We start from the raw sequence: 72,089 nt of genomic DNA, 5'->3' as shown, positions 1-72,089 counted from the left end.
CCGGAAAAATGCTGTGCCACCTATAAGGAAAAGGCTACAAATAAATCGCGGGTAAATCCCCCTTAATCATTATCATTGGTCGCGCTTAAACTTAACAAATGTCCTGAATAAAAAAAAAAAAAAAAAACTTTACAATGTTAACAAAGAAACCTGCTTTTCGATCAATCTGAACTTACACTGAACTGAATGTAAGAAAACAAGAAGTATAGCAGAAAGAAAAGAACAAACACACACAAACGCGCGCGCACACACACACACATACACATACACATACACGCGTATAAAATATATCAATTTGAATGCACGCGTGGTGTCGAGAGAAAAAGAATTAAAATTCAAAATGTATCAGTCGCGAGTTTTTGCGCAATGGGCCAGATAAGACCTTTCCGAGGGTGGTTTCTACTTCGCATACAGTACACCATACACACCAAATAGTCTCCGATGGAGGGATATTCGTAAATAAAAAAGATATGTAGAGCTAGGGTGTACTAGTAGGGTGAAGTTCGGTAGGTTTTCCGGGGTGTAAAAACAACGCTAAGTGCGTCATTCGATACGGACGACTTTCCCCGTTGACCGTCGTTAGCAATTGAGATGAGCTGCAGCCTAAAGCGTACTCCTCGATGAGGGGGCAGAGGGATTTTCCGTTCGCTAAATCTTGCGTGTTCCGGTGTCAGCATAATAGGGGGGAGAAATGAGCGTTCTGGTTTCTAGCACGGTACACGCCTCCTTACCTGGACTTCATTGTTTGTTTTTTAACTTAGAATCAACAAAATCTTCTAGTTTCTTTTTGTTTACTGATTTTTCTTACCCATTTTTCGTTTTATCCCCCGTTTTCTTCCCGATGACGTCACAACTGTTTAACGGATGAATGAATGGAAGATGCATACGGCCCAAACCTTTTAATCGGGCGGCGGTTGGTTAAAAAGGTGTTATATTATTATTTATGTTACCAAAAATATCATACGGTGCATTAGTACGGGGTACCACAACTATGACGAACTATAATACAATAATAGTCCTTCAAAAACGGATACTTCGCATGCTCAATAATTTTCAGAGTAACTTGGGAGACTTGCATACATACGCAATGTTTGAAAAATATACTAGGCTATTAAAAAAAAAATTTACTTTAAGCTACTTAAGCTTATTCAAAAAGAGAAGCTATATCTAACCCCTAAGATAGTTTAAAACGTGCACTGAAAAAAAAAAAGAATATCTGGAAAGAAGTTAGTCAGAACCAATTACGGCAAGCAGCAATTTGATTATCAAGTTTTCTCTAAATAAAATTAAAGACAAAGTAAACTACCAGTGTTTTTTTTTTTTTTTTTCTTTTTGTTTTTGGGGGTGTTCGAGAGGAATATTCAAGAACTCCCGGAGGCGTGGCGAGTGATATCGTTTATGAATGAGTGTATCGTTTGAGTGAGGGATACTAGTGTTGTTTATTAATTTGTTTGGTTCTCCACGTGCATTTGCAGATGTCCTGTTTTGCGCAGTACTGTAAGGGGAGGCAAAGGCCTCGTCAAGCTGAAATGACAGCTTTTTTCACTACCTCTCTTTTCCCCCTTGTTCGGAGGAAATAAATCTATTCAGCAAAATTCGCTAGAAGAGCTGTTTGGCTGTTACTCTATTTAGCATGTTCCTCGACAGAAACTTCTGCTACCGCCGGTTGGGACGTCGCGACGACCGCGACGCGCCGCGTACGCTCGTTTTCTTCGGCGACACGCCTGTCCAACCGTATGTACGTCACAACAGCAAAAATAATAAAAATTGCCGACCACTCCTGTGACGTATTGATTTAAAGGGAAGCTACGGAGCTTCTTGGAAAAAATGAGTTAGAAGTGAATTCTAGTGTATTTTTACCCCGTGAACCCGAATACCCAAACCATTTGCTGCGTAAGTATTGTTAAACGCGAGAAAAACGCGAAAGACAGTCGCTGTCCGTGACGTCATCGACGGATCTTTTCGCTGCTCAAGGGTAGGGGGGCGAGGCTTCAGCCCTATTTTGAAATTGCTCTTGTGGCTCTCCGGCGCGTCGCATTGAAATATAATTTTGATATCTGTTATTCTAAAGGCCAAATGAACGCAATTCAAGCGTTTTTTCTCAAATGTAGAAGTGCCCCATCTTCCCTTTAACAGCGGTAGCTGTTACTGGCTCTTACCACCACTTGAAATGACATTCATTGTTGATGTCTCAGTAGTTGCAGTAGTTGTTGATGTAGTAGTTGTAGCTGTTGCCGTTCTTTTAGTTGGCGTTGTAGTGGGAAGCGTCGTCGATGTTGTCAGATCCTTGAAAAAAGCCGCCCACCGCCCGCGGGAGTCGAACCTGGGTTCGTTGAGTGCGAAGCGGAGGCGTGCCAACTGAGCTACGCCACACAGTTAACAACCGGTCTCCTATATAGCTTTTCTTTATTTTTATTTTCGTATAGGTGCGCGATGTTCACTGCAAGCGGTCCCTGAAAAAAGAACATATCCGATGACAAAGTGCCGTTGAAGCACTGTCAGTGCCAAGCGCTCATGCCGGGAGACGCGCTTTGACGAGCCCCCGAACGAAAACACACAAACAAAAGCGTTCGGAATAAAATGGTCAGATGTCTATTTTTGTTACAAACGCTTCCGATCACGCATCCAACGGTCTGTGAGCACAACTCCGATGCCCAACGACTTCGCCGCGACGTGTTGAAGCTATCGATGTGGCTGTACTTTAGATTACTAACACCGGCCTGCTGAATTTTGTTGCCGTTCAGGAGGTACTCCGTGGACGCTGAAGAGCAGTCGGCAACTCCAAAGTAGATGGCGTCATCCAGAGAAAAAGACGCGAAGGAGAAAAACGGGGAGCTACCGCTTATCCAGTGGGTAACGAAAAGTGTCAAGGCCCGGTGACTGCATAAAATTTGAAACAGAGTAAAGACGACTAAATGCACGCCTTCGAAGTTGCCGACGGTGACCGGATGCCTACAGTGCATATGCTTCCTGTTTTGTGTACACGCGTCTCATGTTTGGCTGAAAGTTGACGAAACTTTGCTTCCGAACTGGGTTAAATTCGGCAGGAAAAGACATCCGAGACCATTGAACAGGACCCTCTGGAAACAAACGTTAATAGCACGAGGAATCGAAACAGTTGGAAATAAAGGCGAACATCCAGAATGCATCACATATGACCTCCTATTTTGTTCAGGTGCGAATGGAACAGGTTAGACGTTTCCGATACACCACAGGTGCCGTGGCTCGTTAAAACTCTCGACGGCGTGACGACGAATGACGTTAATGAAGCACGGAGTCCCGTCCAATATGAGGGGACGGGCGAGCGGCTTTCAGAAAGTACAAATGCAGCGTGGGTAACTGACCGCGTGCGAAACTCTAAGACATCGGCGCAAAGGATTAAGAAGGCGCAGTAAACAAAACAAGTGCGATGAAAGTAACCACGCGCAAAAGGGAGGAGGGCGACGTCTTCCTTGGAAACCAGGAAAGTCTCTCGTAGTTTCAGGCGCTGGCGGTCTCTAGTGCGCTTGCGTCTCTAGAGAGGGGTCAGAGGCAGGCCACGTGCTTTGTCTGATATGATCGGTTGTTCTGGGGCACGCACTCGCGATGGCACGTCTTCTTCAATCGTCGATGGGATGAGGCAAGACCACCTCGGCTCGTTTTAACTTCAAGAACCGGAATGAAGAAAGTTCGGATATCTCACGGAGCGTTACTTTATGGTAGGAATTGAGGGAGAGGACGAGGCGAGAGTACGTGGCGACGTGAGAGAACCGAGCTCTGGTTGGAATGATCAGTGTGATAGACGCAAAGCTAGCTGCTTCTCTCCAAAATGTTCACATGTTAAACACGCATACACACACAAAAATGTCTTAAAAAAATAGACTACACTCTGAGAAAAAATGTAGTACCTACTAGCCAGAGGTTAGTAACTACTTGTCACATACGTTGCTAACCTCTTAGTAACTGCGGCTAGTAATGAGAGCGTCCGTAAGAGTTACTAAACAAGGAAGTTAGTAACGGGAGCTATGCGGAACGCAAGTTCGTCTGCTCCTTTCGCAGGAGTACGAGTCGCAGCCAAATGCTGACTCGGTTTTCGTTCTAACCTGTGCCTGCGCTCGGTCGGTGTGCGACACGTTTCTATAGTCTATACATAGCGAAGGAGCGTCTGCTGGTCTGCTATCCGCGTTACTTAGATCTCCACTCTCCTTCCTACCAACGTACGCCGTCAGAGCTACAGGATACGCACGTATACACGCGCGTTACCTGGGTCTCAGCAAGGGCGCCATTAGCCATTGTGAGGATCGGTCACGACTGCGCACGCGGCGATGGTTCTCCCGTCGGGGGCCGCTGGGTGTCAAGGGCTGGGACGCTCCCTCGAAGAAAGTATCCCCTTGCATGCTCGCGCTTTATCCTCCTATTTGTTTTCCCGCCCGTGACGGGCCTAAGTGGACCTTTGTGTTTGTTGTGGCTGCCTGAAGTTTCCTGGTCGTGCAGGACGTATAATAATGTGTGTACGTGCTTCGTGTAATGTTACCATTTTTAGTAACGCGGACAAGATACGGGACTTTTGGTTTTATATGCCTCTTTTGGCACATGAAACCACGTTGTATATTCTAAATACTTATGTTTCGCGTGATCGTTCAACACATCGAGGGTAATGGGCAAGCTTGGCCAATCGGAGCTTGGCACCACCATTCGTTGGAACGAATGTTACGTTCTGCCTGCCAAGACTAGCGATAACACCAGTTACGTGTCTGGGAGTAAACGTTTAGACCAGACGTTCCTTTCTCGAAATGAAAGAAAAAGAATAAGGAAATTTTAAGTACCGTACCAGAGATTTTCTGTTGCGTTTCAGAATATTATGCAGTATGTTTCAGAACTTGTTTTTAAACTAAGAAAGTACATGAAACATTCGAAAGTTTTTATAAGGCGCTTCGCTTTAGCGATGAAGATACGTGTAGAATGTATTTAACAATATTCCGTAACGTAATCAAGACAACTAAAACAAGCTCGTAAAATATAAAGAATAAAGATTCGACGACCGCGATAATCAAGTTTATAGTCTAAACACACAAAAAACCGGTGTTTAAAAAAAAAAAGAAGTAAAAATCTGTACATGTTTTAAGCTCCCCCCCCCCCCCCCCCCCCCCCAATATAGGGTATTTCCCCTTATAGTTTCTTCCCACATAGATACAAAAACGAGTTGAGTGCTTCGCCAAATTCTCGAAACAGGAAAGATGCATTTGGAAATGTGTATATAGTGTGTGGAAGACAAATGGCGCGGGCCTTGTCTATTAGGTCGTGTTGCTCGTAGCATCCGTTGCATTACATCGTAACGGTGAAACTGAGTGCAGTAGTATTTTTCTTTAACAATCTAGAGCAGGGGTCTCAAACTCATTCGAGTGCGTTTGTGTGTGTGTGTGTGGGGGGGGGGGGGGGGGGCAGATAGCCCACCCCCGAATGGACGGTGGCCTAGGAGGGGGGGCATATGTTGCTCTTTTTAGACAAAAAAAAAAAAAAAAAAAAAAACAGCAGTGGTGTTTCACGTTGGCAAAGCAGCCGACTGTCCCAGCGACACCCCAGAGATCTTTTAGGCAAAAATTGTCGTGCTGTCTTTTTTTGTAAGCTTACCCTTTTGCCATCTTTAGCTTTCATTAGCATATGTAACTACTCTGGACCCACACCTGCTGTTGCAAAAATATTTAAAACATCTGCACGACAGAGTACTGGCAGTTTACAATAGAACGAGAGCAAGCAAACTGCCCTTTCCGTGCCACACAATTCACTAGGCTCAACAGGCATATTTAAAAATTTCTCTTCATACGGCGGTTTCTGCTTTCCTGGCGATTCTTATTGCAGCGTTATAGGAACTTTTTCTTCTTCTTTATCTTAAAGGTATTGTCTGACAGCTAGAAGCCCGAGCTCGTAGCTTTATTTTTGGCAGTTGCTCCTGCTGAACAAGAGGTTGTGCAGCCGAGGTGCCTTCTGGGGCAAAGAGCTCGCGCTTGTAGCCTAGTAGTGGTATTGCCGTTCCGGTTGATTTACGTGGGAAAAGAACGAGAAGGCAACATTTAGACGAAGCAATTCTCCGGCCAAGCGATAAGCGGAATAGTGCAAAATACGTGAGCACGTTATATGAACAGAGTTCCCGTTTAAGCGGAAATAAATTGACGATATAAAACTATTATTTATGGCGCATGTGGCACTCGAGGCATGGGAACGGGGGCTCGCAGCCGAGGGATGCTTGTGGGCCGCTTCCCAGAGCGTCACGGGCCGCGTGCATGTTTGAGACCCCTTCTCTAGAGGTTTGCATCTGCCCAGTTCACCTTTCGGGAATTTCGCTTTCCGCTAGTTTCCGCGAACATGTCTGAATCATCCTTTTCTTTTTTCTCTTCCTGCGTTTGACTGTAAACTTCCCGAGCTTGTGCCTGACCTCCTTCCCTGTCCGTCGCACGGGTTCGTCGTCTTTCCTTCCTTCCCTCCAGGCGGCTACGGGTCTTTCGCGTTATTTTTCCCTTTCGGCTACCAGAACAATTACGGCGGAAAGGTGATGAAACCTCCTTCTTTCCCGGCTGCCCTTGACTGTTTTTGCGAGCTTCTCGAGTCGAGATTAGGATAAACAGGAACGAAAGCAAGACGACGTTTCCGTTTCCGCCACCGGGAACTCGGACGCGGCAGGAAGTCGACCGCAAAGAGGCGGTGTTGCACGATCGGCGAGGGTGGCTGCACTCGGCCCGTTACGGCGATGTGAAAGCTGGATGACAGTTATTTGCGCGCGTAATCGCACAAACTACCTGCTGCGAGCCGCAGAGTTTCTTCGGAATTCCGTAAGTGATTGTTTGACACAAATCGGGGGCTGTACATATTCCCGAGTCTTTTTGAACGGAGGTATATGTCGCGGCGAAAACTGCTCGTGTATTTGATTCAGGGCTGATTGTGCAGACTGCTCGGGCTTCCGCCGTAATTTGCGTTTGAGCTGACGCTTAGGGCTGGGTCACACATTTGCGTCAGAATGTGATCGACTGTGATGCAACGTACTTGTGACCGGCTTCAAAGGATGGATGGTACGGCTGAACCGTTTTAATTGGGCGGCGGCTTGCGCCACCTAGCCGAAGCTTCTAAATCCAACAATTAACTAATCCCCGATAAAATTTTGACCTAATGGAGAAATGCCAAGAATCTCAAATCGCCGCTAAGCACAAGCATTCCTCTACCATTCTCCAGAACCGAAAATTACAATCCGCGTGCCGGTGATGCTCTTCACAACCTAGTGCATGAGAAAACACACAATGGCGCCATCTATCGAATTTTACTATAACACTTGCGAAGTGCGCATGTTTTGCGATAATTTGTTTTCACGGTGTGCTTGAAACTATGTAGAATTGGTAACAAGTTTTCGAAGATAGTGCGTAGGTTTGATCTCGCAAAATACTGCAACATATTTAGTCTAGCTACACGCAGTTCGGAAGTTAGTGTAAGTAAGCTTTTCAATACTTATTTTTTCTTCTGAGTTTTGTTTGAATTTGAATAGAAACGGCACCAGAAGCGGCCATGACAGGTAAAGAGAAAAAAAAATCCGGTTGATTTATTTCCGTTAGGTTCTCTATTTACGTAGGCATAAAGGCCGACGTACCGTCGGCCTTTATGCCTACGTACTACTGCGGGAAGATAATTCTCTTAGCACCCTCCTCTTTTAAGCTGCAAGGACAGCCGTTTTTAGCGGAAGTTGAAAGGTGGAGAGAATACAGGAAAAGAGGGAGTGAGAAAAAGTGGAAAGCGCGAAGTGTACGTCGGGGCCTCTGAACGCCCGTTCACACTCTTGCAACCGAGTATACGACCGAGAGAGACGGGACCTGTTGAAACCTCTTAAGCTTTCTTAGGACGAGAGAACACACTGGCACGCTGGCGCCATCTATGCGGTGACCGTGGAACTGCATTTCAGAAGAGCGAAGGTTCTGCGGGATTTTCGAGATCACATGTGCGTAATACCTATGAGAAAGGCTCGCTTATAACGTTGACAAAAGTTTTTCGAGCCAAAGAAAGAAAGGATAATGCGCGAGATAAATAGAAAATATGTCGGACCGCCAAGTTTACACTGCTACCCAATACACGTTTGGAAGTCCGGTCTCAGGGCGCCGCCATCTTTCTCAGTGGGGTGCGCTCCTGATCGCGGCCATAATCCGATTATAACGCCTTAGCAAGGCTTCGTAATCGGATTATAACTCGACCAAGCGCACCCCAGCCAAGCAAGATGGCGGCGCCCTGAAGCCGGACTTGCAAACGTGTATAGATGGCGCCAGTGCGTACGTCCTCTCGTTGTAAGAGGTTTCAGGGCACTCACCCCTAAGAGGTCGCAAGAGTGTGAGCCTTATGGCCCATTCACACTGTGAGCGGGCCTTAAGGCTGGTTCACGTAGTTGCGACTGCTTACGACCAAGTGGATTACGACCTCTAGTGATATTTTACAACGCGAGAACACATTGACACGCTGGCGTCATCTATGAGACGGCTCTGGAACTGTATTTCACTAGAGCGAAGGTGGTCTTGCAGTATTTGCGATATGAAAGGCAGGCACTTTTTGTGAAAAAGGGTCATTTCATAACATCTTCAAATGTTTTTCAAGCCAGCAGTGAAAGAGGAATGCGCAAAAAAAAAAAGGGAATATACGCCAATCGCAAGTGTTCCACGACCACCCAATAGATGGCGCCGCTGTACTCTCTCATCGTAAGAGATCACAAGAGGTTTTAACGCGCTCGGTCGTAAGCAGTCGCGAGCGTGCGAACAAGCCTTTAACGTTTCGGCGGTGTGCATGTCCGCACGCTTTGTTTGTTGCTTTTCTGATCGTGTGTCAGTATTATCGAAACTCTTTATTACTCACAATTTATTTCACCGTAAACGTCAGAATTCATGTATACATGTAGAGCGCTACCGCGAGGAATCATACAGGCTTGAGCCCTAGAAATTCCGCTATACTTTGCGTGCCTTGGCCGCGTGCTTTTAAGCGCGCGCCCGGGTGATACCGTGACCTCGGGTGCGCGGAACACGCTAACGGTTTGTTAAAAGTTCCTATTATTTCGTGGTATCCTCATCTTATGCATAGTTTTATGTTTGCCCGTTCCGCTGTCCGCTATTGCGCAGTGGTTCCGGCCTTGGAACAATCAGCGCGTGGCTTTCGAAGAAGGTTTTATATAATGCGTATTTTAGGGCTCCTAAACCCGCAGTACGCACACAGCAAGGTGTGTGCCAATATATGATGATGTCAGAGGGACCTAAAACAAGAGCAATTTTTTCATGATTCTCCGAGAATAGATCGAGGCGCCTCACTAAAGCCGCGGTCATCATACAAAAGACAATATGTAGACACTGTGTAGGCGTGTTCTGAAGCGCAGATTTTTTTTTTTCTTTTTCGGATGCGTACAGAAAGACTACAAGCCCGAGCACCTTGCCAAAGAAAGCATTTATGTTTGCACGAACTCTCGCATCAGAAGCAACTTCTCAGGCTGGATGCGCTCGAGCTTCTAGACATATCGCGGCGGTGCGTTTTTTTAAAAGTACAACGGAGTAAAAGGTTTTGGCGCGTTTAGCGATTCCAAATACAGCCGGGTCTGTAATCAATCCCCGCTTTCTGAAGTCGCTGCCATGCCCGGCCACGTTGCGTGATTCATCATCTTCAGTTTCGGCGGTAGCAGTGAGGAATGTCAAAGATGAGGAGGGGCGTTTTTAATTCTCGAAAAAAAAAAAAAAAAGAGCCGCCCAGTGTCTTGCGCATGCAGCCTTCCGTCGCGGTCATCCAACCACGCGTCGACGGGGCTGTAATTACGCTGAAACGAAAACACGGGTTCTCGATGGCGGGCATTCGAGCGAATCCTGAAGTGCGAGACCTTGGAAGTGACCTTGTTCGGCACTCTTCGTTTCGCCAGCTGGCCCTCTTTGCACTGACGCGTGATGCGTAGCGTCTTGGAAATCGTTCGGCGAGTCTCCGAGTCAGCTCGCGCACGCGTCGAGGAATTAAGGCCGTCTCGGTTGCCGCAGATGCCTCACTCCGCAGCGGCCGGTTACCGGTAATTGGGCTTTAACGGTGCCCGCTTCCATCCCGCTCCAGGATCACTGCCTCGACCCTGACCTGCGCATCCTTCCTCGGTATACCCTCGTATCGGCTAAATTCAGCGCATCGAGCTGGCTTCCAGGATACGCCATCAATATTTTTTTTTCTCTTTAATTCGTACGAAGCAGCGACGAACTGCAAAATTCCTTTGAAGATGCATGAAAGATATGCCAAAAACTGCGGTGAATATGAAGTCGAAATTCCCCCGAGAATACAAACGCTAGAAAGATGAAAGGAGATATGAATTCTTGACCGGCAGAGAGTTCCAAAGCCGAAACTCCGCGTGCTCATATAACCAAAAATCATTAAAAAAAAACGATTTGCAGACAATGCATTTTGGCGGGTCATTTAGCGCACGAGGTATGCGAAGAACAGTCCAACTTGCACATCGGACATCGGAAAGTACGTAGCGGGTCCGAAGAACGCGAGTTTCAGTTACGGTGTGATGAGACCAGTGTTGGACAAAATACTCAATAAAATTATTTAAGTTAAGTTACTAATTGCCTGCTTCATAAATATTTAAAATACTACTCAAGTTACTTTCACTGAAAGTATCTCGAGTAGAGTACAAATACTTAGAAATGTAATTCAATTACTTTTGAAGATACTTCCGCATTGCGTAATTTGTATCGACGTCAGTGACAACGACAATTATACAGCTGAGCAAATCTGGGTTACCAGGATGGTTTATTAGCACGCAACAACATAAAACGAGAAAAAAAAAGTATCGTATAATTATTTTATGCAGTCCAACTATAAGGAGCAGGATTTTGTCACGAATGGCAAATGATGAGGCGGCGAATAAATGAAGAAACTAAACGTTTAATGGAGCGAACTTGTGCAAAAAAAAAAAAAAAAAAAAAGAAAGGCTAGCTTTGCAGGCGTCGATGTCGGCGAAACTGCTGGATCGAGCACTAGAGCGAGACTGACTCCGGACCGCCACTCGAAGCACCTTTTGTACCCGCGTGGGTTTCTAGAACATTCGGCATAGAAAGTTCGGCACGTAGAACATACGTAACTCGATCAGACGACAAGGTTCTCGAACTTGCGAGAATGTCAAGTTGAAAGAATAAATAAAAGAGGAGTCCGCTCCCTGCTGTCGAACCCGGAGCCTCCGCGCAAGAGCCAAGCGCGGTAACCATCCGGCAACGCGCTCGCTGGGCAATTCGCGTGGCAATATCACTGATAGATGTTACAAAACATTTCTGGGACAACAATAAAGAGGTCGTTTTAGCTATTGGAAAGGAGAAGAGACCGTGACGCCCCAAGCGGTTAACTTTAGAACTACAGGGATGAGGACAACAAATACAACGACTCAGCCTCAGCGCTCTGCTGACTTAACTGAACGCGGCGTCAGCGTTCGGCTGGAGTTCGTGTTCTCCGGTGAGAGGAAGGAGGGGCTCTTTTGTTACCACTCCGGTCTGCATGAATAATGCAGCATGCACGGTGCCCAGCTCAGCACAAAAGCCCAAGTAAGCCAAGCTCGCATCCTCTGATGACTGCTTTCGGGAGAGATCCGGCACTTAACGCCACTTCACTAATTGTTGGTATTGTTACATTACACTGTGCCCCGCGCTTTATTAAAAATATGACATGAACATGCCCACAAGGCCTGTGCGCATGCGCACAGGTCTTGTGTATGGTAAACACCGCGGTGTGAGGTGACAAATGGGTCAGAGCGCCTCGCCCGCTGATTATCACATCCTCGGCGCACCTTAGACGCATCGTTTAACCACAATCCATATTCCTTATTGGGCAGGAGATCGAACTATAGGGGAAGCTCTGACCCGATTGTTTGTCCATGTCGAAGATGTAGAAGATGACATGTCCATGTCATCTTCTACAATAGAGCGAGGAGCACAGTGTAATGTAAAAAATACTAACAATCGACGGAGTGACGTTAAGTGCCGGATCTATCTCGAAAGCAGTTGTCAGAGAATTTGAGCTTGACCCACTTCGACTTTTGTGCTGAGCTGTGGAGAGGTCATCCAGCTCGTAGTTTGTTTCCTGTTCATGCAGGCCGGAGTGGAAACAAAAGAGCCCCTCCTCCCCCTCACCGGAGAGCACGAACTCCAGCCGAATGCTGACGGCGCGTTTGGTTATGTCGGCCGAGCGCTGAGTCATTGTATTAGTTGTCCCCATCCGTGTAGTTCTAAAGTTAACCGCTTGGGCCGTCACGGTCACTCCTCCTCCGGAAAATGCGGAGTTTACTATAAACGAACTTGAGAAACGGATATGAGTGAATGGATAACAAAGAGAACCCACATAATAGCCACTGCAATGGTATCACCTTCTTCAAGTAAGTTGCGTTCAGAAAGGCACGCAACGTTGGGGGGAGGACACTCTGTTGGCATTTGGAGAGGTCATCCAGCTCGTAGTTCGTTTCCTGCACTGTCCTCTGCTTGTCAATGTTCGCTTACAGACAGTGTTCGCAAGAGCAATAGGTGACGGACTGATGACAAAAAGAAAAGAAACAAAAGAAAACCTCGACGTTTTGCCCTAGCGAAGTCAAATATACAAAAAGCAAAACAAAAATTTATTTTCCTTTTTTTTGCGTGTGTGTCCACTTCTTATTTTCTTCTGTTAGTTATTGTCTCAACACTCAAGTCTACATTGTTGTCGTAAGTCGTTTCCCGGTCTGCGTTGCGCCGCAGGGTGGCATCTTTACTTCCGTAAAACCACAGCTTCTGTTTGAGGATGTTTTTTTGGGGAAACCCTATGGAAACAAAAGGCACCTTTGGGAAGGCGAGGGGAAAGCCTTAATTGTACGAACTTCGGGCTAAATGTGAATCACAATCGAAAAAAAAAAAGACGATGCTTTCACGAGCTCCATCAAAGTCACCGTAGCTAATCGGAGCTAGCAACAGTCTAGGTGGTTAAAAAAAAATGGTAAACAGGATTTGGTTGCTCGAAAGAATGTTCACTTTTGCTCGTGCCACGCCCACGCCACTTCATACCAAAACACTCGGAAAATGGTGGAATGTCAAAAATGTATTTGAGATGATGAGTACAAGATACTCGGAATAATAATTATAATAGAGTATCAAATATTCTCAATCAGGAGTACTTGCAAGATACCAATATATTTCAAAAAGTATTTGAAATACAGTATCCTGAGTAGAGTATTTGAGGTAGGCACAAGTCTGGGTGAGACCGCGAGAGGAGGCTCGTCGTAGGCGGAGTACGGATAAGCACGCGAGAGCGGAACCGAGTTGTCGCTGTGACACACGTTACGAAAATGCACATGTATTTTTTGCGCTCGTGTCTTAGCACAGTTCCGTGAGCGTAGCTATCCCACAGTCGGCTCAGCGTACTTCACCCCGACGTTTGCGCGCAGCTCCGGGATCGCGCACTGCGCGCGTGGCGGGCGGACTTTCCCGCCGCCGGCCTCCTTTGTCTTTTTCTGGGCGCCGACAGCGAGCGCCATTTCTATGCGATTTCCCGGGAACACGAGGCGGGCGTCGTCGCCCCTCGCGCGGGAGACGACGCCCACGCGGCCACCGGATTTGCGACGAGGCTAATCGCCCAAGAGTCAACACGTTGTTTCCCCTCCAACGCATCCCGTGAATGTTGAACTCCGGGGATGTCCTGAAAACTGCACGTTCGACGTTTGTTGCGTCCCGCCGAACCTTGTAGGATCTCGTATCCTGTCGCTAACGGCGCCGTACTGAGAATCGCTTTAGAAACAGTTATGCCCGTAGTAACAAACAGTTGTAAACGACTCAATTCAGACGGTGACAGGTGAAACACACATTAGATGCCCCGCCTTGAACGTGAGCTTTCTGCCATTGGTAAGACATCATCTCACGCGCAGACAAACCACGATGGAAAGCAACGAGCTGGATGATCCTCGTAGAGTAGAAGCATGCTTCGCTGGAAGCGAAGCAGGCATCTACTACAACTGGGGTTTTACCTACCATCGCGACTCTATGTATGAAGTCAAAATTACACAAACTGGGTTTTTGCCTTCTTTTTATAAACGTGAGTGTGTATGTGCGGACAACCTTACAAAACTAATGCATATCTGAAATTATCTCGCTAAATTGTCAGGGGAAGCTTTTCGCTAGATCTATTCGTAACTTTCACGGCCTATACGGGGTGCACCAGTTCCTATCAAAATGGCTGTCATCTGGATGGTCCTCGTAGAACAGCCGTACGAGGTTAGGTCTGCGACGCGTAAGTAATTATAATTGTGGGAAATACGAGTGATATTAGAGCCCTATCAGATACTTCTACGTGAGGAACGGGTGAACCAACCAACAAGCATCTTCATTCGGAAGTCGATCATCTATCGCGGTACCAACATCGCTGAAAGTTGCGAATAGAGGACAACTTTCCCGTAAAAGGTAGCCGCGTAGCTGCGGTTTAACGCTTTTTGTATCATAAAGCTAGAGATCTTGCCGTATAAACAATAAAACATTCCGCGCACAAGAAAAAAATAAGAGAGGCGGAAGTTTTTTTGTAAGCTGTGACTCGGCTCGTATACGCTCGTAATACAGTTTTAATGACGTTTTGATGTCAACTGCTGACGCAACTTCTTAACGGTGTATGGGCTCGTTTCTAATTTCGCGCTCTGATTATGACGCTATCCCGATAGTGAGGGTCCTGCCATCGCAGTCGCCGTCAACTCGTCCTCAACCAAAATAGCTTCCCAAGCATCACTGTGCATACTCGCTCGTTAGTTTAAGTTGTTTTTACACCTGCTCTGGCGGCTCGGATACGACGAAGTAAGTGCCGGCCTACGGATTCCCGGTGAGCGGGGTCAAAGCCGGACGATGTTGATTTTTGCAGGCATCGTATATTTTAACAGACCGATCTCACCAGGAGTTGCGCGACGCAACCGCTGCCGCGGTGGATTCTGGTACCTGTATTCACCACTTTCGGTGGGAGTTGATACCGCGAGGGCGCCACAGTATTTGGTGCCCCAGTAAGCTTCCGGTAGTGTATTCATTTATTCTTCAACAACGCACAGCGGTCGGGTAAGAAGATTTTCCTTCAGAGAAGTTTCTGTAGTGTGTTTGTAAGAATAGCATTGTACAAAGTAGTGCGAGTAACAAAAGGAGGAGAGACAAATGGAAAAGAAGAGGAATACCGGAAGCGCGCAGGGGTCCGCCGATAGGGGCTGGTATTGAGCTTGTTTGCAAACAAACATCGGTGAATACTTCTTCCCAATTTTCCGGCCGCGTCAATGCACGTTGTATTCCCGGCGTTTGGCAATTTTCGGGTTATCACGGGACTTGTAGTTGGGTGTTTACTCACGGTTTTCAACTAGTGGCTTCACCTATTGTATGCCAGGGTGCTACAACAAAAGCGCCAGGCCAGAAGACATGGGACTTTCAGAGCGGCAGCAAAAGCAGCATTTTCGATTTCTGCCGCGATTTACTTCGTAACTCATATCCACGCCATTGCACGTTGTACAAAGAGTGTGAGATTTCAGGGCACGAGACATTGTCGGGCGTGCCGAAATGTCCCGTACGTTGGAGTCTTCCTGAGTACTCGCTCCGGGCTAAAAACTGCCACCGGCTGCTTTGCGTCCGCCGTTTTTAATGCACTTTTTGCTCAATATATTTTGGTGGTTATAACTGTTAGACATGTTTCATGTGCAACTGTGCTTAAAAAACAATGGACAATAAAAAAAAAAAAACGCAATGATTCCAGTAATGCATCGCTCGAAATGAAACCAACTTTTTTAAGAGCAGTTTTTTTTTTTTCAAACAAGACACGAAAAATGAGAAGTGCATCACTTACCGCCAAAAAGGTCGGAAAAGAACTTCACCTATCTTGTGTTTGTCTATTATGCCACAACTTGATTTTGGCTGGCCTTGCTGATCCGATTCGTATTAAACGCCAATCGAGACCACAGAAAAAAAGCTGTTAGACGACGGCGTTCCGAACTTGCGCAAACAAAATAAAATTAAATAAAAATTGTACACGAAAAACTAATCTCCACCCAACGCATTCGCACTTGGTTCTACCTTAAGTCCAGACGCAGCCGCCGCTATGAGTTCATGGGACCAATCAGACAGCATCAAAAGCGCACCATCGTGGTGTTCATGTTTAGGTACGTTTTCTATCACCGCCGAGCCAATCGCAAACAGAAGATTTTCAGTGACTTGCGCTTTTGACTCTGCTTGACTGGTAGCTCGTAGTGCCGGCTGCGTCTGTACTTAAGCTGAAGCGAAGTATAGGTATCCGGCCTGGATGCTGCTTTTTGACAGACGCGAGTTGGTACGGCGCGTCAGGCATATGGTCTTTCTGTATAGATCGTTTCTTGTTTGTGTGCAGGCTTGTCCCCACAGTTCATCTGCACCCTGTCATACAGCTTGTCAGCCAGAATTAAACGACGTTTTTCGCCGCACGATAATGTCTATTTAGCTCTTCTTATTTCATTGTCGATTAAACGATATATGCACAAGCCTCAGCACTACCAAGCTCCATTTCCCACCAACAAACTCGATGCTGCTCCGTGGTTCTACACCGATCTGACAGTTCCTCGAATTTACGTGTTCTTTGCCATTGAACTAGATGTTCGCTTGTTTCCAAGTTCATTGAGACGACCGAGCAGCCGGAGTGCTCGAGTAGTGGCGTCGTTGTTTTTTCCGCGGCCGCAGTGGGACCACCAAAATGTTGGCACAGGCATTGATCGAACCGAGTTCAAGTCGAGTACCCTCGCAGTGCTCGTGTCCAAATGCGCGAGACGCATTCGCCTATCGTCACTAAGGGGTTATCCCAGCGTCTACGTCAACACCGTGATTCCCAAGATTATGTCAGCGAGTACCATAAGGAAAAGATTGAGCAAAATAGTTTGCTTCTATGTTTGAAAAGCTTCTTGCTCAGTGGTGTTGCGCGCGACTATGTATACTTGTGTCACGCACTTAGTTCAGTATGCTCGTGTAGACTGTTTAACGCAATATCGCTTTATTACCCCCTTAAAGGGTCGGCGCAACGAGTTTCAGTTGGAATGCATTTCACTTTACACGAGCTTACTGGCATAGTCTCACATGCAACGCCATTGACCAAGAAACCTCCTTGTTGCGGCGTAACTTGAAGAATAAAAGCCAGTGTTTTCTTTTAATCTCTCCTTCGCAAAACTTGACGACCTAGCTTGAAGGTCGCAGTGCCGGCGTGGTGCTCCAGCGACGATCTTTGATTGCGGCTCATAAATGAAACCCGAGCATTGCGTGAACACTCAATCTGAGCTCGCATAATCAATAGCTCGACAAGCATTATGGTAGTGGCTCGTTTCCAATCGCTTCAATGACGCTTAGAGCCGAACCCTAACAATGTCTGGAACTCCCAGCGCGTGTCCTGTTCCTCACCAACCCCAGCGCGTGGCTATGATAAATGTCGGTGACATATAATCGGCTCCAGACCACATGGCCCCTTGTTGAGGCAGCGTGTTGAGGGGAAGAACGCTGCTCGTGTTTCTTTATCTTTTGCAACCACCATTGCACGAGGAAAAAATTACCGCGTATTTCATACGTTATAAACTTGGAGGATTCATCCTAAGTGTATCATATTTACGCAAAGCAGAAAAATCTTGCACCGCCCCTTTGATCCTTAAGCACGTTTGTCATTCACGCTCGCGCAGTCGTGCAAACGAGTGCTTTCGGCTTGCATGACAACGTGTCTGGAGTGACAGGAAACATGTTACCGGCGTTTCGGAGACTCTTTGACTTTCTTTGACTGGCGTCCTAGACGACTGCGAGCGAGGAGACTGTCCGCCGCCATATCTCTCGTCGTACGCGCATGCCCGTGCAACTGTAAGCTTGCCAAGGCTATGTTCACATGCAATCTGCACGTGCATGCACGCATGTGGCGCCAGTAGGGGCGCGATGCTTGCAATTGTCTATACTCTATTTCACCTTACGATGTACAGGAGAAAAGGCTAATAGCGCGAGCTCCTTGCTCTGATGCACACCTCGGCGGCAAAAGCTCTCGTACATTAAGGGCAGCTGCCAACGCTATGAGGTCGCGCTTCTAGCCTTCGCTGCGGTACAACATGAGTTGAAACGGAGTATATACGCGCTCGTGTTTTGTTTTCATGTTTCAGTAAGATTGCACGCGTCTTTTGCTTGCTTGCATCAGTAGAAGTCGGGTATCCTCACTTTTGTTTGCGACAGATAAAACACCGGGCGACGACTCATGCCTGACTCACAGAGTGGGATTTTACTTGCGCTTTCACAGTGGCGACGTCAATCTTGCGGTCGAAATTTGCGGTGAAAACTGCGGCGCTGGACATTGCCACGCACTGTGAAATCGCAATAAATTTCGCACCATGTGAATCTGGTTTTTCAGACTTCTCAGTAGCATGCATGCATTGACGAAACAACCGCAGATATGAGCTTCAATAAGCTCACATCCCCGGCTCATTTGTAGCTCATCTAGTGTAGCTCCGACTGTATACATACAGCATTTGTCAATCAAGTGCCGAGTTTGCAGCGAGTGTATTTCCCCCCGGATAGCTCGTTCAACGCGTGATGTATTCGCTTCGCAACGAGGATGGCGAAACCGATAATTGTTTCGAGATAAGGCTTGCAAGAACGCACGTGTTTTTGTGCAATAATGACGGCTACCAGGATATTGTGCCAGAACAAAAAAGAAAAAAAAAAACTTTGCGACATGTGTTGTTAGACGCTTCTTGTTTGTTTCTTGTTCATGTCTTGTGATTATATAATGCTATATGCGTCAATGATTGATCGACGCAAGAGCGACGAAACAAGCGGGTGCGACGCGAAACTGTGCAACTTTACGAAATTTCCTAAATTGTTTTCCCAAAACTTCCTAAAGTTCCCAAAACATATATTTGTTTCGTAAAAATTAAGAATTAGACCCTTTTAGCCTGCCCGATTTGAGATGAAAACACCCTTATATCTCTCTCTCTCTCTCTCTCTCTATATATATATATATATATATATATATAGAGAGAGAGAGAGAGAGAGAGAAAAACGAAGCGCAGGATGACGAAAAGTATATACGGAAGAAAACGCACCTGAGAGGGTTGTTGGAGTTTTTAAAACATATTATTGGTAAAGTTCGTCGACGTTTCGGCCCAAGACAGACCTTTTTCAAGAAAAAGGTCTGTCTCGGGTCGAAACGTCGACCAACTTTACCAATAATATGTTTTAAAAACTCCGACAACCCTCTCAGGTGCGTTTTCTTCCGTATATATATATATATATATATGGGTGTTTTCATCTCAAATCGGGCAGGCTAAAAGGGTCTAATTCTTAATTTTCACGAAAAAAATATATGTTTTGGGGGCATTTCTCGAATAAGGAGGGCGCAAACTGCATGTTCCCCAGATTTTTTGTTCTCCAGTTACGAGCCGTAAAAGCCGCAGTGGCACAAACTAGTGTTTTTGCCTGCCGTCGCAGGTCACGTGTTTGACACCCTCTGCTGGCGCTATTGTTTTCTTTACACCCTTTTAACTTTTCCCCCTCATTTATAGGTATCATAAAGATACCTTGATGTATTCCAATAGTTTTAGGGATTTGATTGTTTTCTAAAAAAACATGTCAAACTCGTCACTCCGGTCGCTTTTCGGTCAAATTTGACAGGTCATTACTTTGTCTGTACTTAAGGTAAATTTTCTTTCTTTGGCTCTACAGAAATCCCAAAGCAAGCTCATTATAGATATATTTATATCATTATAATCTGCCGAGTAGCCACTCCGCTACCATCACGTAAACGTTCTAGAAAATAACAAATGTTCACACATTTCGCGCGATTGCGGGTCAAACAGAGGACATACGACCAAAATATTACATTTCTAGACTGTTTTTTCTTGTAGTCGACTAATATGTCTGAAGGAATTTAAAAAATAAAGATTTACAAAAATGGGGTTTTTGGGAAAATCGACCTCAAACTTTCAACGTTTGTTTAGTTTAAGCTTAGTAGTGCACTAAAGTTTAAGCTAGTAGTGCACTCTTGGAGCAGGTACAAAGCTAGCGGTTGCGATAAGGCGCCCGCGCGATTTTTTCGTCTCTTATCTAGCCCCAGCCTTGTACCTGCTCCACGAGTCGTAGCTTTAGTGCACTACTACGCTTCTCACGCGCTCAAAGTCTTTCTGAAAATGACTGATTTAGTCGTTTTCGATGACGCTGAGCAAGTTTCTAATTGGAGCCATAAGTCTATTTTAATTAATTGAAAAGTTAATTAACAAATTTTAATTAATTAGACGACTGATAATTACGATTAGCCCCCTATAATATGTCCCCCTGGCCGCATAACTCACCTCCACAAGCGGCATAAGTGTGTAACTTTCATGGCTTTTTTTAAAGAAATCTGTTAAGCTTAAAAAAAAAAAAAACAACACCCTGTATATATATTTAGTTTGCCTATAATATGCGCTCAAAGGGGCCGTGCAATAACATTGGGTTGAAATGCTTCTGACTTTACAAAAGCTTACTGGCACTACGGTCACGGGCAGAGTGAGAACAACCGGGCGTGTCCTACAAACGCCTGGCCTCCAGCCCGCACTCCGTGCCTTCCGCCGTGCTTTGGTTGCGCGCGGGCGCTCGTGTGGCACGGGACACAGAAGCGTTGTCGAAGGTAGAAAGCGCGCGCTGAAGGCGGGAAAACGCAAGATCCTTCTTGTCGTTCTCACTTTGTCAGTGACTATAGTGGGACCCAAATATACTCGCACGCAACGCCAGTGACCATGAGCATAGCCTTCTATATACTGACAAAGCCTGGCAGATCGCCACGAGAAGCGGCCGCCGAAATGGAAAAGGCGGAGCGGCAGACAACGGTTGAGAGGAGAACCACGTGACTATCGCCCCGCTGCGGCGAGACGCCGAAAAACACTTCTCCCGAGCGAACAAGTGTGTTTCGGGTCCTCGCCGCTGCAAAAGCTGTGCGCTGACGTCCAGGTTCCTCGAGAAACGGCTCTTTGATGTTCTTTGCTGCCAGATCCTCGCGCTCCAAATCTGCGTCCGGGCCCTCTATCGCTCCGCCGTCGAACTGACAGGCTTTGTGAGTATAGACCAGGCTATGCCATGAGTCGTCGTTGTCGCGGTGTAACAAACCATTTTCAAAATGCAGTGTCATCTGGTGGCTCAAAAAGCAGTTTCACTTTCGGCAAACTAATGGCGGCCATGAAACCGCATTTTATCGGGCACCGTTAGTTTCGCACGTTAATGGCAGATAAGATTTGGTTCTTTCATCAGCTCATAATTTTTTATTGAATTGTTTTAGTTTCGATGGAGTGAACATAAGAACAGATTGACAATGTGAATGCTTGGGCTAGTTGGTAATTCATGCTTGGATGTGTGACTGTATATTTGCGCTGTTCCATCCAAATAAGAACAGACCAGTACAAAGCGGCGACGCGTAAGCCGCTCGATTAAGTTTCCGCCATCAAAAGACTTTAGAGCCAAACTTGTGGCAAGAAAATGATTGAATCACACTCCAAAACGAACGCTCACGCATGCCGTCGTACCTAATGCATCCGTCATGCTGTACTGACGTCTCGAACGTAAAGGATTCATTATCCTCTGCTTGGTAGTGTCTTTAACTTCCTAGGCCGCTATTAGTCTGGCACAGATTCCATACAGTGAAATCATAATAGTGATCAACGTTACCAGGCTGAATTTTGAAAATGAGTCTATTTCGAGAATATAAGCGGACTTTTTTTGGTCTCTCCTTCGCAAAACTTGATGTTGTAGCCGCGGAGATCGCAATGTTGTCATAATAAGAAGGATTAGCTCATGGTGACGGTATGCAAATGCAGCTCATAGATTGGACACGAGCTCTACTTGAGCGTTGGATTTGGGCCCGTAACAACCAATACCTCGACGAGCATTCGGGTAGTGGCTCGTGTCCATTTGCTGCAATGACCAGAGTAGCCGAACCTTAACAATTTCTAGAATTCGGGGGAATGGGACTTGCGTATACAAATGTTCTTGATCTACAACATGCGTTGTCGCCTGCAATCTCCCGGATAGCTCAAACGCCTTTGCGTCAATCTCTATAGTTATGAGTACATATTGAACAACTTACTCACCTTGATATAGTTAATGTTATACAAATACTAAGAAGAAGAGAATACAGAAATTCCTGAGCACAAAAATGGATGCGAATCGCACTCGCTACGAACTCAATACCTTTCGATGCATAGGTACATAATCTAAAAGTGTCCACGGGAGGCGGCACCTTTCCAGCCACCAAGCGAAAGCGTTGTTTTGTCTTGTCTCGAGGGTAAACAAGAAACATTATAAGTTAAAAATGCAATTTTTTATAAATTTTGTTTTAAGACAGCATGAAGGAGGCCTGTGGAAACCCACTCCTTCAGTAGTTAAAGGGTGGCGCCTTTTTAAGGCCGTCTGCCACGTCGTAGGTGAAAAACCGAGTTCAAGGTGGTTCAGCACTGCGCATGCGGATTAGAGAACAGCGCAAACCGTCTTTCCAGAATTTGTTCAACTCGGCCACAAAAGTAACAAGTGCGCCCAGCTTTCTTTCTATTGTCTTGTTTTCCAGGGCTCCAATTTATGACTAAGCATTGTCCTCGAGAATGAATTAAGAAAAGCCACATTCAAGTAAATATTGAATAAGAGACCTCGCTCTGAGCACCGTTATATTAGTCACAAACTAACTTTATGATTTCCTTAACCAATTATACGTTATCATCCCGAAGTGCAACATGATACATTACAGACATCTGAAAAATGATGCTATGTGATGGTAAGTAACTCCAAAGAAATTTAATTACCCACCTGCTCAAAAGCACAACATAATAATAAGACCGTCTGCGAACACAAGGCCGGCTTGCTAGAAACAGCGTTGCAGCGGAGACTGGGGCAAAGAAAGCACTGCCAAAGCCGGCGCACGAGCTGAGCAGGACTCACACCGCGTCTCAAGACGCTTGCGCGCCCATGCCTTTGCAGTGCTTTTTTTCACCCAGTTTCAGCCAAGACTGGGTGATATAGAGCACTGCTATAGCCTCCTCTATACTCACAAAGCCTGGCAGTTCGACGACGGAGCCATAGACTCTAAAAAAAAAGGGGGGTATTAATTTAACCCTATTCTCCTATATAATGCTACCCAAAATTTAATTCGACATACAATGCACTATACTCGAACAGCCGGCCCCAAATTTTACGAGGGGCTTGATAACGGTGCGATGTAACTTATTAAATAGCTTAAGTACATATCAAAGACCACAGACAGAAAACACTGAGGTCTTGCAGTAGGGCCAAGAAAACTCCGATAAATTTTAGAGCGCAGCTCTTAGGGGCCCGTTCCCGGCTTGAGCGGCGTCGGCGTCGCCGTCGGCGTAACCAAGGTCATCCCAAGGTCACGTGACCTCCAAGGTCACGTGACCCCTCCAGGTCACGTGACCCCTCCCAAGGTCATCTCAAGGTCACGTGACCCCACGTGACTCCCAAGGTCACGTGACCCCTCGAGGTCACGTGACCCCTCGAGGTCACGTGACCCCTCCCAAGGTCATCTCAAGGTCACGTGACCCCAAGACCCCACGTGACCCTTTGAAGGTCACGTGACCCCCGTCACGTGACCCCTCTGAGGTCACGTGACCCCCGAGGTCACGTGGTCTCCTCCCCAAGGTCACGTGACCCCTTCCAAGGTCATCTCAAGGTCACGTGACCCCAAGGTGACCCCCACGTGACCCCCAGGTCACGTGACCCCTCTGAGGTCACGTGACCCCTCTAAGGTCACGTGACCCCCCGAGGTCACGTGACCCCCCTCCCCGAAGTCACGTGACACCCCCCCCCCCCCCCGAGGTCACGTGACCGCCCCCCCGGAGCATATTAAAGAATGAGGGGAGGAGGAGGGGTCTACCCTCCCCTCAGTACCCTTCACTCCTCCTCCTCAAGAGCTGCGCTCCAATTCGGCGTTACAGGGATTTGTAAACGGCTTTCACTTTTTTTTTAAGTCAGTTACACGTGCATTAGCTATTTTAATAAGTTGTACCACGCGGTTATCAAACCTCTCGTGAAAGTTAGTACCGTCAGATCGACGTCAGTGCGCTGTACGTCGCACTGAAGTTTTGGGGTGTCTTATATGGGACAAAGGCTGTAAGAATGCACCCTTTGTTTTTAGAGTGTAGAGTGCCCGGTCGCAGATCAGGGCGAGGATCTGGTAACACAGAGCATTAAAGAGCCATATCTCGGGGAACCCAGAGCCCTTTATACTGAGAACGTTTGGCCTTCTTAAGCAGATTTTGACAGCCTAACAACGACAGCAGCGTAGTCTGACAGTCGGGGGATGACTACTTCCGTCCGCCATTTTGTGACTCTGACTCAAAGGAACTCTACGCGATTTCTCAGGAATAATAAAAAAAAAAAAGTAACGTCATTCTGTGTTTCGCGAAATCCGCTGGTTCTAGCGGGTAACAAGCTCCGCCCATTGGCCAATCTTTCTCGGTATAAACGGCTCTGGGGGAACCTGGACATCCACGCACAGCTTTGGCAGCGCCGATGACACGAAACACACTTTTTTGCTCGGGCGAAGTGTGCTTCCGCGTCTCGCCGCAGCATGGCGCCAGTCACGCGGCTCTCCTCTCATCCGTTGTCTGCCACTCCACCTGTTCCATTTCGGCGGCCGCTTCTCGTGGCGATCTCCCAGGCTTTGTCAGTATAGAGGGGGCTATGACACTGCAAAGGCTGGGGCACGCGAGCGTCTTGAGACGTGCATGGTGTGAGACCTGCTCACCTCGTGCCCCGGCTTCGGCACTACTTTCTTTCCCCAGTCTCAGCTGAGGCGCTGTTTCTAGCAAGCCGGCCCAAGTGTCACAGTTCATTTGCCGGTATAGTCAACTAAACTCTGACACCACTCCACAGACGATCTTATAATACTACTCGAGATTCCAACGGTGCGCATCTAATCGCCGTTCCTCCGTTTGACATTTTCGCCGCCAGGCCACGGACGTAATCGCTGCACGTTTCGATAAGCGCGAGCTCCCCTGTTGCAAAGTCACGCCTTTGCCACCGGTCGGTGTCGTCCCCTCCGTAGTTGCGAATATATTTCAAGCTCTAACGTCATTTATCGTAGAAAACGTATCGTGTTAGGTTTTTTTTGTCGCGGTAAAACCATATAAGACATAACATAATGTACTAAAATGAACGAGGAAACACGTACGTATTAAAATTCTCAGAATAGTTTCCTTTACTGTGACTGAATACGACGAGGCGCTGGGAAGGCGGCAGGTTCTGAACAGCAGTGCTCGAGGACGATTTCCCGGGAAAACCACGAAATGGCAGCCGACGAGTCCGACCGCTCCTGGAGAAAGGTCGTCTGCCGTTCGGAGATTTTCCTGGGGATTCCTGGAATCAGCACTGCGGGCTCACGCAGTGGTACAGGCAGAAAGGAAAAAAAAAAAAAAAAAGCCGCAATTTCGCGAAAGCGATCCTCGAGATTTAGCCCCAGTACAAGCGGAGTGGTTATCTAGCTAATTAGAAAGCAAATACCTCCGCGCATATGTACGCGTGTGTATTATCGACTTTCTGTTATAAAAGAAAAGAAATCGCGAAGGAAAAGGGGATACAAAATGCGTGGCTAGTCAACCATATTAAATAGAAGGAGCATACTCGTGATTTGGCGGGGATGGAGGATCAAAGAGGGTTTTGAGATGGGAACTTCCTACGGTCGGCGGCGGATCAGGTCGCTATTCTCCGCGCGTGGCATGTGCTCGCCACCCAAGAGCTCGAGCTGATTCGCCGATTGCGAAGTGACCCATATTAAAGGTATCTCTATGCTCACCGTGTGAACGGGCTATGAGATTGTGAAAGTGACATACGTGTGTCTATAGCACAGATACAGGGCAGCACTTAGTCAGCGTTATAGACCGTTTTCGCTTACGGTGGCCATATTGAAATATGACGTCGTGGGGGTGGTGACAAAAACTATACTATGTTTCACATTGTGTTGTACCGCAGGAAAGGCTACAAGCGCGAGCTCCTTGTTCTAGAACACATCTCGGCGGCACAAGCTCTCGTGCACCAAGGGCAGTAGCCAACGCTATGAGCTCGCGCTTCTAGCCTTCCCTGCGGTAGAACATAAGGTGAAACGGAGTATAGACTAAGCATAACTATAATAAAAAAAAAAAAGGCATAGCCAAGATGAAACTAGAACTATTGGCATGGACCTTTTGAATTCTAGCTCCTTACAATTGGCAAATACAGTGATTTTCTATTTCGCCCCAACTCAGTTACGTCAAATTTCAACAAGGCGGCCCCCACACAAAAACGGCCTATACACGATTACAAGCGAGGCGACTGGCCGCTGCCATGTCTCTGCTCGTGCGGACAAGCCCGTGCCATTGCAAGCTTGCCAAAGCTTGCAACGGCTTGGGCAGCTTGGGGCACCAGTCGGGGCGCAATGCTTGCAAATTTCTGTATACAGATTACTGAGTTCGCGCTAGATAAGCGCTATAGTTCAAATCTTACTTGGTCTTTTCCTGCGTACGCTCAAAATGCAGCGCTGACATAGCACTGTGAGGCGCCGAGTTTGTGTTCTTTAAAGCGGTACGGAAACGAAATAACGTGAGCGCGAGCTGTCTATCTATCGCTTCAAAGTCTGCCAGCGAGAAGCGCAATGCGTATCGTGCTCGTGACGTCAATAGTTCCTGCACAGCCAAGGGTACTGTAGTGGCGAGCGTTGCCGCTTGGTGGCGTCAACGTGTGACAACCTCGCCTAGTAGTAATGTCCGGGGGCTGTACGAAGATCGCGCGCTTTATCGAGCTTGCTGTCCCTACAGCTCAGTGTTTACTAACACATGTCATAACAAAGAAATTGAACCTCGCCTAGCAAGCTCTGGGCACGAGCGCTACTCAAGCTCGTTGGCTCTGACCAACGAGCTTGAGTCTTACCTTAGAGCGGTAAACCGAAACCCACTGCCTGCAGCGGAAATGGCACCCCCCCGGTTGCCGCCATCTTGCCTGTTTGCCACATTAGTGATCACGTGACGTTAAGATGGCTGCGCCCAAAGGTGGGGCAGATCAGATTGGCCAGATCGCGGTCAGCAGATGGGCACTCTGGGGCTGCGTTCGAATCTTACTCGAATGGCGCCGAGTTAATCCGACGGATCAAGTCACGTGACGAGACAGATGCAGCAACGCTAGACGCGGGTAGGTTTTCGAACGCAACGGGTGCGAGAACTTCACCCAGGAGTGAGATAGATGCTGCGTTCGATTTACTTGCAGCTCCTGCACCGGTGCAGAAAAGTGTGGGGCGGTGTACTTCCGGTCGTATCTCAATACATATACCAGAAATAGACTGCCCTACACTTTTCTGCACCGGCGCAGGAGGTGCAAGTAAATCGAACGCAGCTTTTATCTCACTCTTGGGTGAAGTTCTTGTACCCGTTGCGTTCGAAAACCTACCCGCGTCCAGCGTTGCTGCATCTGTCTCGTCACGTGACTTGATCCGCCGGAGTAACTCGGCGCCATTCGAGTAAGATTCGAACGCAGCCCCAGAGTGCCCATCTGCTGACCGCGATCTGGCCAATCTGATCTGCCCCACCTTTGGGTGCAGCCATCTTAACGTCACGTGATCACTAATGTGGCAAACAGGCAAGATGGCGGCAACCGGGGGGGTGCCATTTTTGACCGCTGGTTTACCGCTCTAAGTTTACTCAAGCTCGTTGGCTCTGACCAGCGCTTCAGTTGCACGAGGAGCGGCCTTCGAATCTTCATCTTCAATTTATCGGATAAAAAAAAAGAGGTTTGTTGTCCTCACAGTTAAAGCGTACCACTAGAGGCGTGGCTATTCGATCTCCTCCCCATACTTGTCCGTAACGTCATTCGCGGCTATGGCTGTATTTTATATCCTCAGATCAAGCTCCTACCTAACGTCTGCAAAGAACGGCGATCTTGACGGTGTGGAATGCACGTTGCGGGAGCACTGTGGAAGCTTTAAGATATACAACGTAGTTAACGTCTCGGCGTTTTCTGCCAAGTGACATTCAGGACTAAGCAGGCTCCAGGAGCGAACCATACTGCCGCAAACTGGCGCTGCTTCTCTGGAACTCGCGACATGGCGGCATTCTAACCCCCCATTCACACTGGAAGCGGATCCGCGTTCGCGAAGCGGTTGCGAAAGCGGTTGTATAAAGATCCAGTGCAATTGCACGCGCATTTGATGTCATCGTGTGCGCGTGCAATTGTACTGAATCCTTATACAACCGCGTTCGCAACCGCTTTGCGAACGCAGATCCGCTTCCAGTGTGAATGAGCCCTAACGGAGCTTCACAGACCGCAACCAGACGCAATTTTGAAATATTTTCATTCGTTTCAAAATTATTTTTCTTTACTTTTCTACCGGCTCAACAAACACTAGTCTAGGGTAGTGTTACTGGGCTGCCAGCTCAACATGGACCACAACTAAATAAAGAACTAAGTGAAAACATTTCGTTTCTGTATCTTTTTAGGCCGGAGTCACACTGCTCATACCCCCATCGTACAAAAGACAGTCTGCAAACACCGTGGTTCGAATGCCGTGTGCCCAAGTTTCTCCTTAAACATATTTCTATAAGGCATTCGAAGCTCGGATCTCGCGCTGACTCGCGTTAATCTGTGTGCAGATTGTCTTTTGTATGATCAATAAGCAGTGTGACCCTGGCTTTAACATATGAACTGGCCTTAATGATGAAAGCGCGTTTATACCGTGTGCGTGTTCTGACCTGCCTAACTCTGAAATGCATGTCCTCTGCTTTCGCAGGTTCTGTCAGCATGCGGCCTTCCAACTGGTGCGCGTCGGCGCTGGTGCTCACGTGCGTCCTTCTGTACCTAAGCGCCGTGAAGCACGTGCGCGGGCAAAGCACGGGAGGCAAGAAGCGGGAGGAGTACTCCTACTACAACCACGAGGAGATGACGGCCTTTCTGCGCAAAGTGAGCACCAACTACCCGGACTTCACCAGGCTCTACAGCGTCGGAAAGTCCGTTCAAAGTAAGCCACGCGTCCATCTTCCACAAAAAGACAAATCTACTCCATTACCATACTTCGTTTCACCTTAAAGGCCGACCTACAGAATCGTCTTCTGCCGGACAGAAAACTGGATCCCCGTTTCCTTCTCTCCATGCCCTCTCGCACTCTTCTCTCCTCTTCCCACGGGATCGAGTCTCTGAGCTACTCCCAGCAGAAAGGTGGAGGAGCTCCCTCTTTCTCGAACGGAAAGAGGGAATTGAGGGAGAGTTTCCGCCTTTCTGGCTGCTCGCCGGCCTTCAATTCAAGACGCAGCCGACGCCACGAGCCGATGAGACCAGTCAAGCAGTGTCAAAAGTGCAACGTCATGATGTTCGTCAAGTCTCGTATACGAGCAATCATGTACAGGAAAGACTCAGTGATTTGCGCTTTTCGCGCTGTTCCATTGGTCCCATCAACTCGTAGCATCGGCTGCGTCTGGACTTGGTGAAATGAAGTATAGAGCTATATACCTTAGAAAATCATCCCATACTTCGTTTCACCTTATGTCCGAGCGCGGCCGATGTTGTGAGCCGAAAAGCCAATCAAGCAGCGAAAAAGGCACACCGTCATGGTGTGCTCTCTGCACGTAAGAGGACCAGCCGTTGTTCGCCGTCTCTTTGTGCGTGCTCGCCCGCCGGCTCGTCGTATCAAGCGAAAAGAGCGCACCATGACGTCGCGATTTTTACGCCGTTTGATTGGCCCTTCCGTTCATAACATCGGCCGCGCTTGGACCTAAGGTGAAACGAAGTATAGGCAGAAGCCTTTTTGGGAGGCCGAAAAATTTCGGTGCAATCGCTTATGTGCCGACACTCCGTTACCGCTGTCTGAAACTCCAATGAGAACGTCATTCTTTGTCTCCGTGGTCCCGCTATCGCTTACGCCAACCGACGACGGCAATTGTCAACATTTGGCAGGGTCTCGTGTTCCGACTGACATAAAGCGAGGCCCAACCCAACGCTGCCGTAGCACTCGTCTCCAACCTGTGACCCGAGCTGACCGCTAGTAGATGACTTATCAAATTCAGTCTTACAATTTATAGTATCCATGAGCTAAAGAAACGTGGGTCGTGGCTTATTGATTAATTGTCTGACAGTCTATTGGCAAGTGCTGTACTCTGATTGGCTAAGGAGCGGTAATGAGATGCCGGGGACCTGCCCCCCTTTCCGTCGTTCTTAAGCTGTCGGCGGCTATAAGTGGTTTTGACTCGGGCAGTTGACTAATAGGCCTTCTTTAAAAGTGCGCGCCATCTTGTAGCGGCTGGGCAAATTATCTGGGTCCGCCATTGCTTGGGTACGTACTCTGGGCACGCATTGGACGCGAGGGCTGCTCCAGCGTTCTGCGAGGAATCGGAGCCAATCGCGCGCTTCGTGCCCAAGAAATGGCCAGCGCCGCCAATGTTGCTCGATGAACTTTGGAAGAAGGTCTATTGCCGAAAGTGATTTTGACTATCTTTCAGTATCAAAGGTTCAGTTGCGAATCACCAGGTCCTGCTTGACTTGAAAGGGGCACTGAAGTGCTTTTTGAGACCCTCGTTTTATGATCATAACTCAATCTATGAGCTCCAAGCATCCTAATAAAAAAAGACGCAATTACATTAATGCGCGGCGCTTTGCATGTTTAATAAGTGATCCAATTTCAGTTCCCTACACTTATCACTTCTTTAATACGCAAATCGGCCTGGTATGAATGTAACCGACGTTTTTTTTGGTGCTTAGAGCTCGTAGATTGAATTATGACAATAAAACGAGGACACTTTATAGTGACCCTTGAATGAATAGAAACTATATCTGTGTTTTAGACCTTGACTCCGGCAGCTTGCTTCTTTCTGCAGCAGCATATTCGACCTGCTCTAAAAGTTTAGTAGGTACAGGGTTATTAAACCACAATTTCTCACCATGAAAGGCACTGTTGAATTCGCATTTTTAAGATGATTTATGATAAGGTTGTCAATGCAGCTGTTCATTCGCCGCAACTTTTAGGCGCTGTTAGCTTTCATGGTTTATCCCGGGTAAAGTCGCTCTCAAGGTCTTTTTTATTTGTTGGCTTTGTTCCATACATCGCCCGTTACAAAAGCGCGATTCGATTATTAAAAAAAAAAAGGCTGGACCAATCTGCAATAGATAATATTTTATGACATTACCACTTTTTGACGAGCAACCAAGCCCACTATAGTCGATGACAAGCTAAAAATAAAGTGGTAGCTCCTCCCACCTCTTTCCACTTTAGCAGAGCGAACGCTGGCGAGGAGGTCGCCTCCTTTCCAGCGTTCATTCTGCCAAAGTGGAAAGAGACAGAAGGAGCTTTCCCTTCACTCTTAACCTGTCATTGACTGTAGTGTGTGCGTAATTGTAACGTTGATTGTGATTTTTTTCTGCTTTGTACGTATTTTTTTAATCCTAAGACAATGTACCATATTTTAGGCTTAGTGTTTCTTGTGTACACTATTATAAATATTGTTAGAATATTATGGAAAAAAAATTTGAAGCCCCCTTCCAACCCTGGTCAAACCATTCGCTTAAGTTGTTTGCGCCTTTGCTGACTCGCTTCTGCCTTTCCAGACCGGGACCTCTGGGTTCTCCTCATCACCAAAGAGCCGCACGAAGAGACGCTGCTTAAACCCAACGTCAAATACGTGGCCAACATGCACGGCAATGAGGTAAGAACGGTACAGACATACCGAGCTAAGCGCGTCGTATTTTATTCCCCAGTCACTCGGCAAACTACGGGTAAACGCGCACGTTGGTTGCCAATGGAAAAAAAACAATGTCCTATACGGGTAAAGCCGCTTAATATTTTTACCGAAACGTTGGTTCTGCCTGCGTTGCGTTTCATTGCGGGCAGCCCCAACAGAGAAAGTTCATAGCTTTTTTATTTCTTACGTTGATTGCTGCCAGACGTTGCCAAATTGCTGCTATTATTTTGTACCACTTGTGTTTTAAATTACGAGAGAATAATTATTGATGGGGTTTATACTAAGACATCACAATCTTCAGTACAGCACGTTAACCCCGCTTCGAAAAGAAATGAAATGAATCGCGTTTCTTATTTTGTTTTGGAAATGGATCATGAAACGCAGAGGTCGAGTGTATAAAAAATAACGATTATTCCGCGCGTGGCATAGTACTCGCGGGGCATTTTACTATGAAAAGTATATTCACAAGTGATTGTCGTATGGGGAAGCCATGCAAGCTTGAAGAATATCGCGCCAAAGGCACAACAAGGCAAACGACTTTCCCTTCCCTACAAAGACACATTTCCCTTCTTACAAAGACACCAAAGCGACTGTATTTTTCGGACTAGAGACAGTGCCACGTGTATAGTCCACATGGCCAAAGTTCGGCTGAATAAAAAACAAAAAGTTTACATTTTGTGCATAGATTACTCCTCGTGCACATTGCGCAAATAAAACAATTTTCCCACACTATGACTCTGGGACATTCTCTAGAAAAAAAAAATGAAATATCAAAATTCTAATTTATTTGCAATTTATGACACGCTGGCAATTAGTCATCGGGGACATTGCGATCTTTTGTCAAGAAAAGCAGAAATTGATAATTTTGTGAATGTAGCCCATAGGTAATTCAATGAAACAAATTTGGTAGAGTAGTGGAATAAAAGCTAAATACGCCCGGAAGTTGAATTACTGCTTATTGATATTTTATGACTGATAGGATAGCTAATATATCCCCGGGGAACATTGCGATGTTTTTTGTTCTCTTGAAATTCTCATTTTATTGCATGCACCCACGCCTTGGTATGAAAGTAAGTTGGGGATGAGTACACCTTGGCACATGTCTGCTTTATTAGGGCACAAATAAGCTTGTACTATACAGAAGTCAGTATTAACATAATATGTCGTTAACAAAAGCAACACGCCCCTTTATAATGACCATTCTTAAACACAAAACCTCGTATAGACCGCACCAGTAGATAGTCTGCACCACGTACAATTTTAACTTTTATACCAGCATAGTTCGCGAAGTATATAGTCCTCAAAATACGATGTAAAGTTCCTTGCTATATGTGACTTATACGGGTTTGTTTAAGGGTTCGCAAACAGAACATCCACTTGGTTGAAGAGTGTACGCGAAGCAGATGGGGGAAATGTTATTCTTGCTTCTGCTCATGCAGTAAAGATCCGTTTATTCTCACTCGTCCTAAACAAAAGCAAGTCACTAGACTGATATACTAAAAGAGCACGACAGATGTTCGAGTCCTGCCGTCACTAACTGTTCTTTTTTTTTTTTAATAACTCCTGTTGTTTTTTGAGTGTGTGTTTGTTACGAATTTGCTTGAATCTGGAAAGAAACATGCTTCGGGTCGTTTGCTACCGTTGAATTCTCCCAGAATCGACGAACTCATCCGCACACGTAGTGAGTTTAGTGAACGTCCCTATGCCCTTAATGGTTAGGAAAACTATGGCTTAACCTGCGCTTTGTTAAATACTTTGATTGTGGGGAGATAAATTAACAATTTTCCACTTTTGTTGTGCGACTGTTTATGGACGAAATCCTGGTTACAATCGAGCATGCGTTTACACGAATAGAAGTGCTTTTTCAAAAGGATGCACTTGTGCTTGGTGTCTTGGGCTACAATTTTGATATACGCCAAACTACAAATTCAGCACAACTGGAACATGCAGGACTATTCGCAAAAAATATCGATAGTACATGGACAGTTGACTATCGTGAAATATTTTGTAGTCAGATATCGTGAAACTATCGGTAGTCAACTACCGTAATGCTATTGATAGTATTTTGTTAGGTCACAAAGAACGCCGAGAGTCTACCAAGAAAATGTCGTGAAACTTGGAGAAAAACGTAACTGCTATTTGGGACTTTCGCATAATTATCGAGGAACAATCTAAAGCCTGTTGAAATATAATCGGAAATGGTTGAAATCATTCTTAGAAACTATTGGCAATAAACTATTGAAAAACTATCGATTTACTATCGAAAAACTACGAATAAGAGCTATCAACTTGATAAGTTATCGAAGGTTTTTGTCTTTCTTTTAGATTGCTTTTCGGGGTGTGCCCTTTGCTTTTTATAGGCAGAGTTTTATATTAAAAAACTGTAAACCCCTTAGTCGCTTTTAGTAAGTACACAACGCGTCGCAGAATTTCGGAATCCTGCTTGAATATAGGATGCTAGCGATGGGGATCGGAGGCGCAAGTATGGGGACGTGGCTTTGCCCGAATACAAAGATACGTGTGGCGTGTTTTTCGAACCAAAATCGGTTGAGAGAAAGAAAGGAAACAATGTTGGATCTTTTCACAGAAACAATTCATCACTGCCAACGATATCTTTACTTGGATCACAAGAAACTTCCGTTTTTATCTTCTATTTTTGATCCAGTTAACGTAATCTATACAAACTTATTGTATTTGAAGAATAAAAAAAAAAGAGAGAAAAGCATCAGTAATTAACTAACCATGTTAGCTTGATATTAACTTATTATAAGGTAATGCACAAGTTGATGTCTCCACAACAAAATCTCGGCTACATTTATTCATTAAAATATGTTTTTATAGATTAAGGTACGGCTTCTATATTTTGAAGCTGTCTTTTGTACCAACCCGTAAATAATTTACCAGCCGTTAATAAAATCTGCCAAAAAAGAACCCAACAAAAAGTGGCAACATATTACGACAAAAAAGCCTAACTGCTTTTGTGAACAGTCAATTTCCGGTTGTCGGGAATTCACTATGAATTGACATCAGCAAAAAACAAAACACACACAAAAAAAATATCCCTAGCAGGGTTCTAATTTTAACATGTCAGGGGTCAAGCTTATGACAAGTAACACGGGACAATTAAATCGTAAAGGAAACACAAGCGTAAAACAAACTTGCTAAATGTTTTCAGTAAGTGTTTTCCCTAGTCCCAAGACAAAGAAAAATACTGAATATTCTTTTTTGGTTTTACAAATTAGGGCATACTAAAGTGTGAAGCCTGATAAGTGAAACCCCTTGAATATGCAGAATGTGTGCAAAGGAAAATGAGCCAAACGCCATCTCTGTTTTATCTCTAAGTTAATTGTATGAGTATGCAAGTTTCTGTTTTGTTTCTTTTTGATTTCATGTTTTCCCAGAACCCCGCGTTGTCTGCCCCGTACATATCCGTCGTGATTCCATTTTTGTGTGGTGCTCTTATGATCGTAACACGATAATTTTCTAAAAACTGACTTCAGATAACATCGATAGTCAACCGAGAGTCAACTGTAGATATATTATGGATAGTACTACCGGTTGCACTATCGATTGCACTATCGATAGTACTATCGAGGGTCAATTATTTATAGTGAACTGTCGACAGTAAACTATCGATAATGGCTATCCATGGTACTATCGATAGTCAGCTATCGATAATATTATCGATGTAACATCAATGATCCACGATATATAGTTTTCGACACTATCGATTGTTATATACAAAAGAAAACTGTTGATAGTATTGATGATAAATGTTTCGATTGTTTTGCATCTTTAGTGTACACATTAAGAAATTATCGTTCTACGAGAGTCCAGCTGATCATGTACCGAAAGTTTTAGGGTTAGGAGTAATATGACGGAGCGCACGGAAGTCAATAAACTGTAATAAGGTGGTGAACTGGGCCAGTTGGTTGACGCTATGCATGATGGGGAAAACAGCTCAGAAAACGCGCACTACGAAGAGCAAACACGACAGGACAATGCCGTACTCGCAGCAACTGAAGAATTCCAATGAAGAAAACCAAGACGGAAATGTTTTATGTTTTGTATGCTTTTTTCTGTCTTTGTTTCCTTCATTTGAATTCTTCATTTGCGAATACAGCATTGTCCTGTAATGTTTGTGATTTCTTCGTAGTCCACGTTTTCTGAGCTGTTTTCCCCATCATGGCACGGAAGTCAGAGCCCTTCGGTTTGCAGAACAGTCCTTAAGACACAGAGAACTTCTGGAGAACCGTTCCGTTCCGAAGAAATTCATAAAGAACATTCCTGAGGAACATTACTGAAGAACATTCCTAAACGACATCCCTGAAGGACATTCCCTTCCGGAGAACATTCCCTTCTGGAGAACATTCCGTTCCGAAGAACATTCCTGAAGAACATTCCTGAAGAACATTCCTGAACGACATTCCTGAAGGACATTCCCTTCCGGAGAACATTCCGTTCCGAAGAACATTCCTGAAGAACATTCCTAAACGACATTCCCTTCCGGAGAACATTCCTTTCCGAAGAACATCTGAGCAATAGTCCCGCGGCGAGAAATTGTTTTAGCACATGCGAAAGTGCGTGTGAATGCTCATCTAGAGAAGATAGGATTCGTTTGAAAGCTCTAAAGGGCAAATGTTTTCGGATAAACTTTACTTTTAGAAACAACACATTTTATTTAATAATTAAATTTTAATTAGCAGGACTATTACCAACCGCATATCTATGTTCATAACAATGCTCGCTCCTCCGACTTGTTACAAGGCCTAATTGGCCATCGCCCCCCAATGTCACACAATAGCGACCACAGTCATATCATCGTATGAAAAGATAGCTCTTGCTTAGATTACTCGTTAGGCGTATATACTCTCGGCAGAGCTGCGAGAGAATAACCAGTAAAGAAGGGTGACTGACTTGCTCAGCCTTTGCCGAAGTTTAATTATCCTGGGATTCGTTTTGACGCCACAAGATGGGAAAGGCACGCGCCCGTTTAGTTTAGTTTTACTTCAACCTCGATACACGTCGTCTCTAGGATTTCCGGCTTAAGGCGCGCCGTCTGAACGAACGTGCACTCGCGTCTAACCGGTTTTTATTCTTTGCAGAGATTTTCGGCTTCCGTTTAATCCCGCGACCGCACGTAAGAGATTCGCGTAGGTAAATAACGACGGCACTGCTCCTCCGAATCGAACCTCGCAAATGGCGGGACCCCGCCACATCTCGACCCCATTTTGGATGCACGAACGGAGCTCGTGCGTTCTTCTTCGCCTCGCGATCTAGCTGCTCTGTCTGCCTGTAGGGTAAGACATTCTATTACATTCGGTACCTCCATCGTACGTCGACAAAAACATGTAAATAAGCTTCAACGTTCTAAGTTCTAGCGAGGAGTTTCGCCCTGAGATACGTCAGAGTGTGGGACAAAACGACTCCGAGTTGCCACCGTAAATTGCTATAGACGTTTGCAAGTACGGCCTCTGGGCGCCGACATCCTGCTGTTGATGTGCGTAGATCGTCTTATAGTCAAGCATTGCCGAGGCGTACCCACGGTTTCCAGACTGGCGCCCAAACAAAGCGTTTTTCATCCACGGTGGCCAGAATAGCTCTCTCGAAGCGCGGCTGCTTGCAAACGTCTTTGCAAACACGTGGTTTTTAGTTTTGTTATTTACAGTGTTATATGGGCGTTGAAAGGGAGGAAGTAGGGGGCCAGGCGTGGAAATCACCGTTTCCCCTTTTCAGACAAAATATGCACTGCATTATGTTCTACGACGTTTTCCCCCCCTTTTTCTTCAGTTTGCAGTGCGATGTTGCGCTTCGATCGATTGTGGCGTACGTGTGGCCTTAAATGCCACACGGACGCCATCACCGACCCGTATTTTCCGGGCGCAACCGTCGACTGGATTAGTCGGTAGACACGAAGCTAGCTGGCTTTGTCTCTTCTCTCTCTTCGCACGCGTTCCAATGCTGACAGCCGACGACGGGAGTTCGGCGTTCGCTTTTGAACGCGTTCGAAGAGTGAGCATAGAGACAAAGGCAACTAGGTTCGCGTCTATACTCACTAATAATTTCAACTTGAGCTCGGTATACTCAAGTCCCCGCGCGCTCTTGTCTCCTCCTCTCTCTCGATTTCTCGCCGTACGTTTACCCCTAAAAGGGATTCACTCTTAGAAGAACGAAAGGGAAGGGAGACTGTGAATGCTGGATATAAGTTAATATACTCCCATCTCACAAACATCTGAAGTCCGAAAAAAGGCATGTACACGAGCGTGTGGCTTTGGAATGTGCCCCCTATGCAGAAGTTGTCGTCCATACAAATCCGGCAGGCGACATCTAGCGTACCCCTACAAAACACGTATCCTCAAGCCAATGCAGTTAGCTATTAGAATTTAGAAGCCCCTTACACGCATTGCAAAAATCTTCTCATCCACCCACCACCTCTCCTCTTTAACTCCTTTCTCCCCCGTCCGTGCGAGTCTTTTCCCCGTCATGGGAGAATAACATTTCCGCACGGGCATTTCCCCCTTTCCCGTAATTTACAATACAACAACAAACAACAACGTCCATACAAATAGATTCTGTTGAGTTAGATTCACGCGCTTTTTGCCTTGGGCTTTAAGCGCGAAACACATGTACGACGAAACCGTCCGATCCGACGTCCGACCGCGCAATACGACGGTCGGAGGCGAGGGTTTTCAACGCTCTCCGATGCTACGAAAACCCTCGCCTCCGACCGTCGTATTGCGCGGTCGGACGTCGGATCGGACGGTTTCGTCGTACATGTGTTTCGCGCTTTACTGCAGACATTTGTGAGATGGAGTGTACACCTTTTCCACGAGGGCGCAGCCATGTTTGAATGTCATCACTTCTGGTGTGTGTTAAAACATCGTTTTGATCTCTCCACGCCACTGGAAGGTGTTTACGAAAAATGCCTGATTGGCACACAACCTTGCTTTGCTTCACCTATATTTTCTCGCATATTCCAGGTTGAAGTGTTTTATTATTTTTTCGTCTCCGCATACCGGATACGAAACTTACGTCACTGAGAACGAATGAAACGAAAAACGTCCATAGGTAGCCTGTGAATACTGTTTGTAAATGCGCATTACTGGCCTATAAACAAAAAGAGAGAGAGAGAGAGAGAGAAAAGAAAAGCTCGTCGAATTGATGGATTGGGAACCGTATAGACGCTTTCAGCGAGTCAGTTACTCGAGCTGCCACCAGTCGGCGCGCCCTTCGCGCGCTTTCCGGGCCGCCATAGCCGACCTTCAGTTTCTCGCCGTTGCTCCGCGTTGTGTGCTGCACTGGCCACTACCGGAGCTTCGTTTTCGTGTTCTTTTACGTTCCGCGTTTAAATGTTGTATTTTCTTTAGGTCTTTTCGATATTTAGGACTTTCATTTAATCATTTGATATTTATATTTCGACATAGCTCTTGTATTTTCTTATTTATGGAATGGAATCGGACAGCGAATGGATAGGCGATACAAGATTATGAGGCTTTAATGACCATATAAGTTCATCCCATTCTTACGTTTTTGTCGCTAATAAAGGTCAGTCAACACTATTGCGACATATGTAAATTGCAACTGACGCAGTAAGGCTATCACAGTCGTGCTTCTCGCTGCATGTGCGCGCTCGTTTCCGTAAAGCCGACCCGCATGTAAGCGATTTAGCGTGCGACGAGACGAGCGACGGAGATTTCCACTATCGCCCGTCGCATCGCTCGGTTTTTGGATTTCTAGAAAATGTCGCTCACCGTCTTGGTCGCTTGCTCCGTCACTTCCATGCGGTTTGCCTCGTCGCGCGACTGACTGAGCGACAGCGAAGAGGGTCGCCGTCGCTTATCTCGTCTCTCAGGGCAAGGCATTCCCCTCCCTATTAGTTTTAACAAAAAAAAGTTTTTGCCTATTTTAGTCTACAGTGCGGTGTTCCCCTATCTGATGAATGTGGTCTTTTCTTTTGGAGATATAATTTGTAGATAATAAGTAAGATAAACTGTTAATGCCAACTATATTGGGATATACATTGTAGAAAAACTTTAAGCGCAAATTTCTTCGTCTTAATGCTAATGGAGACCAGCTAGCTGTGGGCTATGTCGCAAAATTCCAGAGAACGAAAAATGAGCGAAGAAAACACTACGAAAGGAACGAAGTTCAGGGAGCCGGTGTTTACTTCAACGTGCGGACGTGAAGTGTGCTGCCGGAAACACGAGCCTGTGCCGTGCTTCCGCCGCTTCTGGGAACAAAAAGGACAGACACGTAGGCTTCCGCTCAGCTATCGCCCGGCGACGTCGGTGACGACAGCCACGCAGTTACCACCGAGCAGACTGGGCCTCTCGGGGTTTGAAAGGAGTTCTCGCGGGGGATCGGTCCGTAATTCCGGCCCGTCCGGTCTTCTTGAGTTGTGGTTCCGCTCTCGGATGACCGCGTCGATTTAGGATGACGGACGAGCTCGCCAAATCTTGCGTTTACAACAGGGTTTCTAGGGCAGTCCAGCGCGGCAAAAAAATTTAATAATAATAAAAGAGGAAGAACGAGGAAATAAATATATCTTGGGACTGTGCGGGTGCTTTGCTCACGACGAGCAGCAGGTTTGCTGTTGCGTACTTCTTTGATTGCGAAGCAACTGCTTGGGATACCTAATTGATTCTTTTTATTCTTAGGCGAGGATTGCGGTGAGCTGGTGTCAACGGCGCTGGGTAGCAACGGAACTCGGGCCTCTTTCTGCATTGTAATTAGAGAGAAGACGATTTAGCGTTGGCATGTGAGCGGTTTTCGAAGATGAGCACTGCGTGATGTATACCTTATGATGCCAGCGAGTAACCTGCTGTGACACGCTTCACGAAGTTGACATAAGTGAACACTGTTATTACACGGGTCCCGTAAGTTGTACACCGTTTGCGAAAATGAGCTCACGACAGAAGATTTGTTTGAATGCGGTTAATCTTGGTAAATGTCAGATCGCAAACCATGTCATTGGGTCTAGATCATTCTCTAGACGCAATGATTCTTTTGACCGAATGATTTTCAATGATTCAATATATTTTTACTTATCCATTCACGTTACGTGTGGCATCAAACAGGCCACCACCTGTGTGACTTTAATTTGACTATAGTCATAAACGGGATGAGAACAACTGAGAGGTGCTGCCTCCAGCTCGATCTTTCTAGCTTCGATAAGGGCGTTTCGTCAGCCTCGATTGTGCTCGGACGCAGACAAAGCACGACAAAGGACAACGGGTCCGTACTCGAGGCTGTTGTCCCCGGAAGAGACGGCCTCCCGTTCTACTCCTCTCGGTGACTATACTAAAAAATACATATTTATTTTCAGTACGCGAATAAGTTTGAAACCATTATGCGCGTTGATGGGAAACGGAAGAAGCTCTTGGAACATTCTAAGCATCTTTAAGTAAATTTGCTCTTATACACCAAACTAACATACTCTGTGTGTGCTATAGCTAAGACTACATGCCTGCGAATATTCTAGCCTGCAATGCAAGAGTTATGAGCGAAGTTCAGTCATCATGCTAACCATGTCTCCGCCAAGTGTACGTAGCGCTGATGACGCTTCTCCGCAACTTTGCTGTTTCTAACAGCTTCGTTTGCTCGTCGGATAAAATTAGTGATAAAAACGGGAACGCAACCGAAATTTTCTGTTCGTTTGGACTGGAAGACGGAATTACAGGCGGCCTTCGCTGCCGCTGAAGCTCAATCAACTTAACAAAATTTAGTAAACAACGCGCGCGACTTGCTCGAAAAACGAAACGTAAAGAAGACGAGGTGGGAGGGCGAAAGCTTTCTCCCGTCTGCCTGGAGGAGAAAAACTGGCCGTTCCCTCCCTTCTTCTCGTGTCCGCTTGGGGGTGCGTCAGTAGAAGGAAGGACAACGCGTCCTTGCTACCTTTTCCTTCTTTCTAAGGTAGAGCCATTATTTTGTCGCTTTTTAGGATAGGAGGCCGTAACGGTTTGGGCAAAAGTTCTGCGCATGTGCAAAGCGAAGCACGAGGTTGCCAGGGTGAACCAAAGCGTTGGGACACGTCCCTATTTTAAAACCCTATAACACGAAAAAAAAATAATTGAAGAGGTTTGGACTTTGGAAAAATATTTATGTCTCTGTGATGTGAGGGAATGCACTCTGTCAAAACGTACAGCTTACATCAATCGTCGCGCTTTTTTCCCTCTCCAAATCAGCACCGCCCGCAACGCTCGGTTCCTGCTACCACGCACACAATAAATGCGCCATCGCATTGCTAATACATTATACAATGGACAATCTGCAGACACTGTCTAGAGACTTTAGGCTCACTTAGGCTAGGTGGCGCAAGCTACCGCCCTTTACAAAGGGTATGACTGACCATCCATCCATCCATCCATCCATCTGAGGCGCGCTTCTTCCTTGTATGACGTCGCGATGGTCACACGAAACCTGTCCGCAGACATGTTCAAAGCATACATATGTACGCAGCTGCTTCGAATATGCGTCAGGCGTGTTCGCAGATATAATTCTGTCATCATGGCTGCAGCGAAACAGCGTGTGTCTTGTACGATGTACACACGAACAGTTTGGCTGGGGCTTTAGAGACCATTTTGAGACGGCGACGACGTGACGTCTGAGAGTGTCCGTCGATTCGCAACGGTTCGCTTCTGGCGACAGCGTGGAATGGCGGAAGCGCGAGATGTTCACTCGACAGATGTGTGGAAAACGTCGACCCGAAACCTATATTGTTATGCCCCGTGTGACGCGTAATCTACGATTATATAGTGCGCGATGAAAAAAAGCGACGCGGGCTCGCTTGCGTGTGTGCATGTCTGACGGAAGGAAGCTGTAGGGAATAAGACGCAGCGAGCTGAACGAGATCTCGCTCGAAAGCCGCATGTGCGTTGGTAACACTCGTAATGGACCCCGCATCGCGAGCCAAAGGGGCGGGTATTTTGGTGCGGCGATAAACCCTCGGCGTCTCGCTCACTTCCTCGTGCGACTTCTGTGTCCCCCTTCGGGTCAAACCAGCTCCGCAAAGCGGTGGTCCTTCGGGCACCCCGGATTCTTTCCTTGTTTACGCATCTCTTTGTGTCTTGGAAATGAGAAATGACGACGGATATCTGTGTGCGCTCTCGGGGTCAGTGAGGCATGAATAAATTGTATGCAAATTGACATATCACGAAATCAGAAAAAACGAAAGAAATTAGGAAAAAAAGTTAACGGCTTTTATTGGAAGGTTCCTTAAATATTGCATGAAATGCAGTATTTAAGGTGCGATCATTAGATGTGTTTAGAAGACATTAAACAGTCCCTTCAGAGAGTGAGCAAAACCATTGTATATTGATTTATCTGCTAAATTTAACGGAAAAATTCACTTAGCATGACAACGTCACCTGACATGGTCACCTGATATGACATAACTACGATGAACAGAGATTAGATTTCCGGTACCCGATTTTGAAAATCATCCCGCTAAGGGTGATGGCTACAAGTAGACGTCTACCAAGTGATTTCCATCTAGTTTCCGCAAACTTCGTCGTCCCGAACTGTATCGACTTTACGTTGAGTGTTGCGAATAATTTACAGAATATCTCAATTTTCGAAAATTTTCATTAAGCGTCTCGTTAATTTAATTGGCACGCTTGTATACACTTATATACCTTTCACCCGTAAAAAATATTTTTGCGTTGTCATTGAGCGAGCGTGGATTTCTTTCGTCGATTGACGCTCTAAAATTTCCAAGAGCAACGATTTACTACGCAGAAAACCACGGCAAGTGGACAGACTTTGTGAAGAAAGTAAAGCTGGCAACTGCTGCCGCGAAGCTGCTGCAACCAACTTTAACCAGCGATGCTTGTACCAGTGAGCTGTACAGTATGGAGAAGAACGGATTTATTCCGGACGCGATTGCGAGGCCGAGAAAAGCGGGGCCGGTCACGCAAAAGACAAACTTAGTAAATCGTTCGAGAAAAACCCAGCCATAGAGTGGGTACGTTCACCAAGAACTAAAAATGGCGCTTATAACTGGGATGCAAACCGAGCATTCGGGTTTTTTCCTATCATCTCCTTAGAAGTGGAGCGATCGTTCTTCTACTTCAAGATTCTGTTTGCCGAGAAAAGTCTCAGCTTAATCAAACGAGCAGCTGAGACGTTCCTGACCATTTCCTTCAACGCGAAGTGAATGAGAACCCTCGTTTTGACGAAAAATCAGATTAAATATTTTTAAGGCTAATCAAAGTACTTCGACCGTATACACAGAAGCGCATGTTGTCCCAAAAATTGTCCCGATTTTTTTTTTTTAATTTCTTGTCCCAATTTTTAAATTCAATCAAAGTTCTCTTCCGATATTCTCAGCTCCAAGCATGCCTTCACCTCATGCCACGAGACGAGTCGTTAATATCGCGCCGAATTTAACGAGAAATTTGACGCCACGTGACCCTCCATCACGCGACGTGGTCGTGGGACCTGCCGTCCCGATGTCGAGTTTTGACCTCAGGTCACGTGACATGGATTCACCCGCTAAATTTAGCGGAGAAATCTACAAATGACGGACGGACGATTGTCAAAAATTTAAGGTTTTCGTTAAAAAGAAAAGCTACATCTTTAACGAGAAAAATGTTATAACTCAATTTTACTGGTTTGAATTACGATACATCAAGCAACTTGGTAGAACACAGTGATCATTATCATCCCGGAACTTTGACAGGTGATCCGGATCGAACGCACGGTAAAGGTTGCGATCGGGCCAGTCTAATGCACGTTACCCGAAAAAAAAGTAATCGATTTCAATTGCAATTACTTTCGGTTAAAACGTATTCTATTAGATTACTCGATTACTTAAGAGGAAAAGCAATTGACGACTACTTGAAGAAAGTACCCGTTACTTTTCCGATGAAATCAGATTTTCATATCGACAAATACTCTTCTGGTTTGAGAACGGTTCTTTCATGCCGTCCATTGTTGGATTAGAATCACTGAGCTATAAACAACGCATCCTAATCTACCAATTTCGCTAAACCATATCCTCCTATCGGACACTTGGTTCGAGGACTTCTTGGAAGGAAACTTGCACAAACAAAGGGTGCCATAAGAAAGGGGAGGGAAAAAAATAACAATGGTTACGGGTGATTTTAGTATTCCCAAAATTAATCAGATTACTCTCGTAATTACTTCCTAAAAATGTATTCAAATTTATTTATTTATTATTACTTTTGCGCTGCCCCTCAACAGCCCAAGAGCCTACAAGAGGGTGCACCGAAGTGCGTACATGTTAGAACACAATGCATAAAATACAAAATTCAAGAAACATGCCTAGAAAAAAAAAAAGGTTTACATGTTTGATAACAGCCTTGATGCAAAAACATGCCTAGTTAAAGTTTAAATATCTAATAACAAAAGAAATGTGACCTGCGACATTGCAACACTGATGTGTAGAAGGCTGTCTTCCTAGTTATACTGTTTCAAAAATACCAACAAAGGAACCATTCCATCAAAAAAGCCTCGTCAGTGCTCGCATGCTAAAATTTTTTGGCTCAAAAATATCTGCCTTCGGCGTGTTTACTGCGTTCCATATGTTAAAAGTGTACTGAATACGCTCTAGGGGCCGCATGCTCTTTGGCTCAGAGCAGCCGAATACACGATGAGAGCGAAGTGTCCTGCTTGGCACGGCAATAAACACTGAAGAGGTTACTCCGGACAATCAATAAAACCATGAAGACATTTGTGTAGAAACACAAATGATTACAGACTTACCAAAAAGTAATTGATCACCAGTAATTTGATTGTTCGTGATGAATACCGTGCAAGTCTGGTTCGGGCATGTGGACGGCTGCTGCTTCTTTGCCGGATGTTTGCCGAGTTTTGTCGGGAAGTTGGAAAAATGCCAATTCTTACCGAACTCTTACTTGGACCAATTCGGCCCACCTATTGGCCTTAGATAGTACTTGCTCACATATCTATGCGCTGGATGCTTTGCAATGCTCGTGGACGCTAGACTTTATTTTTACGGGTTAAGGTTGGCGCAAACATTTCGTGGGCTTTGCGCAGTGCGAGCTAAGAGAGCTCGTCGCGTCGACACCCATTATCGTGGCATGGCTTGCCTAAATAACTGCACCTTCGAACACATCTTCTTTCGTAGTGAAAAGGAAAAGCCCAACAGGCATTCCAGGCGGCAGACTAATCGGGCCTTTGGCATGTTGCGAGGTGGTCATTATTGTTACGCGACTCTCGAGATTTCTCTATATACGCACTGCACTAATGGTAAACGAATGAGGCAGAAAAACAGCTTGGGCAAATTTTTTTTTGTTTCTTTATGCAGAAAGAAATGTTTGGCAATATGTTTCCCCCCGCTTGGCTAACGTAAGTCCTGAGTCGCTAGAAGATGTATGCTTCGTGTAGTAAGCCTGCATCGCGTCGCATTGGGCTGCTTCTTGTAGCAACACCCTGCCCACTTTTGTTTGTGTAGCCAAAAATAAGCTGGCCCAAACCTGGCATGCAAAGATAGAATGGCATGACGCTAACCACGCTGTTCGAAAATGAACGTGCCATTGCCTCAAAGATGTGAGAGTTCTATAACATCATTTTAGAGTCCAAAGAATTCAGAGTTTTATCACATAATTCTATAACCCAAAGACATGAGAGTTCTATAACATCGAAGATCGGATACTTTTTTACCCGCTCAGATTCGACCTAAATTGAGGTATTAGCTATAGTTTTAAAACCCTCGGGGTAATTTTCATGGAAAGAATGACTTGCAATCAGCATCTAAATTGTATTTAGGAAAGCTATCGGGCGTCGTTACATATTATATCGCCATTGCTCTCTCTTTTCAAGAAATGTTTCATTATTAATCTACAATGCTACATTTCTCTCCCAAATACACTAGTGTCACCTGGTCTGCGAGAAAAGTATTAAAACAAATTTGAACGAGGTACTTGTGCTACCGGGTTTCTTCAGATAGATACGGTCATAGTGGTGTCACACTTATCTTTATTTTCAAAGAAATGTTTTTGTGAGGTAAAGAAGTGTGTCCACAGAACGGTAAAAACCGTACTTTTGCAAGAAACTTTTATGTGTTCGTGAGAAAACGCACCTAAGGTGATGTTGAAAACAGAACTTTCCCATTCGTGCGTTGACGCAAATTCGAAGGCACCTTGAATAAAAAATACAATTGTCTATGTTGTTAAATTTCTTATGCCGAACGCACACAAACTTTATTACAAGAAGTAATCAAGTTTATTTGATGATATAATTAAAAGGAAATAATAACCAAAAAAACTTTCAGCCTTTCCACTCTGGTGAAGAAGGAAGAGCAGCGGACCTGTAGCTCTGGTCTCGGCGGTGGCTTTCCAGGCGAGCGATCTGCTCTTCTTTCGCAAGGGAATCTGAAGCGCTCGACGGAGTGGAACTTTAGGCGATAGCGGCCTGGCGGCGGATGCGGAACCATTCGCGCTGCTGCGCACATCGCCGCTCGTGCCGTTCCCGCTCTTCTTCCCCCGAAGAAAGTTGCCGCCATCTATGAGCGACGGCAGCAACCAGTTGTCTGGTTGCCGAGGCTGGAAAGGTTGACGCGATCTATGAGCGACGGCGGCAAGCAGACAACCGGCAAACACAACACTCAGGACAGCTACCACCATCTATGAGCGACGGCGGCAAGCAGACAACCGGCAAACACAACACTCAGGACAGCTACCACTATCTATAAGCGACGGCGGCAAGCAGACAACCGGCAAACACAACACTCAGGACAGCTACCACCATCTATGAGCGACGGCGGCAAGCAGACAATTGGCAAACACAACACTCAGGACAGCTACCACCATCTATGAGCGACGGCGGCAAGCAGACAATTGGCAAACACAACACTCAGGACAGCTACCACCATCTATGAGCGACGGCGGCAACCAGAGTGTTAATTGTCTCGACCGCGGTTGTTGACATTTGTTTGGTACCAGACTCGATCCCGGGGAACCTGGGCCTTGACAGGTTCACTGTAAAATGCAAACTTGGCTTTCTGAGCAACTTTTTCGTAATAAGGCATTTTTCGGTGATTTTTTGGGACACTTTTAAATGAAACCTTCAACCTGAAATTTCTTGTCATGAGTATACCCTTCTTAGTACATTTAAAAAAGATATAGCGTTTTGCTATACTGTAGTTATATTTTTAATCTCGGCCGAAATTTTTGAAGAACATTACGTTAATTTCGTGCTTCAATAAAAAAAAAACAACATCATCTTCAATTTTTTGTGAACGTTATTTGGTGGATACTTCAAAACCGGTAATTTCAAATCTGCAAGGACATGTAGCATTATATTGCTTAAGAAATGTGTAACCAGGTCAATGTTGCAGTCTATTATCGTTTGGGGGGAAAGGGGGAAGGGTGTTTTCTCTTAAACCCACACGTATTGACGCCAAGGCAGCGTGACGCACTGCAAACATGTGTTACGTAGATACCTGCCGTCTATTCCACGTATTAAAACTAAACATATGAAGGAACCGGTGGATGCTATTTGACACCAGTGCTGGGAAGCCGATACACAAGGCCGGAGCGACAGAAAGTCAGCAAGTTTTTGACGTGGTCGCCAACGAGATAAGAGGCCCAAACCGCTTCTTTATATCTTGGACGACTTAATTGTTTGTAACCGAAACAGTATCCTTTTATATATACACAAGGATCTTGGTAGTTATAAAAATTAACACCTGAGCTTTTTTATCAAAAATGTGGCTGATACTGCCTATGATCATTTAGCTTTACGGTGCGTTCGGCCTTCAAAGTGTGTTATTTGGTTATATATATAGTCAATGAGCTACCTTTCCATTGAAATACTTCAATGTTTGTAGTTTGCTAACAAAATAGTTTGATTTTATTCTTAATAGGCATCACTAGGAACGTGCGACGTTACGGAAGCTTCTGCTCTGACCGATTGCAGACATCGCGAAGGCAAAATAATCCTGGGTTGTGTTAAAAGAAAAGAAAGAAAAAAAGAAACGTGAAGGGAAGCTAGGTAACGTCACTGTGCGCTTGGGCGCTGCTCAATTCGCTCCCATAAAAGGTCCGGCAGGATCTTTTGCGAAGCCTCCTACTTTTCCGCACTACACTCGGAGAGCCAATCATCGCAACTTACGGAGTAAGGTCAGCGAATGACGATGCCGAAACATATGTTTAGAGTAAAAAACGCAGTCTGAGTTGTGACATTTAGCAATGCAAAACGTCACGCTTGCATTGCTTAATGTCACAACTCAAACAGCGTTTTTTGGTCTAAGCAGATGTTTCGGAATGGTCATTCGCTGAGCTGCCTCTATAAGTCACGATGATTGGCTCTCCGAGTGGGTTGCGGGAAAGTAGACGCACGGGCTTTTTTTTAGAGTGTACGCGTCAGCGCTCCGTCGGTGGTTCTGTCAGATAAAGAAGTTTGCTTTTTGCAAGCTAATATGAATAGCGTTGTTTGATGTGTTTCAGCTCTGAAGCAATTGTGGTGCTTGATAGATAAATAGGTGGTTGTTGATGTTGCCTGTTTTGGCTACGTTGTTTCCTTTATATCTTCTTCCCTAATAAAACGTCAGTTGCGAGTTCAGCAGCTTCCTGTCGTGTGTTTCTTCTCTGTCTTCGTCGTTTGAGCTGCTTTTATCATGTATAACGTTTACCAACTCACACAGTTTACTACCTTAGTACATCATATGCATAGTAATGCAGGAATCAAAAACAATATTTTTGGTTTTCCCGAATTGGCAGCATAGGCGTTTTTTTTTTCTGGCATATCTCAATGCACGATGTGACGAAGGAAGTTCATCTACTTGCTAAAGATTTTCTTTTATTAATGTTTGCACTAGTTTAGTGTAAGAGATGCAGAGGGTTATAAAAAGAGATAGAAGTGATGGGAAGACCTAAAGGGTTGCCCGAACCAGTTGTTGTAGTAGGTTGAGGAAAGAGTAGATGGTAATGTGTAACAAAAGTAGGGGGGAATCCGCTGCGCCCCCCCTTAGCCTCTAAGCTGCCGACGCACAATTGAAAACCCTATAAAGCCGCTGGGTCACACTGCTCATACATCATACAAAAGACAGTCTGCAAACACGAATCACCGCAACACCCTTGGCTCGAATGCCGCGTGCCAAGTTTGTCCTCGAATTCGTTGCCATGCGGCATTCAAAGCGTGGGTCTCGCAGTGACTCGCATTCGAATCTGTTTGCAGACTGCCTTTTGCATGAGCAGTGTGACCCCGTCTTAAAGCCGGAGTCACACTGCTTATACTGGTGATGCATCCTACTGTCTGATGCGGTGATGCGGGTTTTTTCCTTCTGACACTTCTGTCTGAAGAGATCTTCGAAGCATGCCTGAAGCAAACGAGCTTTGAGCATGCTTCAGGCGGGACCGCAGATAGTTTTTGTCATCGTGTCTTTTGTATAATGTGCAAGCAGTTTGAGCGAGAATTAGTTGAAAACTATCGAAAACCTTAAAGAATGGATGTGATCCAGTTTTATATTTCCCGTCGATAAGGTGGCCGGTGTGTGGGCGCTCTTCGCAGGCCGTGGGCCGGCAGCTGATGGTGTACCTGATTGCGCACCTGCTCACCCGGTACAATACGGACGCGTACGTGCGCTACCTGCTGGACAACACGCGCATCCACATCATGCCCAGCATGAACCCGGACGGCTACGAGATCTCCAAGGAAGGCGCCTGCACGGGCACCCTCGGACGGTGCGTATTGAGCCGTGGCGTCTTCGCGGCTGCTTGCCATGTAAAGGCTCTAGTTCACACGTTTGCGTTTGAGGGGGGACCATCGTACAACCATTATAGTTATCGCTTGCGACGAGAGAACGCATGAGAGCCTAGATTGAAGAAAGCGTGCAACTGAAACCGTGGGGAGCGTTTGCCATTTATTGGAGGACGCCTCCTGTGGAGATTTGTCGCAAGTGCGCATCCGCACGGGTTGTTCCTTGGCGAGGAGGAAAGAAGGCGGAAAGGCGGAGGCACTTGCAGACGATCGGCGCTTTCCTCCGCCGCCTCGCAGCTCGAATTGCAAAAGCGCCCAATAAACCACCTAACCCCGATCGCTGGCCATGAGAAATGGTCAGTCATCACATTTTCAGAGTTATCTTCACGCCCACGGTGAAAGGGTGCTGCGTAAATGCGCGGATCGGAAGTGTTCCAGGGCTGTCCGATAGATGGCGCCAGTGTCTTATCTTGTCGTAATTGGTTGTAACGCACAGTCAATCACCCTTAAAACACAATGGCGTGATTATAGCCATTAGGTATCCAGTTCGTGTACCAAAAGAAAGATCTGCTACCACTCAGTGGTGATATCCTGGGGTCTCGTAAATGTGCACCTTTGAGGCAGATTCAGAAAAGATAAATATATTTTTTTAAAAGTGTAACAAGCGTGTGGTTGCAGAAGAAAGACGGGCTCGATATGCCCACAACGGGGTGACTACCCTGTGACTGTCTTCCTCTTCTAAGAAGAACAAGACAATAGATGGTGCTATGGAGAATTTGGTTCCTGTTCTACAAATCCTTCGAGACGGATCTATCACATCGATGGGAAGTTAGGTCGACTAAATTTGTTGATTTTCCAGTGGGCAAGGGTGGGGAAACGGCCACGCGAAAACAAGTGAAATTTGAGCTGTAACGTGTTGGGCGTACCTTTGCTTTCAGTCGACCACAGAGGTCGGCAAAAATATTGCCTAAATTAAAACAAAAAACAAAAAAACTTGTCATTTAAAAAAGAAGGAAAAACGCACTTTGCACAATCTTTTGATGTTTTAATGGTGCAACAGTGACGCTGTATTACCTCGTAAGATGTGGCATATTGCATGCATTGTCATCCGCAAAGTGTGGTGCCGACAACAGTTATGCGCGAAACAAGCAGGAAGTCGTGTACTTTCAACGTAAACACATTGCGCTATCTCGATGTGCTTGGAAAGTGTTTCTGTTCTTTCTTCTAGCGCTTGGTACTACTTCGTGTGTCCTCGGAATTTAATTGCGTTGTTCATTCTTTGTTGGCAGCAGAAGTTGGGTAAGCAGAAGACATGTTTACTCGTGTCTTTGTTCGTTGGAGTGGTACAAACGAAGCGTATACCTACCATTGCTAGCTGAGGTTAAGTCAACAGTTACTTTACTTATTCTGCCATTATGGCAGCTTCTTTTTTTTTTTGTAATCCTTCGGATGCCCACATACTGAGTATTAGTTTAGAAACTAGTTCACAGCAAGCTCGGTTGTAGGTCTAAGATTACTTCGATCTAGTGGCGCTGTCTAACACGACGAACGTCCAAGGTTTTCTACTGAAATTGTATAAATATTTATATTAAAAATATTGCAGGGTGGCTTTTCGTGTCGAGTCATTTCTATTTTAATAATACATGTTCGGTAATGCTTTGGACGGGTTTCAACAAAATATGCTATATAACGGAGATCTTGCACGTCGATAGGTTCGAAGGCGAATACATACTTTACCCTGTGTTACTAATTCACCAAAAAGAAAGAGGGCAATAATCACTCTCTCAAAGGCAGAGCAGAAATTTCACGCTCTTGTAGGGTTTGTAGAAAACGGTTGACTGTTTGGCCTGTTTATTTTTTGTTGTCCTATAGTATTTTGTTTTGTGTACTGCGCAGGTGTGCCAGCTTATGGTGTGCCTAGACTACTCTAAAAAAACACACCAAAAAAAAACGTGCGTCTACTTTTTCGCACAACACTCGGAGAGCCAATTACCGAAACTTACGGAGGCAGCTCAGGGAATGACGATGCCGAAACCTATGTTTACACCAAAAAACGCAGTCTTAGTTGTGACATTAAGCAATGCAAAAGTTACGCTTGCATTGCTTAATGTCACAACTCAAACAGCGTTTTTTTGGTCTAAACATATGTTTCGGCATCGTAATTTGCTGAGGTACCTCCATAAGTTTCGGTGATTGGCTCTCCGATTGGTGTTCGGGAAAGTAGGCGCAAAGGCTTTTTTTAGATCGTACCCGTATGATTCAGTCGTAACTCAATGGCACGTATTTAACTTGATATTTAGGTTGCATGCTCATGCTGAACGCTAGTTGGATTGTTACATGTACAAATTCATGTACTAGATGCCACTGATTATATCGAAGACACCCAGAAGACCCATTAGTTTAATGTTTTATACAGTAGCGACAGTACAATCAGTAGCATAAGTTGTGCGCTTATTCTTCTCTTAACGGCGTCTTATTAAAGCGAACAACTCACACAAGTATGGTGTTCAAATAGTGTGGCAAGATGCGGAGCTTTATAGCTCTATTTTTGTTAAAACCGTTTAAAAGTAAAAAGAAAAAAGGTGCGGCAAGTGGAAACAAATGGTTATCATTATTGTTCACCATCTACGATAATGTTCAATGGGCTCTGTGAAAGCTGACCGAATGAATAGAAATAACACATACCTGCACTCCTTACGCAGGTACAACGCCCGTGGAGTGGACTTGAACCGCAACTTTCCGGACCACTTCAAGACTCAGACGGAGAGCGAGCAGCCGGAAACCACGGCAGTGCGTCGCTGGATCCACCAGATACCTTTCGTACTCTCGGGGAACATCCATGGCGGAGCCGTGGTCGCCTCCTACCCCTTCGACAACTCGCCAAACGCCGGTAAGGCAGGGAAGAAAAAAAACCTTATACTTTGGAGGCTAGTGAGCTTGTCCTGTATTCAGTGACCGATCAATCACAAAAAGAAAGTTGGATTCCAAACCACACAACTAATTTCAAACATCGGAAATCTCACTAAAAAGCGAATTTAAAAACCTCACAACTATCACCAAATCAATTTCGAACTTCACAAATCTCACAAAACTATTCTAAAGTCTCACAAGAAGCTAATTTTAAGCCTCACAACTCTGAAAAAACTAATTTAAAACCCTCACAAATCTCACAAAATTAATTTCAAATCTCTCAACAAACTAGTTTCAAACCTCACAAGAATCACAAAACTAATTTCGAACTTCACAAATCTCGCAAAATAATTCTAAAGTTTCACAAGAAGCTAATTTCAAGCCTCACAACTGTCGCAAAACTAATTTCGAACATCGCGAATCTTACAAAACTAATTTCAAACCTCACAAATTTCACAAAACTAATTTCAGATCTCTCAAAAAGCTGGTTTCAAACCTCACAACTATCACAAAACTATTTTCAAATCTTAGAAAAAGATCATTTCAAACCTCACAACTATCACAAATCTAATTTCAGATCTCAGAAAACTATGTTCAAATCTCACAAAAAGCTAATTTCACACCTTACAACAATCACAAAATTAATTTAAAACCTTACAAATCTCACAAAACTAACTTCAAATCTCACGAGAAAAACTATCTTCAAACCCCACAACTATCACAAAACTAATAAAAAAACTCACAAATCTTACAAAACTAATTTCAGGACTAACAAATCTTACAAAACAAATTTCAAAGCTCACACACACGCACCAGCACGAGCATGCAGACACAAAACATCCGCGGACGAGATATTGCAGCTTTCATGGTCTCTAACAAATTATGAAACTCGGGCGTGGCGAGACCCGAGCAGCTCATTACAGCTCCGCAGCCAATCAGGTTGGGGCATCAGCTGATAAGAACACCCAATATACAATCAGGAAGCAAGAAGCGTAATCATAATGCGCCGCACCCTGAGTGCTGTCAGTGACTATAGCTACAACCCCGCAACTACCATATTAATAAGTTCTATACAATTTCGAGAGCGGCATTGAAGAACGTTCGAAAAACCGAGGATTTGTAGCAAACGTCCTCGGAAACTTGTGCGAGCAAATAGTGGACAAACGTCCTCTAACTATATTACCTGGAATGTTCATGGTGTATATACTCTGCCTTCCGAGGGTATATTTATGAAGCGACAGAGACTGGAATGACTTGACTGTAACCTTGGCTACTGATGTGATGTTTAGACGCAAAAGACCTCAATCACTGTAGTCAGGAAGAATTGAGGTCCATATTCCGCGTGTTCGCACGCTCGAGGTTTTTTTTTTCCTCTTCCTGCAGTGTTCCACCAGTACAACAAGCCGTCGCTGACGCCCGACGACGACGTGTTCAAGCAGATCGCGAGCGTGTACTCGTTCAACCACGCCAACATGTACCTGGGGGCGCCCTGTTCGTCGGACCGACAATCCTTCCCCAACGGCACCACCAACGGAGCAGCCTGGTACCCGCTCGCAGGTGGGCATTGTGCGGGCTCTGTCGCCTGGTCCAAGTTCCTTACAACGTGGTGTTTTTGTAGGCGGCATGCAGGACTACAACTACGTCTGGGAAGGCTGCATGGAGGTGACGTTTGAGATCTCCTGCTGCAAGTACCCGCTGAGACGAGAGCTTCCCCGCTTCTGGGAGGACAACAAGCAGTCCTTGCTTGCTTTCCTGGGCGAAGCCCACAAAGGTACCCTATGGTTGCCGACTGCATCATCGCGCACTTTAGAGCGAGAATCCGAATCTCTCCGTTTGCACGAGTGAGATGCGCTCACATACGTCCAGGGCCAGGCAGGCTACATTCGTAATGCTTCTGATACGTCGTACAAAAGATGCGGTCTGGATAGACACTATCTGTGACGTGTCTTTCTGTTGTGTGATGGTCCTGCTATCTTTGTCATACTCTCTGCGGACATATCTTCATAACAGATGAAGTTTTCATCGTGTCTGCGGCGAACAGTGTGTCTTTTGTATGGTATATAATGATGATGATGATGATGATGATGATGATGGTGGTGGTGGTGGTGGTGGTGGTGGTGGTGGTGGTGGTGGTGATGATGATGGTGGTGGTGGTGGTGGTGGTGGTGGTGATGATGATGATGATGATGATGATGGTGATGATGATGATGATGATGGTGGTGGTGATGGTGATGATGGTGATGGTGATGGTGATTTTCCGTCAAAACACAAATGACGGAGGGAGACTAAGGAAAAAAGCTGCATCATGCAGCTTGACGGGCCCTCGCCCCCCCCCCCCCCCCCCTTCCTTACATATGGCAGCAGTGGCACAACAAGTAACCCAAAAAGAAAACCAAGAGAAAAGCTAACAATTTCAGATGAGAACAGGACAATATTACAAGAAAGGTGCGACTATGCAAGAGTCTAACAAAAACAAAGTACACAAGTACATGCAAGCACAGCATTATTCAATTTAGCAAAAATTAAGGTTATGAAACATGACAACTAAGCAATCACATTTGAAAAAGGAAGAAATCCTCTGAGATTTTTTACAGATGTTGTGGGAAGATCAATTTTCTCACAAAATTGATCTTTAGTATGATTGCGGTTTTATGGAACTCTATACAGCCATTATAGCTGTAAAGACGGGCAGTATGACTCCTTTGGGTGTATTCACTATCCTAGGGGCCATAGCTGAGACCGTAGCTGCAGCTGGCGAACAGCCAATATTTATTATTATTGTTTTTTGTTTTGTTTTGCAACGTGGATTCTACATAATCACGATTAGTAGTCTTGGCAACCTACAAGTGTGCGCTCGTTCGGGGCATACACAGTGAACATCGTACTCAAATATGGCGCCCAAAGAATACTCCCTTTTTAGCGTAAAAAATCCAGAGTTTTTTTTTTTTTGGGGGGGGGGGGGGGGGGTGCGCACGGTTGATGCACAAATTCTGTAAAAACGGTATAGTAACGAGCAGGAAACCAAGGCGCACACATCACACGAAGGTTCAACGGTTGCTGAGAGTACTCATGTTTCTGAAAGCTAATTGTGTTAACCTGCCATGATGCGTCTCACTCTGAAGTTATGGCCGGTTCTCACATGCAGCGAAGCTCCGATGCAACGCTGCTCACGTGTCGTCAGCTTCTTATCGCCTGCCATGAGCAACAGTCTTGACGGTGCGATACAAGACTAGTGAACGCTACATTCAGCACGCAGTTAGTGCGATGTCATCGCTATGCTCGTAGCGCTCCGCTGCGTGTGTGAACGGGCCTTTAGAATCCTCTTAAAAAGCTCTCGCAGTGAAACCGTCATACGCTTTCTCTTCCTTTGATAATTCTGTGTCGAGAGCCCATGTTAAAACCCCTGGCGGGCCGTGCTACGCGTTGTGCATATACGTCTCGCGCCTTGACAACTGTACGCGATTTCGTAGGCGTCCGTGGCATTGTGTCGGACGAGGAGAACAATCCCGTGGTCAAGGCGTTCCTAAAGATCTCCAACCGTAGCATCGGCTTCAAGACAACGTCCAGAGGAGAGTATTGGAGGATCCTCAGGCCGGGTCGCTACACCCTCGAGGTACGTTCAGCTTCGAGCAACGTTATTAGATCACATCAGCTGCGTAACTGTCCACAGACGGTGCTTCTACACTTCTGAACGCTTTACTCCCCCCCCCCCCCCCTTCGCCCCTATACATAATAAATGATACACATAATAAAGCGCACTTTAGAAACTGGTATATTTCCAGACGAACAAAAAGCTGCGAGAGTTACCCCGATCTAGAAAGCAGGAGAACAGCTTCTACAGAACTACAGACCAATCTCGGTTTTACCTATTTTCTCAAAAAATATTTTAGGCGGTTCTAAACATTAGGCTAGAGGGATTTTTGTCTAAACACGATGTAATAAATAAATGTCAGAACGGCTATCAAAAATCAACATCAGCAGAAGAAGCACTAGCTGAGGTGAAAGATAAAATTATAAATAACATTGAAAATAAACTGTACACCTTAGGCCTAATTCTAGATTTGAAAAATCCATTCGACACTATTAAAATCGACATACTACTAATCAAACTTCAACAATATGGCGTACAAGGGGTTGCCCTGACCTTAATAAAAAAAAAAAAAAAAAAAAAACTACCTTGAAAATCGCTCGCAGTTCGTACACACCAGTAACATTTCTTCAACTATACTCAAAATTAAGCACGGGGTTCCACAGGCGGGTACTAGGACTCTTATTATTCCTTCTTTACGTTAACGATATCACAAATGTTCTAAAATCCCCTGAGCTTGTCATGCACGCGGACGATACTAATGCATTTTTTACTCCAGATTCTAAAGCATTCCCAAATCAGTGACAAATAGCTACTTGAAGCATCTCTCAGTATGGCTTCAAAACAATAAATTACAGCTAAATGCAAAGAAAACAAAAATATATAATTTTCTGTCCTGTAAATAAACTCGACAACACTAAGGTGACTATATGTCTTAAAAATGAGATTATAGAGGAGGTTAGCGAACAAAAATTACTCGGCGTGTGGTTCAATCGCGAATTAAATTGTAATACTCACATAAATAGACTAAGCACTGAGTTATCTAGAGCCGTTGAATGTATATACAAGATACAAAATCTTATACCCTTTGGCTAAAAAACATAATTTGTGAAAATTTTTGTTACTCACTATTTTTCTCAAAACTTCATTACTCTATGTTAGTTTGGGGAACGACATCGACCACAGGTTATAATACACTGGCCGTCCTACAGAAAAAAGTTCTGCAACTTTTTGAAAACCATAAAGGTAACGGCCAAGGTATCCCCACCGGTTTATTATTCAATAAACATGGCCTACTCAAAGTCAATCAAATCTATTATTTTAACCTATTACAAAAATACACAACGAAAACCTTTTCATGATTTCGCCAGATGACAGTAAACATTACACACTTCGACAAACCCATAGAAGACCTCCTAAAATACGCACCGATTACGGGAGACAAACAAAACGTTTTCAAGTCGCCAAAATTTAAAAAAATACAAAGGGACTAATTGATTTTAAATATAATCTACTACAATTAAAAAAAAAAGCTAAAGGAAATCTTGGTGGGCATGACACTGTGTTAGGGAACCTATGCAATTTCATAAATCATATTTGATATTTGGTATTTATTTATTTCGCTAAGACTTTTAACCTTTTCTGACCAAACCGTTGTGTGGTTGTTTGTTTTACTTGTTTTTATGTACCTGTGCTTACATCATGTTGTGTTGACGGTACGTTTTTGCGTGAACGTTTTGCACTATTTTACAATGCTGTGCTAGAGCTGTAAGGGGGACAGAGACCTCGTCAGGCATCACGCCTTTAGTCTCTGCCCACCTCCCGACCTGATCGGTAAAAGAAAGAATAAAAAAATAAGGAATAATTGCCGAAGTCTGGGCCGGCTTGCTAGAACAGCATCTGAGCTGAGACTGGATGAAAGAAAGCACTGCAAAGCCTGGGGCGCGAGCGTCTTGAGACGCGGTTTGAGTACCGCTCAGCTCGTGCGCTGGCTTTGCCAGTGCTTTCTTTCACCCAGTCCCAGCTGAGATGCTGTTTCTAGCAAGCCGGCTCTGGTTTCTAGAAAGGGTTGAGAGAATTCTGCACTTTTTACCTTTACTATTAGTGAACAACCGGCCGCTTCTGGTATAGTGAAAGCTTTTACTATATTGCATTTTCCTACTCAGAACGTTGCAACGTAACTTAACTTGCGTTACCGAGATATTAGGATAACATAAAATGAACGGAACCGAAGCCATGCACCCAGCCCTCCCCTCCCCCCCCCCCCCCTTTTACCCTTCCCCAAAAAACGAAAAAGGAGAAAAAAGAGTTCTACACAGTCCATTTCTTATTTACCACATTTACGGAAATTACGTTACACAAGGGCGCCATACGCGCGTGCACACGCAAGACAGATACGTGGAAATCCCGGAGTCAGATGTCGGACTCATTGCACTAGCTTGGCTAACCATCGAGTTATTTTTCATGAGCATATAATTCTATTCAGGCCGTTAGGTTCATTGTCGTATGTGGGCAGGCAACTTGTTGAACTGTACCCAGTTTAGGATCAGCGGCAATCAAAGCAGGCGTAATACCATGTGCACTCCCAACTTCCAAGAGGGTACGCAACCTCTTTTCTTGTCTGTGGCAGATGAAGCGGGGGACACGAGGAATATAGAAATTATTAATTTTTCTAGGTTTTAGTTACACAGGATGGCAGAGTGTCCTTAATGTTAAAAAAAAACGATTTCCTGTTTAATGGAGCTGCTTACTTTATGAAGGAACAACAAGCATAGACAAACGGCTGTAAATTCCGAATAAAAGAACACAAAAAAAGCCAACGAAAGAAACATAAAAAAAGACAAATGTTTTGGTTTTAGAGTTACATAGTTTCATCTTCAAAATGCATTAACCGCACCGTTTTGCGGGTTTTGGAGATTAATATATGAAAGACAGACGTTGGATCTCGGCCTCAGCCCTCGGAACAGGGTGGTAGTTCAGACCACTGTAGTCAGCTTCAGTGTAACTTGGCAAATAGCGAACCTAATGGCTCCCTGCAGCCAATCGAAACTACGAAGCAAAGCCTCGTTAACGTTAAAGCCTTCTGCAGGAGGAGTAGACTCCAGCGATCCGTTGTCACGTGCCTCCTTTTGACCTTCTGATTGGCTCTCTAGGGTAGAAGCTGTTGCCGTTTGCCAAGTTTAGGTGCAGCAAAGTGCGAGTTCAATCTAAGTCGCCTAGCCTCTTTGGTGGCTTCAAGGCTAAGCGCCGGCCTACGGATCCCCAGGTGACGGGTCCGAATCCCGGCCGAGGCGCCCGCAATCTGATGAAGGCTTATTTCGGAGAAGGCGCTGTGTAAACCGAGCTTTCGGTTGGATGTCAAAAGATCCCCAGGTGGTAGAAATGAATCCCCAGTCATCCGCTAGGGCGTGCCGGGTGCCCGTCGTTGGTTTGGCACATAAAAAGAACAACCAAATTTGACTTTTACTTAAAACTAGATTGCCAGTATGTCTTCCCCACTAATAGTCCAAGCCAATCGTGAAAGTTATACTTTTCGTGTCGTGAAAGTTCTACTTTTAAAATATCACTCGCATTTCGTGTCGTGAAAGTTGTACTTTTAAAATATCACTCGCATTTCGTGTCGTGAAAGTTATACTTTTAAAATTTGACTCGCAGCAACGTCGTATTTGTTATTAATGCATGATTTCTATAGTCATCAGCCCTTCCTCCAGGCTTTAGCTGCACGTGCGACGAAGTGCCGTCGAAAAAAGTAAGCTTGTGCTGGAGGGCGAGCATCTGCTGGGTTCTTAATTTGTCACCAGCTGTAGATCACGATATACTTGCGAAGCTCGTTGATTGACGCACAACAATGGCCAAAACGAGCGCCGCGGTCCCGTCGACGGCGTTGTTACCGATTGCTTCCTTGGACAACCGCAGGTGTCGGCTCCTGGCTTCCACACCTCGAAACAGGACTTCATCGTCTTGGACCAGCAAATCTCTATCCTGAACGTGACGCTCAAGTCGCTACAGCCCCCCACGGACACCTCCGTGGAGTTGACGCGGCCGCAACAGCCGGTGTCTCTGCCAAGCGCTCCTCCCACCACGGTAACCCATCCATCCCCGACGGTCATCCCGCTCGCCGCCGAGGTACCGCCAGATTACGGCGACGACGACGACGACAACGTCGACGAACTGTCTGACGATGTAATCGGGGGCGTAGCCGTTGACGTTTCTGGAAATGACCAGAGGCAGGACTTTCGCGAGGAGGGCGGCGTTGAAGAACGCCGTGCTCGGCCTCTGCATGGATGGGAGCATCACGCGAACGTCTTTGTGATGGAAGTTAGGTCTGGCACCACGAGGAAACTGCCTAGTCTCGTGGGGTTAATGGTAGTCGCAGCTTCACTGCTCTGGATCAGGAATGGAAGCATCAGCTAGTCACTGGCGTGAAATATTATTTCACGGATTTACCGAGTCTCTTTGAAAGCGAGGCATTATATCATAATGGCTTGATTCCAATGGAGTTGTCTATATACGAAGAAGTGGCAGGGCAATGACGCGAGCAATTGGGGAATTTTACAGGCTATTATCCTCGCATGCATCGTGATGCTATGTCGCGGTGCTAATGCCTTGTGTTTATAAGATGCGTTGTCTAAACTATGTACCTCCAATACAGAGGGCCTGAAGTCGCGATGAATACAGTGCCAATCGCCTAAACATCATCCGTTTTTTTAACTCAGGGGAGTAAGGGCGCTGTGAAACATGTCATGCCAACTTATATAAAATCGAGATGCCGTTCACCATTGCCCAGAATATTGCTATTCCCAAAGATCTGAATGCGAGCACCTGTGCTGTCATGTACAACAATCACGTCTTAGTAGACGCTGACGTTTCTGGATCTAATTTGCGATTTGAACGGTGAGGTTTTATCCATATTAGCGCTATTTTACGATCTGTCAGCAGTAAAGATTTGGGTTGTAGTACCTCGAGGGGGGGGGGGGGGGGGGGGATTGAATACTGCAGACCAGTGTCCATGCACTTTTCACAAATGATCGATTATGACGCTAATTTTAAAACTGCTTGACATAAAAAAACACATAAAAAGCGTAAAGAAAACACGCACATTAGAATAATGTTTCTAGTGAACCTGACGTTGTAAGAAGCGTTTTGTCGTTCAATTTTCATGCCTGGTAATCCCGACCAGCGTAAAACTGATAATCTCAGGAAATGAAAGCAGGTGGTGGGACGCTTGCGTGCAGTTTACGAGTATACCTTTTCATATAAATACTTTTTAAAAATTTTTATTGTCACTGATCGAACATGTTTGCTCAAAAGTTGAATGCACTGTCATCATTTATACGTGTCTCTTTTCTTGGCCATTTTGCCAAGCTTACTCGTTTGTTAATCTTGTTTGTGTGTGCTCAGGCAACGCACGAAAACGCTACCTTTTACTGCCAAAACGTTTTTATTCCTATTTCGCGCAAAAACTCGTAGCAGATATGCTTAACCACTTTCTTGTCATCGCTTTGTCTGAACATCTTCAAGCCGGAGGGCCACTGCTCGTACATCACACAAAAGACACGGTGTTCAGATATGACGACGGAATTATCTACAGGCGGCCTTGTACGACCAATGTAACAAGTAGTAGGAAAAGTGTACAGGTCCGGCAAGATAAGATAACTATCAAATAAATGGAAGTATAGGATGTCAAAACATGTGTTTCCGATGTCCATTGTTCTCCGATATCGGGGTATCCGGTTTCTGTCATCGATCCTACCTACGATATTGATATCCGGCTATCTAGTTTCTGACATCCGATACTTCCATTTGTTTGATCGTTATCTTATCTGGCCGGATCTGTACACTTTCTTACTGCTGTAACAAGAGAGCCGTACAGGGCAGAAACAGGCCTCAGACAGCGTCTCCAGTCTGTCTTTTGTTCGATGCATTGGTGGTGCGACCGCGGTTTCATGCATAGGCTGGACACTCCGTGTCTCGTGTTTATACCTTCTGCGATGTGGGCGGCGAAATCCCCCAAACGAACAAATGTCTCGCAGAAATATTGTTCCGACTCTGCGTTCAAATTCTTTCTTTGTTGTTTCTGTTCGTCTCCACACTGCAGGTTCCGACCGACCCGACTAAGCCGGAGTCTCTTAGACTCGACTACCCCGCCGTACCCCCACCGCGCCAGTTGTTCAATGGCTTTAAGGCGCAACCTTTCCCCAATGGCTTTAAGGCGCAACCTTTCCCCACTGACAACGGATTCGAGCTGTCTCCTTTCCAACATCACTAACATCGGCGTATCGTACGCTAGCGCACTCATTTACCCATGATGCGCGCACACACACGCACACATATTAGATAGTTAATCTCATTCTTCATCCTGTGATTTAGGGCGAGTTAGCGGCGTTTTTAATAGATAAAAAGTACCGACGAAAGGCGTTTTCGGATTTGGTGGGACTATCGTCCGCTAGAAAACTTGGCTTTTCTTCTTCTTTTTAATGAGTTTTAAGAAAATACCAAATTGTTAGCTTAAAAATGATGCGCAATTGTTTTTTTTCTTCTTTATTTGTGTCTGCGAATGCATGTTCCACAGAGGGAGTCTAAGGCTAAAGGCACGAGTGCATGACAAGGCCTTAACCCCCTCTTAGTATGCAGTTGGGTTTTTAATGCCATCATCCAAATGAAGGGAGTATTTTACAAAGATGCGGCCCACTGTTTAAATTGCGTTTTGATTTGAACAGTTTTGCTACAAATGCTTGTCTCCTGTATAAAAAAAAAGTCCCATATGCCTTTGTGAACATTGTAGAGCGTGCGTGAGTCAAATTCAAATGTGACGAGACATAGCGTGAATTTCTGGTAGATTAGAGGCCTTACGTATAGCTTCGTGATTGAAAAGCCCGTTCTGTGGCTCAACAAGGCTACTAGGTATTCTGGATGTTTTTAGATGGCTTTTGTGATCCCGCTCGCTTAGACAACTTGAGACATCGTTTCCGAAGCTTCGAGTTAAGACAGTATTTGCACGGTAATATGTAGATCACCTAAGAACAACGTGCGGACGAAAACGTACAAACAGCTTTTACTTCCGTGCATTCTATAAGTAACAAAGTCCGAAAAATACGTGAAAAAAAAATCAACTTTTTTTTTTATTGATTCATCAGTCATGTTGACATTGCACACACACAAACCATATTCGACTTCATTATTCACATTTGTTTACATACTTACGCTTTGGTACTTTTGCTTCGCTCTTTACGTGGTGGTGGTGGCGGCGTGTTATACTTGGTCAATTAAAGTGGATCTTTATTATTTGTTTTTGCGAAGCGTTGGATGATATGGGTGCTCACATGAGTCGCTTCGTCGGAGCACGTACTCACACAGGTCAGAACGCCACATGGACAGCCTGAGTCGCGGCGGCACCGTGAGGCTCGGATCATAGACCCGGTTTATCCTCAACATGGCGGGAGAATCAAGGAATGATTGGCAGGACTTGTATCATAAATAAATCGCACAAAAATAAACTAATGTTAAATATTATGCACCCAATCCGCCTTGTCGTTTAAAGCTAGGGAACGAGCAAGTTCAGCCGATCGTCCTCCCATTGCTCCTGTTTTGACCGCAGCGCCTTGTATGGCGTCTTGACCACTGTCCGGAAGAAACGGCTCATGTCACCGACTACTGTACATAGTGATCTGATTACGTGTCTTCCTTTTGATGTGCTGTCTGCTAACACCTTTCATTCGCATCCTTGTGGACATTAAACTACGCATGATTCGTCCACTGTCGATGGTGTCTTTTTTCTTCTCACTCACACCTGGCGGAGACTGTTCCCCTGGTGGTGGTGGTAAACCACCTAACGTCGTGCATGTATTTCTGTGTGCCTGAGTCTGATCGTGACGCTCTGACTTTAGAAGAAGCACCGACACTGCCCTCGGCACTAATACGCTTAAGCTTCCTGACTCCACCGATAAAACCAAAATTGGTAAAACACCGCCCGTGCAGTCACTGCGCTGAAATTGAGTTGATGGTTGCAGTTCTAGTGGTGTCTGGACATCGGATTATTACAAAACGAAAAAGACTATTTCCAAAAACCATCATTACTTCGAGACGGTATGACTCGTGTCTACTAAAGCCGGAGCGTCAATTCTTGGGTTGAACTGCGGTCCTGCTTCTCGCACGCTACTAACCTTCCCCTGTGACGTCATCGATTTCTCGTGGTCACGTGTTTGAAACGGATGTGACGTAGTCGGCGACCAAGATACCTCCTGGGCGCTGACGGTGAAGGTGGGCTCTTCTTTCTTCACATTTCTCTAGATGCACCTCTTTTAACTTTGTTTTTGATATGGGCACGTTCGCCAGATGTGTGTATATTTTCTGGCAGAGGACTATGTGCATGTGTGTGATGTTCTTCGCATCCCAACTGTTTTCATGTTCCGCGCTGCTAGTTTCTAGCTAAAAGCGAACTGTAGAGCAAAACATGCTTGTTTTCGTGGCACCATGAAAGCTCCCACGTGGTTTTAGGAATTAATTTACGATTTTGAGGTCACTTATATGGGAACGTTTACTTGGCCACTGGCGATGTCTGCATCTTCGCGCGCTTATTATACGCCAACACGAGGCACTGACGCCACGCTGCTGTGGTGGCGCTACTGTCGGCTCATGCGCCAGCGCATCACCTCACATGATTCTGGTTTTTGTGCACGCGCAGTACTCGCACCTGGTGTGACCAAACGGGGGACTTGTTTGTAAACAGCGTGTTTGTTTATACGCGTAAGAGGCGTTTCCTAAGAACAAACAGAACGCGCGCAAAAAAACAACGTAGGTATACATGGTTCAAGTCACCGAGCAACATGGGGAAACTGTAGAAGAATGGAGAAGACATGATAGACGCTGAACTCACAACTCAATATTTCAATAAGGGACAGGCAGGAAGATGTATTAATGATAGGCTACGTGAACATAACTTGTCTATGAGGTCGACAGTGGGGGGCCACTTGCCTCTGCACTGTCAAGCCTGTGCATGTACTCCAAATCAGTCCAGCACCGCAATTAAAGGTCGATATAAGGAAAAAATTTTCAGAGAAATTTATGAGGCGTATATTATACAAGGTCTGGGGGAGTACTGCGTGAGCGATCCTTCTGTAACTCTGTCTGAAAAGGAAGTTTTGTTTTTAAACGCTTCGATGTGCAAATGCCATTGCCCCGCACCCTAGAGTTGCCGTGCCATGAGCACGTGCCTGTTGGCTATATGTAATTTTATTTCTTCTCTTCTGGATGAAATGTTGAGCTTTGAGTTCCGCGTGTACCTTGTCTCCTTTATCCTTCTACAGTTTCCTCACGTTGCTCGCTGCCTTTAACCATGTATAATGCAACGCTTACCAACTAGCCAAGTTCACCACCTTTTTACAATACTTGTCATTTTTTATCGTAATAGGAAGAGAAAGAAAGTTTAAAAAACTCTTAGTGAAAATAGTTTTGACCTCCAGTTACTCGACGAATAATCAAACTTCACCTAGAGTGGTCCTGTCAGGCTCCTAACAATAATCTGCCTGATGTCTACACGCACCCTTCTGCACGCCCTCTCCTGCGTGTTCTGGTCTTTCCTGGGCGCGTGATAAATCACACACCTATCACAAAGGCTAGCCGCCATTCTGCCTCCTTCCGAACAGAGCCAGCAAGGCCGTCATCTGCTACTCGAGCAGAGGGAGCCGCGGCGTCAGGGGCTGTGTTCCAAATGTACTCGACCTTACTCCAGGGTGACGGTATTGTACATTGGCGTTCGAAAACGTACCCGCGTCGAGCATACTTTTATCTGTGTTTTCACGTGACACGACCAGCCGGAGTAACTCGTATTCATTTGGGTGAGATTTGGAACACAGCCATGGTCTGGCTCTCGGGCACCGAAGGCTGACGTCATCTGCTAGCCGTAGCAATAGCTGTCGCTTTTTCTACGGATTTCGGAAATCCACCAGTTCTCTAAGAACGAGATCTTAGCCTCGATGGTGTGAATTGAATGCTCCCAAAACGTTTTTCTCTGTCCGTCAAAGTTGTTTTTGGCAAATTATAAGTATATTTCGTTATAGCTGGTGTAAATGTAAATTTGAATGCAATAAAATCGAGCTAGCGTTGTGGCGTCAGTTTTGATTCGCACTCCCTCAAAGAGATAGTCGTTTGATCAAGGCAGACCTGGACGTTCTCAGAACTCTTTAACCCGAATCCGAAGAGTGCGATACTCTTAACCCTTTTCCCTTCTATTTTCTCTCCTCTTTTCTCATAGAGACTCACAAGGTCGGAACCAATGGCACCAAACCAATACTGATACTTTTAGGCTATCTCAAGTTGTAAGTATAGGCCATTAAAACTCGTTTAAATAGAACTAATATTGTGAGGCTGTATTTCAGCTTGTTATTTATGTAAAGTACTAGCGTCGTTTATTTTCCAAGCAGATGACTCGCTAGAAAGTGCATCAGCGTTAAAATTAGGCAGTGCACTGTGCGCCAAAGGTTGAACAAAGCAGAGCATCTGATACCTGAAACGTAGGACGCTCACGAACCATTTGGACTTGTTTTGGAACTAGCAAATGCCACTGTAACGCTCAAACATGACGCGCGCCTTACTGATGTAGTTTGTGTCCTCTTCATTATATTGGTGTTTGTATTTTGTACGTTTCAGCCCTGCTTTAGCGAACTTTATGAATCACAGAGAAAGAAAAGCGAACCTTGTATTTTCACACTACATAAATAAACTACAGAGTTCAAAATATGCACGAATGCAACGCTTGAGATTTTGTAACTTATAATAATACCTCAGAAAATAATATATTTTATGTAAAAATTTAAAACAATATTCCGGCACTCCACATAAAAGAAAACTTCTAATGGTGTGATAGAATACATGGAGAGGAATAGTGTTCGCGTCAAATGAAATACGCCGTTTTCTGATGTAATGTTTCCCAAAATAATTTATACATTTCGAATGAAAAGCATATGATATACTAAAGTATTACCATATTCCCTAACAACGCGCAACTGTTGTATGCATTCTGCACTCCCAGCAATATGCACTCTATGCGTGTATGCGGTGCAAAGAAAAACAACAAAAAGACATTGTTAGATTTTTTTCATAACTGTCTTGTATTTTATTAATGCGCATTATATTGCTTTCTGGAACACTAATAACTTCTAGCGAGCGGAAAGCGTTTAGTATGCACGTTTGTATGCAGTATCAAAAATCGTATGTAGTCAGAAACAATATCACGCATGGTCGCTGAAAATGCGTGTTCTTTTACGTTCGGGTTTTCTCATAACAGCTCTTGGTTACGGCAACCGTGTTTCTTTTCTATTTGTTAATTTTAAAATAATGACCCGTTAATTCTTTTAGCTGGTGCAACGCACGGTTTATTCCGGAGGTGTTAATTTGCACACGAATTCAAATATAAATATTTTACTTCATGCTTCGAAACTGCAGTTACTTCGAAACTGCATGAAAAATACGCTAGCACCTCAAAACAACGAGAATTAATTTTTTTTAAATTTATGAGTAAAAAGGACGAGAAACTATCAAATATAGATCTGACTAGAGAAATTTGTTATGATTGTCATTTATGATGTTACATATCACCGCAATATTGCAAAACATTTGTCAGAAATTGAGAAAGACATCAAGGAAACTGAGCAAACTTGCCTAATCCTAAAACCCAAATATGAGACGATAAAAAAACAAAACAAATTAATACAAAATTGTAAAAGACAAACATTGCGCGTAGCTGAATGTCAACGAACCCTAATCTAACACCTGAGTAACTTTGAACAACTTCCCTCTTTTCCAGATTTTCTCGGACCAGGGGTATCTGTCGCCTTCTGATTTCAGCTCATATTTTGGACCGTCGTCGTTGCAGGCAACGCCCTCTGTGTGGAACTCTATCAAGTCCGGTTTCGGGAATATTTGGGGAAATCTGGGTTGATTCCCTCTGCTGTCGGGCAGCTTCGATAAGTATTGGAGATTCGGTGGAGACCCTCGCAGGTTCGTCAGTGAAAGAGGATTTTCTCGAGCAATCTTACTGTGGCACTAAACGAAGAACACGCTAGACACGAGTTGCCCAAGAAGCAGTTTATGCATGCTGAGGACTGGAAACAAAGAAATGCACGAAGCAGCATCGCGTTTAAACGTTCGCACATAACGTAATATGTTCGGATAGTGTCAAACACGTACGGGCTACGGTAAAGCACAAGACGCAGTGTATTTATGTACCATGCAATAATATTGTACACTAGGTAAGCGTAAGAGAACGAGTGTATGTAGCATGCAAAATGTAGTGTTTTTCTTGTGGCTTCCAAATATTACCCACGCGTGGATAACGCATAACATTCTTAAACCCTCAAAAAAGAAAAAAAAAAAAGAAAAAAAACTCAGGTCGACATGTACAGACAGTCTTCCACAATATGAAAGACGCATTCGCCGAGGCAGCTACTCCTTATGCAACGTGTACCTAGCCAAAGCCAATCCAAAACAGTCGCCTAAAACTTCCTCGTCAAATGGAAGTTTCATACTGCTGGAGGCTGTGCTTGCCATCTATCAGTATCTTTAAAGTGTACGCTTATGTTGCACTCTACAGTATAGTTTAGACAGATCGTGTTATAGGCTTCCTCGTTTGGTAAAAAAATGAACTCGGGATGTTTACTATTTTAGACAACACTCATCGATTCACCCGAGAACTTCCTCGCGTGTATGTGTATGAGAAGTTGTAGGAGACATTGTACGATTGCCTTTGGCGTAATTTGAGTTGAGCGGCGGTAGTGCGCAATAAAGTTGAATGAAGGAACAAGTGGTGTGTCTGTGTGTCTTGCTCCCGAAGCCATCATTGCGGAACGCGTGGTTGGTGAATTCCAACGGCCACTCCACGGCTCCCCAGATAAGGTGTTGGAGCTCTCGAGGGATGATGCTGGTCTGCTGATGATAGTCAATGTTCAGCAGCTCCTTTAAAACAGAAGTGTTCTTATCGCTTCGCGCATAATGAAGCAATTACATGTTGTTTCTACACTCTAGTTTTTCATCGAAGCGAAAGTACGTAGTGGAATCTGTAGATTCCACCTAAATAGAAAGCCGTTGCTGAATGTTATACGCCACGCAGTGAGGTCTAGAGTGGGACAGCTCTACTGGACGCGAGTGCTGGTTCATCAGTCGTCTGGGACTCGCGTGCAATCAATCCGAACAGGAGCTGGCCCTCGGAAAGTGACGTAGAAAATTCCTCCCTGCGGCATTCTATCCGGGTCTTGCTGGTTCTACTCGAACAATATTAGGAATCCCATTTGCCCGATAGACAGCCTGGAAAAGAGCCGTTTCGTCCTGTCCAAGTTTAAAACCTTAGGTAGTTTTTTTTTTCCCCCAAGTTTTTTTTTTATGGCTAGCCTAAAAAGAATATGATACAATTTAGTACACACAATTAGCGCGAGAGGGGACGAACACAGGAAAGAAAGAGAAGACAGGACAGAGCGCTACTTACATTTACTGACGTTTTTATGAGAGGAAAGAGGAAGACAAGGATACAATTAAGGTTAAAATCACAAAAATAGGAAAAGGAAGAGAAAAAAAGAGTAGCAGTGAGAATAACCAGAAAGAAATTATTTACAAAAATCCACAAAATTATTTTAAAGTAATAAATGACAAGCTGGTGGAAAATAAATATTAAATCAAGGCACAGGAAAGGAAAGAGAAAAAAATGAAGACAAAATAAAAAAAAACTACTAAATATTTAAGGAAAAGAATAGAAAGGAAAGGAGAGAAAGATTAAAAAAAAATCTAAAGCTTTTCGCAAAAAAAAAAGAAAGAAAAGAAAAAAGAAAAAATGCCTATGAAAAATGCCAGTAGTAAAGTTCTTTCGCTGACAAGTTTACCGATGGAGCACTGACGCACACATCCCCTCTGGTGGCTATAACTTGGGCTTCCATTATTTCTCGTGTTCTTTTGTCAACAGATCGTCGCAAGATCAATGTTCGATCAAACAGCGGATGACACCCACAATCCCTTTATTGTACGGCTAAATGCCCCGACGGAGCAGATTTGAGAGAGAGCGCATGTTCTGTTAGCCTAACATTAATGCACCGTCCTGACTGCCGCACATATGACTTCCCACAAGATAATGGGATATCGTAGACGACACCGCTGCAGCAGTCGACGTATTGGTGTGCATGATTCACGCTGCATTCGTCGTTCCGGTTTTGGGGGTTATTTATTCGGGGGCAGAGCCTTCTTAACTTGTCAGGAGCAGAGAGCACCACCTGTACTTGGTATTTGGCGGTGACTCTCTTGGAGCTATGCGAGATGCGGTGGATGTAAGGTACGGCCGCTGGTCGGCGTCTTCGCTCTACACTGTTCTTTCGGGTACGCTTTGATTTCAGCAACCCTTCCAGAACTTCTGACATGATGGTGGCGGGGTACCCTGAATTCTGTAGGTCAACTTTTACTATTATTGGGCGTAGCCCCTCAACTGTTTCTTTGCTTCAGAACGACATTGTTCTGCCGCGAACAAATAAGTGGGCGTACCGAACACGTCGCGGGTACCAACGATAAAACTCTTCTGAAACGCGAAAAGACCGGCAGCGATAGGAAATCGTCTCAGTGGGGCTGGCTGATAGCCAGTAACCTAAACTTTAAAGAGAATGATAATGGACCTATACTTCGTCTCACCCTACGATGGACTAAAAGCGAAGGCTACGGACCGCCAGATCCAATCACGAGCTACATAGAAATTGTGCGGTATTTCGCTTCGATGCACGTATCGGTGCCCGCGTCTCGGATCACTGATAAAAGGACGGGTGGACAGTGCTTCGAATAGAAGAGCACTGAGTGACTCAACAATTTTACATTGCAAAGGAAGCCACAAAATATAGGATTTTTGCAGCGTCGAAGCTATAGAAATGATGCGGCGCTTTTGGATTCGAGCATTATTCGTCCAATCGTAATCAATGTTAAGCGCGTCATAGCCTTTGGCCTTTACTTCATCGTAGGATGAGACAGAGTATAGTCAACTTTCCGAGGGAGAGGGGGCCGGTCAGGATGGTGACGACCGATAATGATGTTCGCCCGATGCAAGACCCCCAAAAAGTCGAATAAGAAAAAAAAAAAAAAAAAAAAACTAAACTAAAAGTTGTTCGATCTTGCTGAACACATTGCGACGTCGGTTGACTTTACGGTGGCCAGTGTGGCCACGTTTATTATGAAACAAAACAACTC

The 72,089-nt window shown here is 45.2% G+C and overlaps 1 protein-coding gene across 3 annotated transcripts; it reads left to right on the top strand.

Annotated features, from left to right (window-relative positions):
- Positions 1–28,764: 28,764 nt before the first annotated feature.
- LOC8050684 (carboxypeptidase D) lies at positions 28,765–69,681 on the top strand. 3 transcript variants are annotated; one of them, XM_029974710.4, is made up of 10 exons: positions 28,767–28,989; positions 31,566–31,663; positions 50,195–50,367; positions 53,086–53,273; positions 54,677–54,850; positions 54,912–55,064; positions 56,764–56,906; positions 60,798–60,965; positions 67,135–67,198; positions 68,686–68,775. In XM_029974710.4, exons 1-9 carry the CDS (start codon positions 28,773–28,775, stop codon positions 67,174–67,176), a joined length of 1,356 nt encoding a protein of 451 aa, XP_029830570.3. In that variant the 5' UTR covers positions 28,767–28,772; the 3' UTR covers positions 67,177–67,198; positions 68,686–68,775. The 3 variants fall into 3 exon arrangements, with proteins under 3 accessions (XP_042146799.1, XP_029830570.3, XP_042146800.1); XM_042290865.1 differs by lacking the exons at positions 67,135–67,198; positions 68,686–68,775 and adding an exon at positions 62,980–64,642 and having other exon boundaries at positions 28,765–28,989; XM_042290866.1 differs by lacking the exon at positions 67,135–67,198 and having other exon boundaries at positions 68,686–69,681.
- Positions 69,682–72,089: the final 2,408 nt, after the last annotated feature.

The sequence above is a fragment of the Ixodes scapularis genome, unplaced genomic scaffold (genome assembly GCF_016920785.2).
Source record: "Ixodes scapularis isolate PalLabHiFi unplaced genomic scaffold, ASM1692078v2 PGA_scaffold1__304_contigs__length_218370807, whole genome shotgun sequence".
Taxonomy (NCBI): domain Eukaryota; kingdom Metazoa; phylum Arthropoda; class Arachnida; order Ixodida; family Ixodidae; genus Ixodes; species Ixodes scapularis.
This window is presented reverse-complemented; position numbering and strand designations above follow the sequence as displayed.

Coding starts and splice junctions, on each gene's coding strand:
- LOC8050684 (XM_042290865.1), top strand. CDS start 28,773: ATGCGGCCTTCCAACTGGTGCGCGTCGGCGCTGGTGCTCACGTGCGTC. Junction 50,368..53,085: donor TGCACGGGCACCCTCGGACG/GTGCGTATTGAG, acceptor CTCCTTACGCAG/GTACAACGCCCGTGGAGTGG. Junction 55,065..56,763: donor CCTGGGCGAAGCCCACAAAG/GTACCCTATGGT, acceptor GCGATTTCGTAG/GCGTCCGTGGCATTGTGTCG.